Source organism: Protopterus annectens, chromosome 6.part0, assembly GCF_019279795.1.
Source record: "Protopterus annectens isolate FY-2018-M chromosome 6.part0, PAN1.0, whole genome shotgun sequence".
Lineage (NCBI taxonomy): Eukaryota > Metazoa > Chordata > Ceratodontiformes > Protopteridae > Protopterus > Protopterus annectens.
This window is the reverse complement of record NC_056737.1, coordinates 803,214,411-803,286,499: the sequence shown is the minus strand read 5'-3', so window position 1 is coordinate 803,286,499 and position 72,089 is coordinate 803,214,411. Positions and strand designations below refer to the sequence as shown.

At 38.9% G+C, this 72,089-nt stretch overlaps 1 pseudogene; it reads right to left on the bottom strand.

Moving 5' to 3' along the window:
- Positions 1-23,253: 23,253 nt before the first annotated feature.
- On the bottom strand, positions 23,254-45,297 carry LOC122803900 (annotated as a pseudogene).
- Positions 45,298-72,089: the final 26,792 nt, after the last annotated feature.

Below are 72,089 nucleotides of genomic sequence, written 5' to 3'. Positions count from 1 at the left end.
TGTGTCTTGAAAGAGCTCAGATATCATCTCTACTTTTAGACCAAAACAACCATTATTTTATATCAGTAAGCGAAATTATAATACTTAGATTATTATTTGAAGGTAATTCTTGCAAAAAATTGTAAATGTGTTTCCTTAACACACATCATATTGTGCATCCGAGATTTAGCATAGGCTATGCATTTTTCTTGTGAACATTTAATCTGTATAATAACTTAAATATTTTAGGTTATGCACTCAGACTATTAAAGACTGTATACTTCATATTAAATATTTAGCAGGATCGAAAAATATAGAGATTTGTGAAAGAAAACTGTTTCTTCAGCAGAACACTTACAATCACTTACTATTCACATGGTACCTTTTTTTGTTTCTCTGTTATATTATTAAACACTAGTTGTCTTCCTCACTAATATTTGGTATAACCTAGACCTCATCTGAATGTTTTAAATCCTGGCGACATTTTGTATTAAAGGTAGATTGCTCTTAAGGTAACTCGTTTATTTCATTAGATGAGATGGCAGTTTCTTATTTAGCTATTTCAAACACTTTTGTTATTCATTCTGTTTTATTCATTTTCAGATAGGCAGATTATCCTAGGCCAGGAATCTATCCCAGTACTCACTGGGCATAATTTATAAAACTAATCCTGAACAGAATGCCAGAATATACAGGAGGCACATTAACAAACAGATGCACACGCCTATTGACATTGCATATAATCACAAGTTTAGCTTTCAGCATGTTTTGGGTTTATGGGAAGAATCTGGTGTCCAACTGTATACACAAGGAGGACATGCTGATGTCACACAAAGGGTACCCCTGTAAGAAACCAATCCAAGAGAGAGAGAACCAAGTACTATGAAGCAATAATAATAATAATAATAATAACCACTGCACCACTCTGCTCCCTACTTTTCTGCAGGCCAGACTTGTTTACAGATAATGGAATAGAAAGGTAAAACTTGGACTGGTCTACTTTGTAGGTATGGTCAATATTTTTCTACCTACAGAAGCACCATTTATCTTCTTGCAAGTTTGTCACATGTTTTCACTGAAAATGTCTCACAGGATCAGCCCTTTTCAGTGTTCTCAGGCTAGATTCCTGTAGTATTTATTTATTTATTTATTTTTTTTGTTTGCTTGATTCTTTGCTAACCGGGTAGTTGAACAGCTCCAAAAATTCTTTTCAGTCATGATCTGGATCAAAAGGCAGGGAGTTATGATATACTTTGATCATTTCATGTGTATATATAAACCAGTTAGCATACAAAAAGGTTGTTTACAGTGTAAATCAGCAAAACCAGAGTAAAATAGTCAAGTCAAGAACACAAACAGCTTTTTATAGGGTTATACAGTTTGTACTATTCAAGCTTTGTGTGCTCATCGTTAAGAACTTCTAACAGTGCATAAGTACATCCAATCATCTATTAACACATATACTAAATACAAACTTTTAATGATCTGTTTAGAAATATTTACAGTTAGAGCCAAGTATGAACCATCAGTGAATTAAAAAGCCATAGCGAGACTTCAGTTAATAAGGACTATGAATAAATATGTATAGTAAGTTGTTCTGTTATGTATTTTGTCTATAAAACAGGAACATTTAAATTTTGCCATTAAGAGCTTTTGAGATATACATTTTGCTATACATAGTATTATCTTTTATTGTTCATTTAACTGGGTAATCCCAACTAGACCCAATTTCCTTTTTTAGGGGTGGACCAAGGGAGCTGTCTGGTTAAGTGAATTGTATGGAGTTGCTAGGTTTGAGAAATATCTTCCTGGAATTTCATAAAATGTAGAAGGTGCATTATAAAAACAGCAAGGAGTTAAATATTAATGGTTGCTGCATTAAACAGCAATTACATACTGAAATATTGTAAACAGTCATTTACTGCATATGTTCATAGTGTAATCCAAACTTATACTGTTTCACAGCATTTCCACAAAAGTTTGCAGTAATTAAACAGTTCTACATCTGTTTTTTATTATTTAAGCCTGCATTAAGTGTGTGTGTTCCTTCTGTATACAAACACCAATATATATTATCAGAGTAGAAGGCTGTGAGTTCTGCTTGTGTGGCAGATGGGGATACAATCCCAACTGCAACCAAGATGACCTGGGATTTATTAGTCACCCAGGTACTGGTGGAGCCAGTAGGGAGGGCAGGAGTAAATGACAGCCCAGCCCTCTGCATATCTGACACCTAGCACAGGCTAGGCATACTAGCAACCATTAGCAAGCTGGGAAGCTGGGATACAGACACATGCAGAAGCCAGCTTTACTCAGAGAGATCAGTACTGTGGGGGTCTTGTTTGTCCAGAATGCTGCAGGGTATATGAGCTAAGAAAAAACAGAAAATACCTTGATGGATGATTGGATATTTACCATTTCCTGGCATACAGGTAAAAAGGAGGAAGCTGGTGGCCAGCATGCAATGGGGTGGGGTGGGGGGATAAAACAACAGAAAAGGCTATGAACATTCTATCATGTTTCTATTTTTATCAGCTTTATGGGCCCATCTTCATAATCTTATCCTTCTTTATATAGTGAAATATTGATTACTATATATTTCAGATCCCCACTGTAAATTATTGACCATATTTATCTACAGGAGCTATGCTATGTCATGTTTGGGCAATAGTAATGATAAAAATTCACATGCATTGGATGTGTCATTCAAATAATATTATGCCTGCTAGGTAAAGAGAAATGACAGTCTGCTTTTACTGCTGTTAACATGATTTTAGGCTACAGCAAATAGGGATATATATGCACACACAAACAATAATAAATGACAACTGTAAAGACACAGTGACAAAACTTACCTTTCAATGTATCAGTAAAAGGGAGAGGAGATAACACTGAATCAGCACTAAAAAATATCACAGAATAAAGAAACAAAAAGTTACAATGGTATAATTATTGAGATATAAAAGAGGTAAATGCAATATATGATACATACTAATTAGATTAGTTCACAAGTTTTAATTGGTGGTGTCAAAAGGAGACAATTATTTATGTTTAATCATGCCGTCTTTTTGGTTAACTTTTAATCAAGTATATTCAAAAGACAGTCTTAAATGCAGTGTATATATTCGCTTGCCTAAACTGGGAATAAAAATAAGACTTTCAGGGTTCACTTAGCAAAAGCATTTATATCAAGGAAAATGTTAGCATGATGGCAGAAATACTCATTTTATACTATACTATTAAGTTCTTAATGGAATGTTTTATCTGAATTTTGATAATCTATACATTCCTAATATATTATGGCTTGATAAATTAAGTGAATACTGAAAATACATGGATTCATTCCCATAATAAACTTGCACATTCTGAACTTCTGTGAGACCTCACTGAAATAACCTCTGCTCTGCCAAATAATGTATCCAGATATATTCAGTGATGTAACATGTATCAATTAATGCACATGCAGGCAAAGTAAAATTTGAATAATGTTTCATAGAACTTATTCTATTTGGCACTTGAAAGTCATATTCAGAATATTAATGACTTTTTAGTGCTGTATAAACATGCTAATAATCTTAAATGTGCTAAGTACTCTGTCTTTGGATAAATAAGTTTCTCCTATATGAAGTAAAATTATTACTGTAATCTCTTTCTGTAAGTCATTACTCTTCACTCAAAGTATTAACTTCATATAGTAAAACTTGTTTTGAGTAAAAAAAAGCAAAAATTGTTCCATATATTTTACTAATTCTATAGTAGAAAAAGAAAAAAGATGAAGCTACTGTAATAATACTGTATGTAATAAAATCAAGCTCACTAATCATGATATCAGTATTATATGCTTTTATATGGGCACTTACATAAAAGAAACATAGCCCGCACTATACATAACAATACAGTATAGATAAGACATATATACCACAAATGTATTTTGTCTATACAGGTCTATAGGACACCTACTAGTGATATATATTATGATATATTTCTTGGTGCAGTCAACAGAGTCATTGTTAATTTAGCTACTGTAATTACATTTGTCTTTGTTACTAATGTTTTATCTTATTCTTGATTGTGGCTTTTAGTACTACGGGGACCGTGATATTTAATATTCATTAAAATACAGTCACCATACTACTGAAATTAGAAATTGAAAAAAAAAATGGTTCTTTTTCAGACTTCCTTCTAGACTGTGAGGAAAATGTGAAAAAGAAGGTTTCAGTTTAAGTTAAATTTAAATAGCACACTCTCCGTTTACTGCAATTGCACTGAGCAGTATTAGTTTGCAGTTTATATTAGCAACTGATGGCAAGTACAACTACAACTTCCAGTCCAGAGCCTGTAATTTTTAACCTAAACATTTTCAGAAGCCGAAAATTAACTGGTGCCATCATGCCATACTTCTTCACCCACATCCCCGAGTACACTTGTGAAAAAGCAGTGCACATAACAGGCTACTGCATAAATACAGAGTAAAACGTGGACACTGAGGACAGTGAAAAGAAGACTTAAAACCCACCAACAGAAGAGAAAACCTGTTCACCTGAGTCATTCATTAGGTTTAAAACTTCCATGCCGGTACTTCAGCTGGAAACCAATTACCTGAATACTTGGTTGGTTCTTTCTGACAAGCAACTTATTTTTATGTCCTAATGACAACTGCACTTGTTGCCCTGGAATTGCAAACCACTTTAGATTGTTGCAGACCTACCTGTCATTCTTAGACGTAAAATAACATCTTACAAGGATGTCTGCAAGAAAGTAATAATTGGACTTCCTTCAACTCTATAGATTTTTGTGACTGACTCAGACTTTATTTGAAAGCACTGAAGTAGAGAACTTGAAGGTATTCTGCTTGCTACAAAATCTTTATAAAAAGTGGCAATGAAATGGCTATTTGCTGCTTAATTTACTAGAATGAGATTTCCTATATGATTTGGGAAAGAAGATGTAATGTAAATGTTTATAATGATGCTGTGATTCTCGTGCATTTTGTATACATATTGCTTATATCAAAGTTTTTACTTGGATTATAAATGCTTGATTTGGATTATGAATGCTAATCTGTAGTTTATTAAATAAAAGATAACATGATTATTATCAGAGAAGTCATTGCACAGGCATGCATGCCATCATAACAACTCAGTCAGTGGTGGCTAACCAGACCATCTGGCTGAGGACTATGGTAGGACATGCCTTATGCATTAGTCTACTTGTCTGAGGAAGAGACTTGTACTTGATAGTGTATGTGTGCATGTCATTAATCCCACATGTACTAGCATCAGTGATTAGCTGAAGGGTTAACAAATGGAGTGTCTAATTTATCACATTTTAGTTAAACATAAAGTAGCAACTTAATCTTCATAGCTTGCAACATTTTCTTCTCTCAAATAGTAAATACTGCAGAAGGTTATCTTGGTAGTAGACACTTGCTGAGTGATCATAAATAAAGGTCAAAAGAAAGGTAAGGGACATTTATATTAAGACAAGTCTTGTGGAGTTTCATCAGATGGTTAACTGGTCCTGACATGCAGTTGCTATTCAGGATATATACTAGTATACTAAACGCCAGTAAGTTACTAGACATTGCTTACTAACCTAGTATACTCTCAAGCTATGCTCACAGATGTGTGTAAATTTTTGAGTGATCCTTTAAATAAATGCAAGTAAATTTAATGTTAAGTAAGTCCTCACATTTGGATAATGTAATTTCAGTTTAATGCAGAAGGCAGTGGCTAACAACTTGACTAGTTATCTGAATAACTTAATATCACTTATGACACTTTGGAATGGAATGTTTTTGCCACTGTTTTTCCAGACTTCTTACCAATATATTAATTTCTTCTCTGTGGTTAGACTGCGACTGTCAGACTTTGGAGTCACTGGTACTACTTGCACTGGAGACTATAGACTTAATTTCAATCAGACCTCTCAGCTGTTCCTATTTTATCAAAACATTTATATTTTCAGGTCTGACTTAAGGACATGCCTCCAAAAATATATCCTATTTTCAGACTTGCTTTACCACATCACGCAGGTTTTGAATTCCTGTCATCACATGTGATTTTTGAAGCTGTCTTGTGCTCAGAAAACAACACTACATGACCAACATACTGGTAAAAACAATAATTTAATGATAGAGGACACACATCTTATATCTCCCTTTTTTGAAGCAAAAATAAATGACCTTGTATGGTACAATTTTGTGATACAGTTCATTAAAGTCTAAAGATTTTACATTGTCTCTTTGATAATGTGCTTATATTTTTTTCATCATTTTTGTTGTTCTCTGTTTATCAAATGTATTTCTGAATAGTATCCCACATTCCTACTGGAAGCAGAAGACTTATGTGCTGTTTGGTATTCCAGTTTTATGTTAATTAGATGTCCACATTGTCCTGTTTTTCAAGGGCCTTTGTTCCTGGTTTCAGTATCTGCAGGTTTAGAAGTATGGTTTCAATGACAAAAAAATACATTGAAGGAAAGTAGTGTAACCAAGATTTATCAATTGTTTTAAACATTACATATGTCTATTGCTATTTTATTTTGTATGCTGTTAACTGGGGTAGAATCACTGAGCCACGCCTTTTCCAGACTCATCCTGGGAGCACTGCCTGGTTAAGTGACTTTCTCAGAGTCACACAGTAGGCAAATACAGGCTGAGGGATTTAAGCCCTGGACCACTGGAAACACCTCATTTACTGCCAGAAGTAAATGGTCTTGAGACTACACAATTGGTCAAAAGTCAGATTTCAGTGAATGAGTGGCAAAATCAATATTTGCCTATTGCAGAAAATGTTAATAATCTTTTTTTAATTAAATCATTTTGCCTTTTCTACCCAGACCATCAAACTCCTTTCATGAGCTTCTGACCTATTCATTTTCCTACAATCTGTCAGTAACTAAATTGCTAGCAGGAGAGAGAGAGTCAGGCTAAAGTGAACCTTCCTCCTTAGATAGGCCAAATTTTTTCTTATGCGCTATTTTCAATCTCACTCCTATGCTCAACATACAATGATACTTATATGGACCAGGCCACAGGTTATCTAGTGCTATGCATCTTATAGCTTAAAGCAGTATGTGTTGTAGCCCTTGTTGGAAATCTCAGACACCCCCGTAGAATGCGTGAGTTGGAAAAATTGCTGCACCTTTCCTACTTTCCAGTTGTTTCCTCAAGGGTCAAGTCCACAGGTCAAATCTAGGTTGCTTGGGTTATAGTCAGGGCCCCATTCCTCTGTGCCATGGAACAGCAAATATTCATAATCATTTTGATTAACCTAATGGCACAGATCAGATTGTTGTCCTACTGACTATTGTTTATATTCAAGGGTGGGAATTATTATGGAGGCTAGTTTAATTAACAGAATAGTAACCCCCTCCTTTAAAGCATTACATCAGTCTCTCACAAAAGTGGCTCTAAATCCATGTGAGTGTTTATTTGGAAAAACATTACTTCCAGAGTAAATAGCCTGATGCTGTCAGCAAACTAGGAAGGAGGAGGGTGCAGATGTACAGACCAGCCATGTAACAACTGTTCCTTGTAGTCACTTAAAAGGCATTATGCTGAGGGAACAGGGAGAAGCTCCTCAATGGTCTCATGGATTGCATGCCAAGATGAATCTAATTTACATTGCTAAATTCTTGGAGATAATTAAACAGGGTAGTGCCAGTGATTGTACCTCTAAGTGAACTACAGTAGGTTCATAGGTAGGTACTAGGCTATTGGCCCTAGGGCATAATTAAGCCTAGCCAAACTGTTTCGGCTTGCGCCTCCCAAGTGGTTTAGTTACCTGCGCCTCTGTCGAGCAGAGACACAGAAGTGATTCTCAGGGTGAATTCACTGTTCCCCATCCACTCATCAAGATTCTTCTTGAAGAGCGCTAATGAGGAGCTCTGCCTCACATATATGGGGACCTTATTCCAGAGCAAGGGGAGTCTCTGGGACACAATCTGTCCCTCCAACAAGTCCTGTTTATTGCTGAGGTCAGGTTTAGGTCCCTAGAGTGTGTAGCTCGGGTAGATTGGGTTTTCCTTAGGTAGAGCATTTCCAGCAATTCAGGGTGAGACATAGCCTTGTATGTCAGACAGAGATCACCTCTGAGCAGCCGGTATGCAACCAAGTACAGCTGAAGTTTTTTTAGCCTGGTGGCATAGGGCATATGTTTTAGGCCCATTATCCTCTTGGTGAGGTATTTTTGAGGCCTCTCCAGTTGTTGCAGGTGTCTAGTAAGGTACATCCCAAATGTGGCATTGTACTCAATAATGGGTCTAATGAATGATGAGTAGAGGGGGACAATAACTTCCTTTTTTCTAGATGCAACCCCCTTTGTGATAAGATGGGCCATGTAGAAGGATTTTCTAATCACTTTAGCGATGTGGATATCGAAGGAGAGGTTACTATCCACCTGTGTCCCTAGGTCTCTTATCACACTCTCTGTGTTAAGTGAGCTACCACCTATGTGGTAATTCGTAGGTGCTTGGTTTTTCCTGAAGGGGATGACAATGCACTTTTTCGCATTTAGCTTGAGGCCATGATTTTGGCACCAAGTATCTGTTTCACTGAGCCCCTTTTGAAGGATGTCTAAATCAGCAGGAGTCTCAATTATGGCGCCCAGTTTGCAGTCATCTGCAAACTTTGTTAGCCATAGTCCCTCTGTGTTTGCTTGTACCTCAGAGAAGTAAATATTGAACAGGAGAGGTCCCAAGACTGAGCCCTGGGGTACTCCACTTGTCACAAGTTTGGAGTCAGACCTAGAGTTTCCTATTTTCACTGTATGGGTTCTGTCTGTGAGCCAGTTAGCAACCCATCTTGTGATGTAGGAGTTTATATTTAGGTTAGTGAGTTTGTCTATAATTCCCGAGTGAGGAATAGTATCAAAGGCTTTTGCAAGGTTAAGGTATGCTGTGTGGACCATCTTTCCCTCATCGATTGCTTTGGTGACCATCTCGAAGAAGTCAACCAGGTTTAGGAGACATGACCTGCCCTTTACAAAACCAAACTGGGTAGGCTCTAGGGTTTGTAGGTTCCCAATGTTGTTATTTATGAGTTCCATGATGATGAGCTCCATGGCCTTACAGACGAGGCTCGTCAGGCTTATGGGGTGATAGTTCCCGGGGTCAGTGGTGGCTTCTCCTTTGTGAAGCGGGACAACCGTTGCCATGCACCACTCAGTGGGCATGTAGCCTGAGGAGAGGCTGTGGTTGAACATGGTATTCAGATGAGGGATTAGTTCATTTTGGAGTTCATGTATCATGCAGCCTGGGATGCTGTCTGGTCCCATGGATGCTGTGTTCTTTGCTTTAGAAAGTGCCGTTTTCACCTGGGTGTCCATGATTATGGGGGCAGCACAATCTTCTGGTATAGATATGGGCTCTTTAGGGGGTGAGGGCGGTGTAAAGTTTGCACTGAACCTATCTGCCAGTATATTGGCGATATCAGTAGGTTCTGTGAACTTTGAACCATTATGTTGTAGCTCAGAGCAGATCTGAGAGTTGCCATTTAGGTTCTTGACATAACCAAAAAATGTTTTGTGGTTGTCTTTGGTGTCCATAGCGATTTTTCTTTCAAAGCTCACCTTAGAGGATTTTATAAGGGATCTTAGCTTTTTGCTAAGGTTGGTCAGGGTACTCCTCCACTCCTGGGTTTTTATTCTTTTTTGTAATAATTTCTTCCTTCTATTATAGAGCTTGTTTATGGCTGGGGTCCACCAGACTGGTTTCCTTTTTTTGGAGGAATTGGTCTTGGTTTTGTTCGGAATAGCAAGGTCCATGCACTCATGTAAGTGCTTGTAGAGTGCTTTTGTGTAGGCTACAGCAGATTCGATCAAGTTGCCATTCTGCATGGGGGTGATGAAGTTTGCCACCTCTGTTTTAAGCAGCATAAAGTTTGCTTTGGAGAAATTTTTCACTGTGGTTTCCTTGGTGGGAAGAGAGGGTGGTATGTGGATATTGAGGGTGATGAGTTTATGGTCTGATCTAACCAACGAGGGATTTACCTTGGGTGTGGAGCACTTGTCCCCCATGTTGGTGATGACCAGGTCCAGTATATTGTTGCCTCTTGTAGGGATGTTGATAAGCTGGTCCAGGGCATTTTGAGTTAATATATACCAGGAAGCACTGAGCAAAGGTATTAGTGCTTGAGTAGTTTTCCCAGTTGATGTTTGGGTAATTGAAATCGCCCAGTATTAGGGTGTTTGGTTGGACCATCATGTTTTTCAGTACCTCGAGGAATGAGGAGTGGGGGTCTTGGGGCAGGGATGGTGATATGTAGCAAGCTACAATCTGGATTGCAGTTTTGCCCATTGTCAGTTGCACTTGGATGATCTCTGAGGCATCATACTTTGCAACTAGTCTGGAGGTGTGGTTATCTTTGATGAAAATGGATACGCCACCTCCCTTGGTGTTTCGGTCCAGGTTTTGTGGCCGAAATGTGTGGTATGAGTTGTAGCCTGGAATCGCTGGGGTGCTCTCTTGAGCCCTGAACCAGGTCTCAGTTACTGCACAAATATCAATGTTCTCCATTTTTAGAAGGGCCTCGAGTGAGTGCATTTTGAGGTTTAAACTCCTGGCGTTGAGCAGCATTACTCTTAGTTTTTTGTCACTGGTACTTATTACGGTGGTGAGTTTGTCTTTTGAGCCTTGCCTAAAAAAGGCACTATGGGGGTGGCAAGAGCCTTGGCCAGTATCCTGAATTTCAGGGGTGACAGGTGCAAGCCATCTTTGGTGAAGCATCATGGCTTGTTGAGCATGTCATCCCAGGCAGACAGATACTGGATCCCCTTTGAATGACACCAGAAGCTTAGCCAATTGTTGAACGTTATCATTTTATCCTTGTACTGAGGTATCATTCATGGTGAAGGTAAGATGCTACTCAGAGCTAAGGTCATACCTGCCTTGGTTACATGATCAGACAGCTCTTCTATGTCTCTTTTCATGTAGTCCAGGGAGGTACGTCTCAGGTCATTCACACCAACATGGACAATGACAGAGTCATATTTGTACTTGTTATGGAGTGACCTCAGTGCCTGTGTGATGTGGTGGATTTGAGCGCCAAACAAGCAGCTGACAGTAACCTTCTCTTTGTCCAACCTGGTGAGTAGGACATCAGTGTGCCTGACTATGGAGTCCCCTATTACAAGTGTGTTGGGTATGATGTTATGCCTTATGGGCTGTGGTTGTGTGGCACACTGCTTTTGGAGGTTATGTGCTGGTTGCAGTGTGTTTGTGGGTGGAGGTTACTTGCGTGTCTGCTTTGGAGGTCTCTGTTGTTTCCGCAGATTTTTATTTAGAGCCTCCAAGTATGTTTTTGTTTTTCTATGTGTGGGATTTGCAGTTGCAGGTGTGGTGGGTCTATGTGTGGTGAGTGAGATGTTGCAGGTTGTTACCTTCTCCTCTTGACTGTCTATTCCAGTTGTGGCTGGAGAGAGCTTTGCCTCAAGTTTGACTGTGTAAGTGTATGTCTCACAGATTTTGGTGTCATGTGATAAAAGGAGAGGGTTGTCTGTGTACATGAGGCAGTTGTGACATTGCCTCAGGATGCCCAGATTCATCAGGTGAACAGGAGAATACACTGAGAACTGGCCTTTGGACATTCCTGAATGGGTTGAAGAACTTTTTTCTTGTTGAGCTGATGGAAGAGAGTAATTTGACTTTTCCCTACAAACAAATGTTGGGGATCGAGTACTATAGTTTATTTGTGCTTCTGTCTCTTTTTTGAGCAAGTGCTAATCCAAAAGCACTGATTTCTGTGCTAAAACTGAAAGAACTGACTAGTACTAAAGGAAAAACTGAAGAGAAGACTCTGTGGAGCCAGGGATAGTTTAACTCTAGCTAACCACTGCTGCACTATGCTCAAAGCCGTGCAAATGCAGTTTTTATATCAAAAAGATAAAAGAGATAGAAATTAGCCCAAAATGACCAATAAAACTACAATTTCTGGGCTGAAACCACTCCTCCAAGGGCAGGTAGGCTGTTCAAAGCTCCCAACTCTCACTGGTGAACAGAGTAACTTCCTTCTATCCAAGTAAGGATATGGGCAACACAGAAGCTTAAACACAGTCCAGGTACCAGCAAATATCTGAAACTGGACCTTTCTAGCTTAGAAAGGTGGGAAATAGGAAGTTTTTTTTTGTTTTTTTTTTCAAAAATATAGCAGATACAACAGAAAAAACACTTTTAAGGTATAGAAATGGCTATCGCACTTGAGTGTGAAGCCATATACAATTAAATAATGCAATATACAACAAAAATTACTTTTTTAAAGTGCAGGCAGCAAATAAGTACAAATGCAGTTGAAAACAAGCTTTTAAAGTATCAGTAAATGCCAGAAACCGAGCATTTACGTGGAATTAACAATGAGCAGCAAGAAAAACCAGAAAAAAAGTACTTAAACACTCCAGACCTGGCAGGATCATGCTAAGCTGATACAAGCTAGTAGAACTGGCCATGCTATCTGCATTCTTTTTCTTTACTAAAGAAATCCAGCCTATATCTAAATATCAAGGATTCTTCTGTGGGACCCTTCATGGCAACACTGGGATCCTAAAGTTTGGCTGAATCTGATATAATGATATCACAGAACCCCATATTTAAGACAGATGCTATAGCTTTATCACACAGTTACCGACCATCTTTAATAAACTGCATTGTGAAGGATCAGACGCACAATAAAAGGTTACCTACTGACCACCAACACGCACACATGCATGCATGTAAGGGCATGTGTGTACATTGTCATTTATTAGCTATGTCACATTATCAAGACAATACAAGATTTTCTTCCCTGATAAAGTTCAATTGTTGTTTTTATTATATCCTTTTGGTTTGGCTAGTAACAGAACAGGCCACATCTACATGGCCACAATGGTCAAATGGTAACTATAACTCAACCAGTGAGGCTCTACTCTTTAAAGATGATGATAGCTGAAGACTAGTGTTATAGATCATGGGTTAAAGCATGCAATCAAATGTGAACTGCCAGATGGAAAGCAGTCTGGTGCAGGATTTAGTACACTGACAATAATACTGCTAGTATGGTTTATCAAATGTACCTAATAGAAGCCTAAATCTCATACGGTAAAATCATGTTCTAAAATCTATCAGTTCTGGAGAGTATTTCGAAAAGAATATGGACTATAAATTAGAAAGGAATGATTATTTTACACTTTCAGCTTGAGTTTTGGCTTTACCATACAATACATGTCCAGAACAGTGAAAGTGCAGTATTTATTTCAGTGATCTCTTTATCTTTTCTTTTCTTATATTTTTTGGCCATTGAAAAAAAATGAGTCACTCCTAGTACTTCAAAAGTTTATTGTGGATTTCCTCGATAAGCATAGTGAGACTGTTACGCAGTTCATAGTTACCTTTAATACTAAATGGGAGTGAGTCTAAAATGTCTACCAGACTTACTTGGAGTATTTAATCATAGGCTTATGAGATATGGAGCATTGGTTACATTCAGATAAATGCAACGCTAACTTATGAGAGAGCAAAGATTACAAAATATGGAAAAAATGTTTTGGGAAAAGTTTGCCTTTTGGGTTTGTGAGGCATCGGTTGCTTTGTGGAAGACAAATCAGTACCAACCAATTATGCTTGTGCTACAGGCAACTTGTTATGGCAATTGTCTTGTTTCTGTTTAACTTTTTGGTATGAAGTAATGCATCCTTTTATTGAATATGGTATGCCAGACAACCTGTCTTATTAGCTAGTTCTCTATATCATTATTATTTTTAACTATCATTTACAGAGTCCGCAAATATATTTATAAATTTTTATGCTTAAGTCCATTAAACTGCAAAAAATATATTCTCTATACAATCATATTAAGATGTTTAACTATATACATAGTTGCATATCTTTGTATGTATGTATGTATGCATTTGTATGTAAGAAAGTGGCAACAGGTGGCATTCATACATCTCTATTTCATTTTAGAGAATTTTCCTTGAAATTGAATCTCTCTATATTTCTGTACTTGTCAGTATTAGACAAACCCCTTGTCAGTTAGTGGATTTGCAGACAAAATTAGCCTAGTAGTCCTTATTTGGTGATCCTTTCTTTGTTTCTATGAATGAGCTGCAAATACCTTTGGACATTATTCAAGACCAAGAGCATATACTACAACCCATGGTGATTATGTTGCATATGACTGCCTTTGGTTTCTTTCTTGTATTAAGTATAAACATTTCTTATCCCTGAAATTACAACTAAACTGAAAAAAAAAAAATGTCACACTTTTATGAAGGTCATTACAATGCTTTTTACTTTGCTTTACTGTTAAATATGCCTGGCACTAAAGTCATTCTTATTTAATGCCTGATAGTAAAAAAACAACAGGAAATCATGGTCGACATTATCACACAGTAGGTCATGTTTCCTAACAGAAAAGGTTTGTTACATTTATTGAAAGTCTACTGACTTCGATAATTAAGAGAGTGCATTGTTTTCCATTTGTCAATGTTAAGACTACAGCATTAAACAGCAAATGTAAGCTTCATTGTCCAAGTCATCACAATGTTAGAGATCTAAGTACACTGGCAATGAAATAAACCTACTATGTAGTATTTATTTTTATTATTTTTCTTTCCTTTTTCTTAACTCGGTGAATGAGCTAGTTATTACATCCATTTTAGTAATGCCCCTGCCGCCAAAGCAAACACCATATAAAATGAATGAAGAAAGCAACATGCATATATTTATAGATATGCAACATACTGGATTAGAATGATAATATAAATGTTACAGGGGATTAGTACAATTCAGATATTACTGGGACATGATTTAGAAATCGAGCTATTGCTTTTGTTGTACTCTTTGAATAGAAGTAACATTTCTAATTATTGGAGACAAGAAACAGCTGTACATATTATTAATGTCGGGGGACATTGTTTTGTATATGAGTTACTACAGTGTGCAGTATAGCATAAGGTGCAATTAAGCTTTAGCAATATATTGTGCTATACAATGCATAGTTTGTTGTAGAGAATATTGTGTATTATGTAGGGTGAAGAAGAGTTTTTAAGTCTTAATTCTGTATACACCTATTTAGAGAACTTACATTTTCAACAGTTAGTAATGTGATCTGGAGTTGCAAGGTTAGAAGGGGGAAGCTGTGGTTTATGTGAGCTCTAAAAAGTTAGTAAAGGTGAATAGTTTAGCCTGGGTCATTGAAGTAGGTATACTTGTGTTCATCTCAAAGGTGCTTTTTGAGTGGCTTTCTGAAAAGTAGTATCTCGTGTACTTTTCTGACTTCCTTTGGGATATTTTTCCAGTTTGCTGGGGCTATTTTGATAAAGGGATTTTTCATATGATGGACTCTTTATTGATCGTATATGGAGGATATATCATAGAAACTTTGTTGTTGAAAACAGACTACAAGTCTGTCATGTCTATTAATTTATTCACTCATCGGTTGCCTCCTCACAGCTGATTATCAGCTGCCATCAGCTCCTCTCCTCATTCATTAAGTCCACAAGACACATCTTAGCCTCCCCAGGGCTCAATCCATCCCATGTGTGGGGTCAGTGAGGAGGTCAGGGACACAGATATAGTGTGATACTGATGCTGAATAGTATTTTTGTTATGCCTTAACTTCTTCCTCCCAAGTATACTTGTTTAATGTCCAGGGCAGATATGCAACAGGAACATGTTTGCATATGATCTTATCTCTGCTGTTCATCAGCCAAATGACCTTCAATGATTTCCCCCTTAGGAGCAACCCCTGTGTGTCCTTAACTTCATCCAGGTAACAAACATGAGGTGTGCCGAAGTGCATAACCTCATCTCCTCGGATGTGCATGCCCGTCCTTTCCTGCCAGTGCCTCATGCCCGGGCTGCTAATTAAACCTGAGTAATTTGGGCCATATTCAGGGCTTTATTCCTCTATACCACAGTGCCAGCAGGTCTGTCCTATTCATCCAGGCATGCAGCTTGTTCTTATACAAGTGCTCCTTCCTGATGTTTAGCCCTCAGCCCTTTATCCCTGGATCAATTAAAGAACTCTTTATTTTGACAGCCTACCACCCAGTTAACCAGAGAATCCCAGTTGCCCATTTAGTGTCTCACTAAAGAATAATTTAATTTCATCCATTCTGACCCTCCTGAACCTCTTCCTTTTTAGTTGCCACTATTCTGTTTTCCCTCTCCCTTTTCTACACAGCTCACACTCTAAGCATCCTTCTTAAAAGTCATGGTGTGGATTTGAAAATGACAAACACATTAACTATATGACTAGCATAATGATGCAGCCTGCAGACTGCACACAGGTTTCATATAACAGATGCAGTCTGCATAATGATGCAGCCTGCAGACTGCACGCAGGTTTCATATAACAGATACAGTCTGCATAATGATGCAACCTGCAGACTACACACAGGTTTCATATAACAGATACAGTCTGCATAATGATACAGCCTGCAGACTGCACACAGGTTGCATATAACAGATACAGCCTCCATAGTTTTCCTTTTTATATAGCTTTGTATCCAACAATGAACTGTATCCTTTCACCCGGTAAACCCTAGCTCTGACAGGGTTTGAAATCCTGTGGAAAGTCAACAATGGCATACAAAGGTACTATTTACAAAATGACCACAAAATGTGACTTTAGGTGGAGTATGCACATTAGTAAGTCTTAGGAGCCTGATAAAAATTAACCTAGGGAAACTATTAGCATTATATAAAGGATGCATCAAATTCAGCTTGTGATAGGTACAACTGCATCTGTAATATTTGAGTGAGAAAGATTGGGTAGATTATAAGTGATTTATAATGTCTGCGACTGGGAGTGTGTGAGTATGGTTTGTGATGTAAAATGCTTGCAACTAAGATTCTGTTGGTGTGATTTGTTTTCATTTATATAAATGTAAGATTGCCTATGTAGTAAGTGATGATGTAATAAAGATGTTCCTTGTTTTAAAAAAGGCAGGAATTGAATAATTTATGTAATATTGCTTAGGCTATATGATATATAGCAATATATGTGAAGTATAATGTTATGTTAATATAGTCTGATTACTTTTATATGAATGTAGGTTTGCCTATGTCACAATTGATAATTCAATAAAGGTGTCTGAAAAAAAATTAGGCATAATGTGGATTCAGACATAATTTTGCAAGTAAGATCAATGTGGCCAATGATTTTTTTCCTGGTATCACTTTTATCAGTCTGTAAATCTAGTCCTTTGAGTCCAAAACACATTATCCAACATCCATTCAGTAAACTGTTCTTCTGATGAAATGCTGTTCATTTAATTGGTACTACCATGCTAAGTATCAGTATAAAAATATATCTGCAAACTATGATGGATATTAAGTATCACATGCTCAATTAAGACATTAAATTAAACTTTCTTCTAAACTTGGAATCTCTGCTAAGGATTCATCTCCTAATTATACTGCAGATTTGTCTGTAATACTCATATACAAAAGCATTTTGAACAAAATCCACATTTGTGTAATTCAGGTGTAAGATAGCCATTTAAATACCTGTTTTACGGACCGAAGCATTTCTGAGTCATCTTCTCAACTCATTGTATTTTCCAATAGGTTTAGTTCCCATTCAGACATCTCAGGACAGCAGCTTACTGCATGAGACAGTGCTTACAGCTGTCCTTAATAATTCGGAATGTAGAACCTCTACTGCTACCTCTCTTATTCTTTCCCAATTATTTTGATACAGGAATGCATAATCCATATTGTCAAAGGACAGTTCCCTTTCTACTTACCTTTACTTTGCCAGATGATATAGGTCATGTGTAGTCTCATTAAAACATGCCATAAACTCTCACATCTAAGGGACTTTGACATATATATGTAAAACTGGAAAACTATCCAGTTTCCCTGACAACTTCTTCCTTACTTTATCGAGTATTTAATGAAATATCTATTCTGAAATATCCCAAATTGCACTAATTCTTATACTTTAATGTCTATTTGAGATAGTCTAAAATGAGAGCTATCTGCATGTTTCATTTTTTAGATTCTTCCTCATAAACAAGGATAGTTCTGTTACACCAGGCTAAGCTGAAGTATATGTTTTTGAGACTGTAGAATAAAAATAAATCATTTATCTAGGATTTTTAAAATATATTGAAATCATCATTTAAATGTTCTGCATACACAGTAAAAACTTGCATCATACGTTCGCAACATTAACCGTGTTCATTAGTTTCATCCTAGATTAAGTCTAATGTACTGGATAAGTGATTTTTCAAATCCTGTGTAAAGCTTATATTAGCACTTTTATCCTTAAACTATTGTTCAGTAGGTGTGAACCTTTTTCATCTGTCTTTGTTCATTAAGTAGATTTAGGTAAATTAATAAAAAGCATCAGATAGCTATTTGTTAAATCCTAGTCAAATTGTTTTCACATTGATATCACAGAGTATTGTCATCCACTATGTAAGAAACATGTTTTATGTTTAGGAAATGTAATAAAAAAACAGTTTTATAGCTCAGTATTCAAAACAAGAAAACTTTAAACAAACAATATTACTCATATATGGCAAAAGTCATTATATTTATTCAAATCACTGCTTTTGGATGTTCTTTCGACTAATTTCAGACATCCAAGGGCCATCCATGACTGATAAGGCCATTCATTCTCTTATTAGTGGGTGAGGGCAGGATATTAGCTTTCATTTTTTTCCCATTATAGCCTACCCCATTTTGACCCCTCAAACCATGACGTTCAATGTCAGCTGTACAGTCCCATGTGCATGGTTATATGTGCAATTTCCAGTGTGAGCACATTCATCATTTTCTATCATATGTGCCTAGCACACTGTCCATGGGATCATCAAGGTAGGTGTTAAGCATACAGAGACCTCCATCTTCTCAGAAGAGTAGAGCAGACCTCTGGCCTCTCAGTCCAGTTCTTCCCTTCCATGGGCAGCCCTCCTACATCCAAGCTGCACGTGACTAATGTTGAAAATAAACTTCCTTACTCTATACCATTGAGCTAAGCCCCCCTCATTTCAATATTTCTGGTAGGTTTTTAACCCTTAGTCTTCCAGTTTTGACTGTAGTCCAAAATCCAAGTTTTAAAATCACTGTATGAAATGACTTTTCATCATGTTAACTATTAACTGAACTGCTGTGGTACTATGAGACACAGATGAGAATAGCATATCTCCATTCAAAGGCACACCTCAGATGAATAGATTGGGTTAATATATATGAAAATGTTCTGAAAATGAAACTTGCTACTACATGTGGTTTGTAATGAGCAAAGTTATAGTAACCTGCTAAACAATCAAGGCCCATTATTATAGCAATGACAAATGTAAACATTTAACAATGACATGCATTTTTCAGCTCTTGTAATTTCTGCCTTTATTCCACTGACTCAACTCATCACTACTGTAAGACAGTATAAAAATAGTACAAGAAAATTGTCCTGTACTGGGAATGGTATAGTGAAAGACTGCCATTTACAGCACCCATGAGCAGAGCTGTTTAACCACAGAGAACTCAGATTTTGCTCCAAGACCATTCAGCCCTCATGAGCCTAACAACCTCCAGGAAATCTCTTTGAAAGTTGATGAACCAACAGTATAGTAATGTTTTGTAAGTAATGCTTTGATTATTGTATCTAGTATTTTTTTTTTCTTTTGTAAAAATGGGCAATCAAAGTCAGTAAAATAGAATGCAGTATCTGGCATCTCAGTCTCAAACTCATATATTTGGCATTGTTCCCCTATTTGTGCTGTACGCCACTTAGTCTATAGTGCCAGGCCCTCCTTTTTTCATTCTTCTTTGATTTAATAATACTTGTCTTAGGCTTTGTTGAATTCCACCACTGTTTTGCCTCTATTATATTTTTTGTTAAATCTGTACTTTTATATAATCCTTATTTTGCATATCATTTTCACATGGTCTTTTTGTTTTTTGGGAAATCCAGACTTCATATAGCTTATGATTTTAAGAATTAATCAAGTGATGTCTAATTTCAGATAAGTGTGCATGAGTGTGGGCATATGTATGTACATGAGTGTATCTGTGTGTGTGTCTCATTCTTTCTCTCTCTCTTACTCTTTATTTAAATATATATGAGACAGACAGTACATCCTTACAATTTAATATTTTATGAAGCAGTATGCCAGTTAATGGGTAGAGAAAAAAGTTGGGCCACTGAATAGTCACAACTGTCTCCCTGCCATCCTTACCTACTCATGTTTATAAACCTACCAACTCAGAATATATTGTTTGCAGCCTTTTGCCCCTGTGCTATTACTAAAGTAGTATATACATTTTTACGCGTACAGAAAACTTTAATTAGACTTAAATGCATTCTTCAATGTACAGACTAAATGGAAATCTTAATTAGACTGCAAGATGAAAGTTTATTCATTTTATTTAAACAGCATACAAACATAAAGCAAATATTACAGATATACATCACATTGCTGTTTTGTAACAAATGTTAATCTGAAAAGCAAAGTTTTAGGTTTAATACTGTTTAACATTAAACATGCATAATAATCTAGTTAAAAAATCTACCAACAGCACAAAACAAAAATACATATAAAATAATTTTTAGATAAATCATGAATAATCCAAAGCAAATGAAAACTGTCACAGAATCTGTTCAATATGAAATGCTCCATGCAACAACACTTACAATTTTCAGAAAATGCTTGACATTCATATTTAAATTATATTCTGCAGAATAGTTTAAAGCAGCAATGGGTTTAAGTATTAAGACCTTCCAGTTTAAAAAAAGTAACAGCCATACAATTCATTATAATCATTAATCTCAAGATTTTGCTAGAAAGCCTAACTTTGAGTTTAAAATTAAGCATGGCATTTTACAGCGGCACTTTTAATATCTTGGTCTCGTTTTAAAGTGTCACACGTTATACTCATTGTCACTGGATGATACAAAAATGGCAAAGATTGCAATCTAAGTGGAAAAGTGTGTTACAGGGTTGCAAGTAGCATTTACCAGCATGCTGGCACATTCTTCTTCGGTTAGCAAATGTAGATTCCAGGGAAGAAATCTATTGCTGCAGCCTCAAGAATAAAAACAAAGAAAGAATCCAGCTTCACAAAGCAGAAAGCATTCCCAGGTGAATATAATGCATATTAAAATGATTATGTAACAATTATTAATAAACGCTAATTCTACTATATTCAGTGATAACAGCCATATTTTATTAACCCCATCAGATTGCAATACATTATCACAGAAGTAATGCACACTTGTACTCCTACAAAATAAATAAAAAATGTCAGTTCTAGCATACAAAAAAGGCTGCCAATAGCTTTTTAAAATTTGTAATATGTTTTTCAGTTTGCGATATTTTTAGAAGTTCTTCCTTTTTGTATGCTATATGTGCTTGCTATATCATTTTTGCTTCTTTTCCCCATATTATATATAACAATTTTTTCAAACATAAAAAATGCCATATATTTTATGTATATAGGACTTCTCTATCATTCAGGTGGTTAACAGAAATTTCTCCATAACCGTCCACAGATTACACAACTGGATTAAAAATAAAAGTTGCTGTACACATTTTATTACATAAAACGATAATCTGTTAAATAAAAGCTACACCTACCCATCAGTGTTTACAGTGGTCATATCTCATGTGATATCAATGACACTGGGTGAAACATGCATGAGTATCTTCTTGAAAGTAGCCTTATCCTAACTTAAAAGCTAATATGTATCATTCCTTCAGCAGAACGGTGGCCCCATGATACTGAGAAGAATATGTTTCTGGGTTATTTTCTGAGGCATTCAGCACCTTGTCTACAGTCTCTGGTATGTTCCCTAAGTGTGTCAGGCACAGGAATGAGCATCTAAAGATAGTAATAGCAAAGGCAGCTGTTGAAGAAATGCATTCAGATGCTATGCAGCTCTAATATGGAAGCAGGTCTCTACACAGTCTCTGAGACTATAGCCAAGTACCAACTCTACTGTTCTGAATGAAAACCAAACATAATTACATATTTCAAACAAATACTTATTCTTCCATTTATACCATGGCATTAAAAAAAGTGTGTGTGTGTGTGTGTGTGTGTGTGTGTGTGTGTGTGTGTGTGTGTGTGTGTGTGTGTGTGTGTGTGTGTGTGTAGATATGTATATAGATATGTGTGTATTTGTGTATGAACATGAGTGTTCACTTGCGTGTGCGTGTCTGTCTGTTTGTATGTCCTGAGCAACTGAAGTATTACTTTCCAAAATTAAAATCAGACATATAACTGCAAATTGCCTGGGGCATTTATCATTAATAAAGTTATATGTATTATACAAGACAAACATTATTTAAAGATATCTATATTATTTTGTTTGTTTCAATAGGCAATACAGATTCCAAACTTGCAAATAAAATAGTATTACAACACAAAACTGAATGTATGTACTGAACACAGATAATAATCTACGTTACAATAAAATTAGTTTAAGCACATAACATTTTATAGTGTTTGATTTTAAAATGTAAAGCCCCTTAGTCTTGTTGTTTCTTTTTATGAAATATTACTCAGATTATGAATCTGAATACGTTTAATAAATGAATACATTTAATAAAATATGACAGCAAACAATTTTTACTGGTTTGACAACAGTATACCATGAGCAGGATAACAAGTTAGCTATGTAGCATTTTATAACACAGCGAGTGTCAATAAGGAAACAGCTTTGGTATCTAATATAAAGAATAAATGAATACATATGCATCCTCTCAGAATATTTGTACATCTACAGGAGTTTAAACCATTCAGACCAAAGATAATACCATCAAGAAAATACACATTTTTATTGGCATGTGTATTTGCAAGATCTTCAATTACTGAAGAAAAATATGAATTTAATAGCCAGTGGCAAGTTCTATTTATTTGATATAATTAACATGATGCTGTGTTACCTATAACAACATCAAACAGTAAACAGCATAATAATATTCTATGAAATACAAATAAAATCATTTAGTAACACTGTGATATCTATAATATGATGTGATATGCATAATTTAAAATAGTAAACATTCCTAGGATCACAACTAATATAATATAGTCATTTTATCATGTCCCGTGAACGTATTTATATCACTAAATTCACAGTGTGGTACCACATATTTACTCAATATTACTTTTTAATGAATATATGTTTCAGATATCTCATGCTCAGAATATCAATTTTTGGAATTTTACAAATTCAAAATATAACATGAATGGTTCATATCCTTCAATATGTATTTCAAATTACATTATAATTTGACAGAAAAACTTACATATTTTAAATCAACATATCAGGCACTCAGTTATATATATATATAAAACAGCACTAAACATATTCAGGCAATATACCATTAAACCTAGACACAGTATATTTCTTAGGTTTAAAATGTTAGTTTATAAATGTATGAGAAATAATATAAGTAAGAGTTAGGAAACAGACACAAACCTGTTTTGTAGCAGTTGCCCTGTATCGCTGTGTATGAGTTTTGAACCACGTATCTACTTGTGTTGAGTTCAGACTAGTAGCTTGGGCAAGCACATATGTTTTGTCTGGGTTTGGATAAAGATCTTCATGGTACCACTCTCTTAATAAATGTCTTGTTCTTTCCTTGAAGCGATGAGTCCTCTTTTCTCCATCCCAGATGGTCTTAGGCAAAGAGAACTTCTTTCTCACTGTGTACTTGTCTGCTGGACCTACAGGTCTACCTCTTAACTTCTCAGCTTCATGATAATGTGCTTCTAACCACGGTGCCTGAGGCTTGGTATGAGACTTCTTAGTAAATCAATACTTTCCAAAATGTAATATAGTCCTCTGAAATTATTTGTTTGAAAGGCTGCAATTGCTCTGGCTCGGAGGATAGATTTATTTTTATTTAGTCTCACAGCCTTTTGGGACTACTGGCAGAGACCAAAGGAAGTGACCAAGATGCTCTGTGCTTCCACTCTCATCCAAGGTTTCATGTACCCCAACTGCTTGCTGTGGGCTGAAATTCAGCTTTTGCAGCTGGAACAAGGAGCCTTTCTTCTCAAATCTAGATGAAAGAAGCAAACAAAAATGAACATATTAATGTTTATAGCAACTCACTAAGGAAGATGTTTGCATATTTAGTTTGCATGTGCTATAACTGAACTTGGAAGGTTGAAGTGTTGTGACAGGATAGGAATTCGAAACTGCAGTGATGGTAAAGAATAAAAGCTTCTGATTTTTGAATGGACTTGACAGGCTGGTCATCTTGTTGCTGTGGATGCCTTTCAACTGTCATGTTTTTCAATCAGAAAGAAAACAAAAAGTATGTAAGGATTTCAGCATCTTTTACCACCATAAGCATTTTGAACTTTTAGCATACTAGCAAAGTGTAATATAGCAGAGTGCAGCACAGTGCAAGCTAATATAGTTTAGCACTCTATACAGTGCATTGTTTCCCTTTTTATAGTAAGTACCTATACCATGATTAGAAATATGTATGTGAATGTTCTTACAGTATAAGTATTTCTCAAAATAATATGTACTGGTATGAATGCAGCACAGCTTTACCATTGGACATATTACTGATTGGTATGTTATATATTAAACATATAAAATGTTTTTAATTAAAAGTCTTAAACTGGACGTATCATTAATTGATATCAAATTCTGGAATTGTATGGGTCATTTTTATTATCTATTAACTATTTATAATTATAAAGGTATATATATTATACTGTATTTTATATATATATATATATATATATATATATATATATATATATATATATGTATATACATATATTATACTGTATCAAATAATGTTCATACAGTTTTAATGCATGTTATGCACTGCACATAAAACATCAGACAAATAACATGGATACATTAAAAGACAGTGAAAGTTAAGCAAAATGTCACAGAAGAATGATTCACATTGCAATCCATTGTCACATTTATTTACTTCATACAATCATTTCTCTGTTATTTCTAACAGCAGACACCACATTTCTGAAAGCATTCCAGACAACTATGTTTTGTTTAAATACAATACTGCAACTAATGACCCATGAATTTGTCTGAATATTATTTTCAAAATGACACTTGAAATGAAAATAAAAAACGTGAAGTAGTAGTAGCATTCAAAAACACATATATACACATTACACATACATGTTGTTTGTCCACACATAACATACATACATGTCAATGCATGCGTTTGGTCTCTTTTGCCTTTCTTTATAACTACATCAGTAATGCACACAAGATAGATTTTGCATGCATTTTTCTTTTCTTATTGTTCAGTGATCTTGAACAAATGCAGATGAGCAGGCAATGGGGAGAATGCGAAGTCATATGTAGGTCACCAAGGAATGGAATTTAAGTATAGTATTTCACATAATAATTATAAGATTTGGATGTTAAAACATTTTAGATAAAGCACAAAAAATGTATAGATACGGAACATTCAGAGAAAGAAATTATGCTGTTGCTACACTATATTTTCTGCAGATGAAATATTGTACTTCAGTATACAAAAAGCTATACCCCAACACAAATCTGGATTCAGTATCACTTTGCTTATTCCTAGCAATATACTGCAACACAGATATGTTATATCTGGGTTTTGTATGATTCCAATGGTAGCTTAAATGTGTAATGAAGATTCATGTGAATGTTATCTATATGACTCATTTTTATTTTATAATGATGAAAAGCCTGAAAAGCACATTATGAACACTGGCTCTAGTATATATTGCCAAATTGCAAAACTGCACACATTAGAAATGCCAAAAAGTAATGTCTGAAACACAAGGGGCAAAAAAAAAAGTTAACTTCAAACATTTTTGTAGGGAGCAAGCGCCACCCCCACCTCCCAAACTTATGTATATCAGCTCCATGATTGCACTAGCTGAAAGAACAGGGAAATCTCTCAAAATAAGGAAATCAATGCCTGTGTAAACTTAGAAATCGCACCAGCAATTATTTCCTATGGAAAACAGCAACCGACATTATGCTCCTTGGCATCTTTTATTTCTAGCAACCAATACTCCAGGAATTTCACCTTAACCACCTGTAGAGGTGCCATATATTAGGGAAGTACTTCATAGTCAAAGAAACTTTTTTTATTTCTCCATGGAAATACTGCTGTCAAAGGTTTGTTTCTAGTGAATTTCATACAGTAAATGTAGACCCAGTAATGGCAGAAACCTAAAAAGATAATACATATTTAAAACAAAATGGACAAAAAATACAGTTCTAGAAATTAAATTACTTACTTTATAGCATTTGCAATCTGCAACAAGGAAAGCAACGTATAAATAATAGTTTCATTTTTGGATGTTAGCCTATCGAAGGATGCGAATAAGAAATGTTTTATCTCTAGTATTTATAGAAAAGTTAGGTATTCTAATACTATGCTACATTTTACAAGCTGCCATCCCTTCCATCAGAAAAAAGGTATAGTAAAGGGACAAATGGTAAGAGCAGCAAGAATGCTGTCCGATCATAGCATGTTTCTGGATGAAATCAACAAGTTAAAAAATGTGTTTTTATCTAGAGGTTACCACCATAGTTTAATTGAGCAAGTGACTAATGAAGTGCTTACAAAAAGAGATGGAGTTAGCACAAGAAAATGGAAACATCAGTGCTATTAAAAAAGATAATGTATGTAAGGCCCTCCTTACAACTTATAATGTTCATGCAAAAGATGTGAGGAAGATTTTAACTGATAATTGGAATATTTTTGGGTTGATGATGAAATGAGTACCATTTTTGGACCCTGACCCAAGATTATGTTCAGGAGGGATAGAAATTTTAAGAACACGTTGGAAAGTTGTATAAGTAATGTGGGCTATAGTAGGGGAGATAAAAAGTGCACTTTCAATGTGGTATGTGTGCTCAATGTAAATGTATTTTAGAGGGTGATACGATTAGGGTAAATGAGAAAGAATGGATTAATCAGACAACTTGTTATAATTATAGCTCAAAGGGGGTGGTCTACATAGCAGTATGCCAAATGTGTCCTGGATACTATATTGGTAAAACTGAAAGAGTGTTAAAAGAATGTATTTATTAACATACATATGATATAACTTGGAATAATAATAATAAGAAAAGTGTATTGGGTAAACATGTGCAGGAATTTTCTGGTCATTATTTTAAATTTTAGACACTTGATGGTATTCATGTTGAAGTCAGAGGTGGTCCTTGGAAATTTAAATTGGAAGTTTTAAAGTAAAATGGCAGCGGGTAATGTGTGCTGATAAATATCCAGGATTAAATAGGTTCATAGGTTGGTAATAGGCTATCGGCCCTAGGGCCTATACAAGCCTAGCCATAACAATTCCCTGGCTATTTCTTCCTACAGTATTTACTTCCCTGGACCCCTGTCTAGCATGGTGACTGACGTGATCCCCGGGGTGAATTTTCTATCTACCATCCAATCATCAAGGTTCCTTTTGAAGAGGGCCAAAGAGGTGCTCTGCTTGACATGTATGGGCAGTCTATTCCAGAGTCTGGGGAGTCTCTGGGTCAGGAACCTATCCCTCCAGCATGTTTTGTTCATTGTGATGACAAGGTTTAGATCCCTGGAGCATGTGTCTCTGAGGGATTTGGATTTCTTTAAGTGTAGCATGTCCAACAGCTCTGGGTTTGACATGGCCTTGTATGTTAAGCAGAGATTGCCTCTGAGTAGACGATATGCGACAGAGTATAGGTGGAGTTTTTTTAGATGGTCAGCATAGGGCATCTGCTTTAGGCCTTTGATTCTTTTAATGAGGTATTTCTGCGGCCTTTCCAGTTGTTGCAGATGTCTTGAGAGGTACATACCAAATGGGGCATTGTATTCTATAATGGGTCTAATGAGGGATAAGTACAGTGGGACAATGACCTCCTTTTTTCTGGATGAAAAGCCCTTAGTGATGAGGTGTGCCACATAGAAGGACTTCCTGACTGTTGTAGCGATGTAGTTATCGAAGGTGAGACCACTGTCCACCTGTGTCCCTAAGTCTCTTATCACACTTTCAGTGTTTAGTGTACTGCGACCTATGTGGTAATTCACAGGTACATGTTTTTTCCCAAAGGGGATAACTATACATTTTTTGGCATTGAGCTTGAGCCCATGGCTCTGGCACCAAGCATCTGTTTCTGTAAAACCCTTTTGTAGAATATCCACATCATTTGGGGATTCAATAATGGTGCCCAGTTTGCAGTCATCTGCGAACTTTGTTAGCCAGAGTCCTTTAGTGTTGGTCTGTACTTCAGAGAAATAGATGCCAAACAAGAGCAGTCCAAGGACTGGACCCTGAGGTACTCCACTTGTCACTTTTCTGGAGCTAGATTTGGAGTCGGCTACTTTTACAGTGTGGGTTCTGTCAGTAAGCCAGTTGGCAACCCATCGAGTGATGTAGGGATTAATGCCCAGCTTAGTAAGTTTATCTATGATTCCAGAGTGGGGGATGGTGTCGAAGGCCTTGGCGAGGTCCAGATAGGTTGTGTGGACCACCTTATCCTTGTCCACGGCTCTGGAGACTGATTCGAAGAAGTCAATCAGGTTCAGTGATTGAGTGAAAATGAAACTGTTTCCAATGAAAGTGTGCTGAGGTTGAAGCAATTAAAATTATAACATAATATTGTATTTAATGAATTAATTACTGTATTATTGATATGTTATATGGAGTCTTATTGTATTCTTTAGATACTTGTATTTTATATGTACTGTGGTTTCAAGATGTTTGTAATTAAGGGATGATTTCATCACTTAGCAAAGGTTATTTAAATGAATGAAGATGGGAGTTCAACATTCTGAAGAAGTCTTTGTATAATGTAGGAATAAAATGCTTAACTATTGTGTTCTGTCTTTTTTATAAATGTGTTTTTAGTCCATTTGGGGGAACTGGTTTTGTTTGGTTACTTAGTTGGGTTGCACTTCACTGCTTATATAATTTTGGGTCTTCATTAGCATATGCAATGAGCCCTAAAACTGTATTATACAAACAGCTGCCATCACTGCAGTACTCATCATGTTGTCAGTTGTTTTTCTGGAATTGCTTGTGGATCACACAGAAGATGTGTATATTGGTCTACAGAGGGAGACACTATTCTAAGTCCACTGTGACAAGGATACGTCGGCCATTGTAGGTTGCTCTACAAATACCCCCTGACAGGGGGATGGGGAATATGTGGAGATTTGTGATTAATCTTATCAGTAAATTACTACATTGGTCTATAGATTACAGATGTGTGGAAGGTCTGCTGTGGTAAGAGTACATAAGCTATTGACTGGTGCACAGTTAAAGTGGATAACTATAAGACACTTTTATTTTTTGATGGGGTTCCAGAGAAACCTGCTTACATCAGGGGTGGGGAGCACAGGAAAGGTTGTAATAATGAATGACAGAAAAGATGGCAAAGGTACAGCCAGCAGAAGCCCACCCAAATGTAGTATGACTTGAACTCATAACTATCAACTTCTTAGAGCAAGAAACCTGGACAAAGCCAATAATAAAAGTGGGACAAAGGCCCAAAAATAGGGGATAATTTTTAAATATTGCTCTTACAAACTTAGAAAGTTCATAAAATAACAGGTTTTGCATTAGCATGAATTTTCTGAAGAGTATGGAGTCTGAAATTCATATACCTGTCATTATTTTCTAACTTCAGTTTTTAATGATTTGCCACTAATTTGCCAGAAAATCACAATTTTATGAAAAACAGACCAAAAATAAGAAGCAAAAATTTGGACATTCTGCAAAAACCTGTACAGTTGAGAGGTATGCTTAAACTAGGTTCCCTGGTACGTAACTCAAATAGAGAGGACTGTGTTACAATGCACAAAGTCTACATCCACAAATAATATACAAGACATAGTGGATGGAGTGGGGTGAGGATAGCACATTGAATAACTGATACAGGTGGTGAATATGTGCAGCAGATGATGGCTGTGAAGGAAAACAGGACAAGCAGACACACACTGATGCTCCATGTGTTTACTGTACTCTATTTTTATTTTAATTAAATGTAAGTATTTTAATAAATTTTGTCCACAAAATACAGAATTATGTACCACTCTGTGTACTATTGCATATTAAAATTCCATTATCTTATTGCCTTACCTTGCTGTTATAACAAGATTGTTGGAAACTGTGTCAGTGGGTCCAGTCTACCTACCTGCCTGCAGTACATAAACTAAGAAACAACTGACTAATACAGGGAGTGCAAATAGTCTAGAATTTGAAACAACACAGACAGGAACGATGCTCATATTTTTTATTCCAAATCTATAATGTGAATTTATACTAATTTCTAAAGTATGATTTACTTCTAGATGGCTTTCTGGATTATTTTATGACCTCCCTGACTCCTTATGATAAATTTGTCCTTCCAGGAATCAGTGACCAGTCATCCATGTTGTAGGTTCTAATAAAGTATTTTGCTCTTTTGCTGCTGGGATAACAAATCTGAGATTTAGGGCCAATTTCACACGGGTTTAAAATATCATTGGGAGAAATAGTGACTTCCAGGGTCTCTCTTGTCAATATGTGGCCATGAGAATGCTATTTTTTTTCTGTTTTGTACTTGACTATCACTTTCTCAATAAAAGACACAGAAGCCCCTGGTTCCACACAAAGAAAGCATCAATTGTCTAGGCTGCTGTATGCAGAATCCTTTTACAAAACGTCCTTATATAACATATAGGGAGATGAGTTCTCTCCTGTAAGATAAAAAAGATCTTTCTGTACATGATCACTGTTCTTGGCTATACTCAAACACCACAGAACCTTTCTCATGCTTTCTTAGTCCTTGGTACCTGTGAAGATATGTGAAGGCTGCCAGCCTAGCCAGATAGAATTTTGTAGATAATTCTGTCATTTGTAAATATTAATGTAAGCCACATGCTTAGGCCGTGGTGGTGCAGCGGTTAGCGTTGTCGCCTCACAGCAAGAGGTTCTCCCATTCAATTCTTGGCTGGAGCGGCTTCTGTGTGGAGTCTGCATGTCCTCCCCATGGTTGAGTGAAGTTTAAAGACATGCAGGTAAATGCATGCGTGAATGGGTGTGCCTTCTTTGAAGGTTGGGCATTGGGCTGGCAACTCGGCACCATAAAAATCCACTGCCAATCATTAGTGGACCGGAGTTCCACTGTGGCGACCCCAAACTGGGAAAAGCCGAAAGACATTACATAATGTAAGCCACATGTTTGTTCTCTTTGTTAAATGTTGAATTTCAAAAATGTAACTACACTGCACTTTGCTGGAGGAAAGCTGATAAGTCAAGCATTGTATAATTTTTTTTATCTTAAACCCGAAGCCGAGATGTCTGGATGAAGGAATTCTGGCTATTGTTTTGAGACCAGAGTTAATTGCTGGAATTTGCATGTATAATGTCTTTTATTGCTGTAGCATCCTGACTAGATGCAAGATCAAAAGGGCTGTTACATGCTGAGCTTCTGTTAGTCCGGGAAACAGAGAATAATGATGTCATCTGAAATGAGTCAGTGGTACTGTGTTATCAATTTAAGGACAGAGAGAGAGAGAGAATCAGAGCATTTGGTATTTGTCTTCAGAACATCCAAAATCACCAGCACTGCTTTGATCTATATGTAAGTTTATTTTAGAACTATGTTTTTTCTTAGATATAGCTGGGAAATAGGAAGATTAGATTGTTTTTTTCTGTATTAATGTCAGAAATTTTCTACTGTATTATTTTAAGCATTTCTCTGTAATCTCTGAACTCTTGACTAGCACTGTGTAGTAAGATAATTTAAGATCTATAGTACATTGCATGTATATAGTGATACTGTACAAAGCCATTCCAAATAAACCTTGACTGTTCAGTTACACTTACCATTTGGATAATAATATTGCACAGTATAATTGAACACCCTTTTATAAGGGCCTTTTAGTAGCTGATAAATATTAGTGGGTGGTGGCAGTGATTTCTACCATATAGTCTGGGTAAAAGGGGCACAGCTAGAGAACCTGTGCCAGCCTTCCCCAGGAGTGTCTGTGTGGTTGTATATAACTCTTATCTCAAAGTGTGTGTGTGTCATCTACCTGGGCAGGGGCACAAAGCACTGGTTGGACAGAGAGTGTGCTGGAGGTTTTAGCTTGCCCACTAGGCTGAGATCTGGACCCTATAGTTGTGCCAGTGGGGAGTCTTATTGGGGATCTGGAGAGAAAGGGATAAACCAGCCCCAGACTGACTGTGATCTCTGTGTGCTCTTAAGGGAAATTGTACTTTACTGTGTGTGTGTATTTCTTATCCTCCCCTATGTGGACGCCCCTCACTGGTGTTAGTGGTGAGGATTGAGGCTCCTTGATTGCTGGGCCAGTGCACGGGCATCACAGTACCAAACTGTGGGAATCTTTCCCTTCTTTACTTAAAGATCATTCCTCTTATCTCATTAACATTCACAAATAAAACCACATTTCAAGAATTCAGGGAAACTGAACTGCTATCTGTCAGGTCATATAACTTAATCACTTCATTCCTTTCTGTCTACATACCTTGCTTTGACTCTAATTTTGATTGTGATTCTTTCAGCATGCCAACTCTGATGTTATGCCACTGAGCGAATAGCATCCACTGAAGAATCCTCATATACATCCTGCCTAAGGGGACTACGATAAGGGAGGCTGCCATGAAGCCTAGTACTCTTAATATTTGTCGCGCAGGAACTCTCTTGCTTTGGAGAAGGACCGAAATTTGATGTCTGAGGTCTGACACTCTTGGTGGGGGGAGAGTAACTCGAGCCAGGGAAGTGTCTAGCTGTGCTCCTATAAATAAGATACGCTGTGACGGCGATAAGACAGACTTTCCAAAATTCACCATCATGCCTAGAGAGGAGCAGAGGTTGATGGTGTAATCCCTGGCTTGCAGAAGACTATACTCGGTGGTGGCGGATAGGAGCCAGTCATCTAGATAAGGAAAACACCCGGAATCCCCTTCGTCTCAGGTGAGACGCTACTACTGCCATGCATTTGGTGAACACCCTGGGGGCTGAGGTGAGACCAAAGGGCAGAGCGCGAAACTGAAAATGACTGGCTCCCAGCCGGAAGCGTAGATGATCTCTGGACGCCCTGGCCATCTTGATATGGTAGTACGCGTCTTTGAGATCTATAGAGCACATCCAGTCGCCCTCCTGCAGAAAAGGAAGGATTGACTGTAGCGTGACCATCCAGAACTTTTCCTTTTTCACGAAGGCATTTAGTTTGCTGAGGTCCAAAATTGGCCTCCAGTCCCCTGTTTTCTTTGGAACTAAAAAGTAAGTGAGTAAGTTCCGGATCCTATTTGTTCCACCGGGACTGGTTGGATGACTCTGTTTTCGAGCAACCTTCTTATCTCCACTGTTGCCTGGTCTCACAGACTGGGTGGAACGTCTGGGAGATTTTTGGGGTTGGGTGGCATTCTGATGAATGGAATGTTGTAGCCTCTGGTAACTATGCTTTTTACCCAGGAATCTGATGTAAGATTTAGCCAGGCCTCTGGGTATAGCGCCAAGCGAACCCCAACTGCCTCCAGAGAAGGACAGTCGGGCCTGCACTCAGGAGTGCTGGAAGGGCTTCCCAGAGAAGGTATCTCTGTCGCCCTGATTTTGCGGACCCCCCTCTGCCGGCTGGGCGGCGTCTTCCATTTCTTCCCCCTCCTCTGCCTCTGGAGGGGGCCTCACTTTGGGTGGGCTGAAAGGATCCCTGAGTCTTTCGGAACCACATTTTTCCACCTCGTTGCCCTTTGGGGTAGGGTCTAGATGGGGCGGAAAAATGGACCCCTACGGCAGACAGGGTCTTCCCTTCTTGCTCACACCTCGTGAGAGTCTCCTTTACTTTGGGCCCAAACAAGGAGGCACCATCAAAGGGGGCATTGGCAAAGGAAGACTTGAAGGCTTCCGCAAAGGAGCATAAGCACAACCAGGATTGCCTCCTTAGGGCGATCGCTGAAGCTGCCGCTCTACTTGACCCTTCGGCTGCGTACGAAATCAGCCTCATGGATGAGTTCACTATAGAATTTAGGGTGTTAAGTTGCACTGTCACTTTCTCGGCGACAGCAGCATCTGTGTTTCCCTGGAGAGTATCTCCCAGTTCCTTAATGAGATCTCTCTGTAAACGCGTGAAATGCATAAGGTAGTTGAGCGATCATATGGAAAAAGTCGCAGAACTAAATACTCACTTCCCATACCTGTCCATTGTCCTGGAATCCTTATTAGGGGGATGGACAGAGGAAGATGATTCAGACATCTCCTTCTTAGTGGCCGCCGCCACCACCATAGTTTCCACAGGAACTCCTTTTGTAAGGTAAGATTTGTCTTGGGGGGCCGTCATGTATTTGTTTGGCTTGCAGGGGACCTGGTTCCACTGTATCGGGTGTTTCCCAAGCCCTCCGGGCTATTAGATCCATGAGTTCATCAAATGGCGGGGTCACACAGGAGGTAGAAGGTTGAGCCCCAAACGCCTTCAGCAAGACCGATTCATCCACAGAAGGGGTAAGGGTATGCCAGTCTCCCCTCTGTTTCAGGATTTCCAAAATGTCCGCAAACGAGACATCTTCAGAGGGGGACCGTGGGGACCCTTCTGCTTCATCCAAATCGGTATCAGATGTGAGAGATTCCTGGGGGGAATCAATGTGCCTCCTCTTGCACAATCATTTCCTCGGAACAACCTCAGCGGGGGCTTCTGGGGATGCATCCGAGGAACCAGGGTCGCCCTGTGGAGCTGTCTGAGGCATTGGGTCTCGACGCTTGGTAGGGACCGAAGGCACAGAAGCAGAATGCGGGCCTTTCGGGGAAGGAGAAGAAGAGACTGATGATGTATGTGTCTGATCCGACAAGACCTTCCTTATGATGTCGAAGGCACCGGTGCCCCGATCCAAGGATCCGACCCGATCCGAAGATGGTGGTCGTTTCTCTGGAATCGGAACCACGGGCTCCTACACCAAGGACGGATCCGAACTGATCTGAGCCGAGGCACCGAGGGGAAGAGTCGGCACCTACATCTTGGTTCGACTGTCCCCCCCCGGAACCCAGGAAAGATCTTCGGCTCCGAGACTCTCTGGCTGGTTCCGAAGGAGTTGGGGTCAATGGGGCCGATAGCGCTACTGGAGGCTTCGGCACCAAAGGCTCTACGATCATCGGTTCTTTGATTTCTAGCTCCGATAACTCGACGGGTCTCGGAGGAGGAAGTGTCGAAGGGACAGGAATAGTCTCGAGTTTCGAAACCAGCTGGGATGAAACCTCAATTAATTTGGACAGAGCCGAGTTCTCCATTAGCTTCTGTACCACTCGATCCACATCGGAGTCGGAAAGCGGCCTCGAAGAACGGGTCGAAGGGGCCGAAGCCATCACCGAGCGAAGGATAGAAGGCGGTGGTACCTCTGACACCGGCTCCAAGACCTGAGTCTCGATTAGAGACAAGCGCTTGACGCCTGGCACCGAGGTCATAGGAGCCGGCGTCCAAATCTGGAAAGAGGTGCTCGGAGCCGATGACTTGGGCTCTGACACTCTTGAAGACTTCGACCCCTTCGAAGACTTTGACACTTGTTCAGCCTTGTCCAGGGCCTCTTGAAATTCGGGTTTAAGCAACCCTCTGTCAACCAACTTCCTGCGTCTTTCCAGCATGACCCTCCCACTAAAGGAATGACAAATGGAACAGTCTTCCTGCAAGTGGAGAGGGCCAAGACACTAGACGCAGGATGAGTGGTTATCAGTAATGGACATCTTCTGTCCGCACTGACATCTCTTAAAGCCTGATTTGGCTTTCTCTGACATTTTGAATATATATAGTATATGTCCAAAAACACAGCACACTTAGAAAAAACACACTATATAAATATGTGTGTAAAATTTAAATGTCTATAATAATAATAATAATAATAATAATAATAATAAACCGACAGTTTAACTCTAACCTACTATATTATAGAAATATTCAAAACACAGCACACTATAATATATATATATATATATATATATATATATATATATATACAAGAAGAAAAAACAGTTAAGGCAAATATTTACAAAGGACTATGAAAATACTGTCATTCCTGACAGAAAAAACTGCAGGCCTTAACTAGTAAAAATTAAACTATCTATTCTGAGTAAAATACAATCTCAGATAACACTCCTACACTAAATTACTTATAAACAACCTATTTTAAACACTAAGAACTAGCTATAAGCTGACTAAATGAAAGAATATAGAAAAAATATACTGGCCCAAGCCTCTCATATGCGATCTGCTGCTAGCGGCAAACTAGATCTGAGGGTTAGCACCTGAGGATCATGGGATATTACTGTGCCTCGAGCTTTCTTGAAGATGCGGAGCTGGTGATGCGACCGACTCGGAGCCATGGATCGGCTCCGAACCTGTGTGTAAGAACAAAGGGCGAGATTGAACAATTTCACATCTACCTTTACAAGGCAACCCTTATGTGCTCATAACAACACTGGACAACAGTTTTTCTCTAATACACTCTCCATTTAAAACTGCTGTAGGTGAAAGAGCCTTCTCTAGACTGAGACCGGCTACCTGGAACCACCTGCCCATTGACATCAAATATCTAGGAACCATTAAAAGCTTCAAAAATGTACTTAAAGGGCATCTGTTTACTGAATCTACCTGCAACTGCTTGCATGAAAATGGTTAGGTAACTAGCCATCTCACGTCATGAATAATAGAATGCATTTAATAAATGTTTCTCACCCTATTAATGTGGCATCTTATAAGCAAATATTTCATATGTGTATAGGAGTTTATGCTTTATGCAATATTTTGTGCATATCTTAGCTTGCATTTTGTATATGTATTTTTCTGAATTCATTCTGATTGGATCTTTTAATGTTTCTTATCTGCATTCTATCTTATGTTCTAAGCTTTGCTGCGTATTCATTTTGTATATAATATAGTTGATTGAAAGACCACAACATATTTTCTGCTCGGATCATGGCTGAAAACAGTCAGTAGATCTGTCCACTTATCCAATGAACAAATAGTTAATAAATAAATAATTAATCACATGAGTTCTTCTGTGGCATCAGAGACATCCATCCTATTTCCTAAGTCCATTATTGTTGTGGATTTGGAAAAAAATGATCCTTTTTTCAGCCTCAGAGATGAGTTCATCACAGAAGAAAATAAATAACATTGCTACAGTTCAACTTTCAACAGAATCTAATACAGAAAACAAAATGGTAAGGGACATACCCCATCAGCAAACTCTTAACTATAAAGCCTTAAGCAGAATTTTTCAGCAGAAACCTAGCAAAACAAGTACTTACCCTCAAATTATGTAATTACTTTCATATCATTTGCAACTTTTCAAGAACCTTCATATAATAATTTACTTTTAAACCTTATGAATAAAGTTAATAATCACATTGCTGTGGAAGCTCAAACTGACTTAGATTTTTTCAGCTATTCCTTTTTGGGCTTCATAACAATTTCAAAGCTTGAGGCCTTCAATATAAAAGTCAGTGTACTACAGTCTGTTGCCACTGATATAGATTACATTAAACACTCAAATTAGGAGTTCACAAAATAGTTAATTGACTTAACTGAGCATGCCAATAAGTCAGTTGTTTATATTCAATCATTGCAGTAGACATGCCTAAGGGTATGGCATCCAGGTCCAGGAATATGATCTTTCCCCTGTATTCTGCACTCATCAGGCTGATCACTGAATACAAGTTTCCCTTTGATATGTACCTGTGCAGTCATTTGACACAACTTGAACACCCATGATGTCTTCTTACTAAGAAAACACAGGGCATAAATCATAAAAACTATGCACAATGACACAAAGCCTTGTCCCTCTTCTCATTGTCTGCCTCACGTACAGAGACTCAGCAGATCCTATCCTATCAGATCTACTGCATATTTGCAAGTCCAGTGGGGGCATAAACACCCACTCAGGAGATCTCAATCTTGTTTGCAACATAAATAGAGCATGTTACAGGGAGAGATAGCTATCACAGGAAATAACACATCTTCGGAATAGTCTTCCTCTCCACATAAAGCACAGTACTTCTTTTACACTATACAAATGTAATCTGGATGCATGCATGGGTAACCATAATTTCACCCCTGCTAGAGCTCCCTCTGGGTTATTTGTTCTTAAGAGAACAAACAAAAAGGCAACGTGGTATACCAGACCTTCCAAATTTATTGATAGCACTTTTGGGCGTAACAATGTACAACCTTCTTGTCTGAAGAAGGTCATACATTGTTACGCCCGAAAGCGCTAACAATAAATTCGGAAGGTCTAGTATACCACCTTGCCTTTTTGTTTGTTCTCTGCAGTTTGGTTTTTGTTTTATGTTATTTGTTCTTAAAATATAAGGGCTAAAACCTTCACTGCAATAGATGGCTAGGCTTCTAAAGATACTCATGGATAAATATCTAGGAACCTATGCTTTAAAACCTGAACACTTAGAAAGAGGCTTTGTTTGCCTCTGAGTTTAAAGATCTTCGCTGTATTAATGAATTATTCCAGCAGGTGAAAATGCAACAAGGGGCATCCATATTCTAGACATTGCCTCTGAGTTTAAAGATCTTCGCTGTATTAATGAATTATTCCAGCAGGTGAAAATGCAACAAGGGGCATCCATATTCTAGACATGCACCTTATTTCTAATCTGATGATCATCGGACCACTGAATAATTCAGACTGGAAAACAACATTTGCAATTCCTCTTTATGTTCTAAACTTAAGTAAAATTAAAATTTATGACTACACTAAGGTGGATTTTCAGGGTCTCACGATGAACTTCAATTCACTGGTAGCGATGTCAATGAGAATGTAACATTTTATGGGAGGGATACAATAAAACCACTGTGACACAAGTTCTTAATGACTAGTACAAAATATAAAATTAGTACAAAATCTAAATCTAATAGGCCTTTATAGTTAAATAAATGCATTCTGCTTACTTAATAAGAAGAGGCACAAGTATAGAACCTACAAAAAGTTTACCACCTTCATTAAATGAGATTTGAATAATATAAAAAGATAACTGAATGAAAATATTCATGTTAGCAAATCAAAGTATGAGCTTACATCATCAGTACTGAGAGAGAATATGAAGAGCTAATATAAGTAGATCAGCTCTTTAATGAAAGGGTCCTGCTCATCTGGCCCCAATTTACATCATGACAAACTAATTACTAAGGAGATTTGCAGTATGGTGCCGTGATGAAAGCAGTGAGATATTTGAAGCTCTGCACTGTGTTAAGAAGAAACTGCTAAAAAAACACAAAAAGTTAAGAAAAGAAATAGTAAGGAGAGGACAGTTATGAGGGTGAATGAAACAAACCAGGAAGGAGAGGAAATCAATAAAATTTGGAAAAAAAGAGAAAATGGAGAAAGCAGCAGTGGAGACAACATAGCACGAATAGGTAATTCTTCAAAAAAATCTGTCTTGAGCTAAAGGATATTAAAAAGTCAATGATAAACAATCTAATGGAAAATAGAAGGACTGAATGAGCATACTGGAGTAATACAAGATATCGCGGCAGAAAATTGGAATTAAAAACCAGGCATCATTTAGCAAAAGCCAGGATAGATTGCTTGGAGGCCAGCAACATGGGCTCTGAGGAGAGGGTGAGGTGAAAGAACATTAAGATTAATGGTATACCAGAGAAATTTCAAGGTACTGACTGTGAAAAAGCCATTAAGGAACTGTTGTATAAATGAATAGGAAGGCAGAATGAACATTTTTTTAATAGAATAAGCACAAAGAACTGCGTGGATCCTGAAACCAATAATAGTAAGGTTTTAGACTTTATAACTGAGGGACAGACTATTATGGGAACTTTGGAAACCTGGCAGAAAGCTAAAAGTTGGAGACAACAGCATCTATGTGGACTGTGATATTTTCATAAGAAACCAGGCAGAAGAGAAATGTGTTCATCCCAGCCATGGAAGTATGCAGAGATTGAGCATATTGTTGCTGACTGATCTATCCATGATACTTCAGGATTTATACACAGGGGGTGAGAAAAATGTTTGATACATTAAAAGAAAAGTATTAGACTTTCTTAGTCAATCTATGAATTAGAGAGTTGGGAACATGGCAACAGAGGAGTACTGTAGACAAGAGCAGAAGTGAAGAGAGGGTGACGCTAACACTCAGAGAAATGAATCCAGATAATTCCCACTATTTAAATGCAACAGAGACTGAGGCAGAAGGTCAAAGTAATAAAAAAGTCTGAATGCAGAAGAAGGGGCATAAACTAAGAGGGAGGACAAGCTGATGAGAACATTCAGTGACTGTAAACTAAAATAAAGGAAAGGTTGAACATATTGTCAATAATATAACATAACCAAATGCATTAAAATGTTGTGAATAATTTAAGCAGGTATGTATACATGGAACAACTCAAATACTCTTATAGCATGGGAGGTAAAGGCAGGATATATGATGAATATAAGGTTTAAATGATAACTACTGCTTGAAAGGTAAATGTGAAGTATTGTTGTAAGCATAATTGCAGTAAAGTAATGCCTACATTTTTTTAAGATAGACACAGAAAAGAACACTGACACAATAAACAAGAGATAGAAGAGGGGAAGGCAGAACAGGGACAACATATCATATGCAGAAAAACGTAGGTAGAAACTCATGATTGTAGGGATAAGCAGCAGAGGTGGAGGATGGAAAGGGGTTGGGGAGGGGCAATAAGAAGACCCTAATAAGGGAAGCAAAATGTTAAATAAATGATGTGAGAACATGCATATATACATATAATTAAATAACTGCCACACCTACAAGGGAATACAAAAAACAGAAACCTTGGGCAGCCAACAATATAAATAAATGGAGGGGGACAGACAACATGATTAACTGAAATGAGTTGGATAGAGAAATATCAGAGAAGTATGTGCGGGGGAATGTATTGATCAGGAAGAGAGGGAGAGAAGTAGATGCACTGCAATCAAAAAGATAGTAATACAAGTTGAATAAAAAAAGGAAGTCAGAAGATAAAAAGTCAGCAAGGTTGAATGGAACAAAAAGTATACCTGAGAGAGGTAGGAGAGACTAGTGAAAAAAGTTTGTGTGGGGTAAGTGGAGAACCCTAAACGTGAAAAGTGCAGTCATAGTTATAACGAGATTCAGGGTTGAAGCAAGGGCCATACCAAGTAAACAGATGAAATCTTTGTGGAAGGATGGCAGAATTGTAAACATGCATATAATTAAAGGGGAACAGTTATTTGAAAAAAGAGGGGAGGAAGAACAGATTAAAAAGGTGTTAATAAAGGAGAAGGGAATTAAACAAAAATATAAGTTAAGTGATAAAGAAAGTGAGAAAGGAAAAAGAACGAGATAGATAAAAGAGGAAAGACAAAAGAAAACCGACAGTGAAAATGGGTGAAGAGGGAATAAGGATTAAAGCCTGGAATGTAAACAGACTGGAAAATAGGACAGAGAGAGAAAATATTGGTGCATATAAGAAGAATACAGGAGGAGGTATTAACAATACAGGAGATGCATCTTGATAAGGAAGAGCATCAAAAAATTACAGAAGCCAGGATATAATGAAGTGGACAGTTCCTCTTGGGGAACAGGAAGCAAAGGGAAATGGTTATACTTTAAAAAAAATCACGTCTCATGTTAATAGAAGGGAGAATAGAGATAAAAAGGGAAGGCAACAGGGATAAAAGGGAAGACACAAGGAATCTGAGTTTCACTAATAGAAGTATATATCCCACCTAAAGCACAAATAAAGGAAATAAGTAGTTTGACAGAGATAGTGAGATTTCAGGAAGAGATTACAATATACATAGGAGACTGGAATGTAACAGCTAAAAAATAAGAAGCAGAAAGGTGTACAAGAATGAGGAAACCAATGAAGGAGGGGAGAATTATCAGAGAGTATTATTGGAACTTTGAAAACCTGGTAGAAAGCTAAAAGCTGGGAAAGACAGCATTTATGTGGACAGTTGGGTGGAAGGATGTAAGAAAGGCCAGCTCAAGAAGAGTTGTTGGAAGTCAGTACACATACTATTCAGCAAGCCATAAAACCTGATGAATAAATGATAGGGGGCACATAACAAAAGACCATGAACACTGAGTAAGAAAAATTAAGACAGATCCAAATATATTATCATATCATGCATTAACAGGACTAACAATAGGAGGACAAAGGGAAAGGGAGTTAGAAAGCCACTTGAGGCTACCATGAAATTTAATGAAAAGCAAAAAAGATATAAATAAACTGGCAGAGATAGTAATGACAGTACTAGAAAGGTTTATATAGGGAATATCGGAGGGATGGGATAGAAGTAAAGAAACTATTAAGGATGAAATTCTAAGATTGCAGAAGGAAAAAGAAAAGTTAGTTAGCAAAAAAAATAAACATTTAAGAAAGGAACTAATAGAGATAGAACGGGAAATACAATGTGGGAACACAGACTGAAGGGGGGAGATTACAAAGATTATATAAGAATGGGAGGATGAAAGAATAGTGGTAGAACAACTTTAATTTAAAGCAATGAAAGGGCTAGTGACAAGGTTAAGACAGCAAGTATTGGACATGGGGATTTATAAGCTAGGAGATGGCATCGGAGACAAGAGAAAATTCAAATTACAGGTCATATTGGATAGGTTTAAAGAATTTTACTAGAGGTTTTACAATCCAGATGAGGAAGCAGATGATAATTAGGAATGGAAATGGTCAGAGCTGAGAAAGCTGGAGGAGCAAGAATAGAAGAAATTGGTTGAAAAGGTAAAGAATGGTGAGCTAGAGAATGTACGGGAAAAATGGCAAATGGAAAGTCACAAGGCAGTGATGGAATACTGATAAAATTGTGGGAAATACACAAAAAAGATATTTTAGAGATAGTTTATACTATTTAATAATATGACCAAAGATGGACAGCCACATATAGACCAATATCAGTGCCTAACCACAATTATAAATTAATTACAATGATACATGCTAAATGATTAGGGAAGAAATTGCCACAAATTATACATGGGGTACAGGCAGGATTTGTAGGGGGAAGAAGGACAACAGGCAGCTTAATAAAACCCCTCCTGTTTATAGACATGAGGCACAGAAATAGGGCAAGCAATGGCAATAATATGACATGATGCAGAAAAGGCATTTGACAGGGTGGTTTGGAGTTATCTATTAGAAACATTTGGAAAAGGTGAAGTCCCAAACAAAATGGATGGAAATGATTAAAAGAATCTGTGTGGGTGCTCAAGCCAGAATAAAAAGAAAAAGAAAAAGTTATCAGGTGCAGTTACAATCAGGCCAGGCACAAGACAATGATGTCCACTATTATTTGCTTTATATATATATATATATATATATATATATATATATATATATATATATATATATATATATATAAAACTTATGTCAAAATAATACAAAAAAAGCAATATAAGTGAAATTTAAATCGAGTACAGGAGAAAACATTTCTTTATAGACAGATGATATATTACTTACATTACTAAAACACATTACAAATACAGAGAAAGAGAAATTATGGGATATTGGGCAGACATCCAGGAAGAGATCAAGATATAAAATAAGTCAAGAAAAAACAAAGGTTTTGATGGTGAATATAAAGGTGGAGGAAGATGAAGAAGGAAGAAAGAGAAAGATAGCAGAGGAGATCAAATATCTAGGAATAACAATTAGGGGGACAGTGGATGAGACACTAAAAATATGTATGAAAAAGTATATCAAAAGATGAAAAGGGAAATGGAAAGCAATAACTTTAGATGGTGACTAGTCAATACAAGCACTGAAGATATGCATAATTCCACAATTCATCTACCCAGACGAAACATTCTGGAATGCACTAGAAAATAAGCTTTTGAAACAGATAATGCAGATTAGCAGGGACTATGTATAGGAGGGGAGAAAACCTAGAGAGGCGTGGAAGATATTAATAGAGACCAAATATAATGGGGTTTTTGGAGCAACAGATGATCAAGAACAGTTACAAATTTGCTTGATAAGAACTATATGCTGAATATAAAGCAGATTGGAAGTAAATGATAATACAGAGAGAAAGTAAACTTAGAGAAGGTAGGGATATAACGGTACTCATTTTAGTGTTGCCAGTAGAAGTGGAAATGCAGTAGATAACAGGAATAAAAGCAGAAGTTCAACAATCATGGCATAATGGTGGATGTGATAATCGGGAATAAGACTATTACCGATTGGTATATGAAAGGGGGTGATAGCACAGAAAACAATAACATGGCGATAGGGAAGAGAGCAGAAAAAAGTCAAATACTGGGATCAAGTTTAAGTAGGAGAAAGACTAAAAACATGGATAGAAATGCAAGCGGAATATTAGTTAGAGAATATCTTTGAATAGACATATATGGGAATTAGTATCCAAAACAGCAAAAATGGCAGCACCAGGAAATGACATTCAAGATTTAATCCACAAGTTCAAGACAATATTTCAAGTAAAATACAAGCCAAAAGTAAGCACTTTCGTCTCCTGCAATGGAGACTTCTTCAGACTAATGGCTTACACTTAAACAAAACCTTTTTAAATACTAAAATAGCAGTCAATTAAACTTAACTGACAATTAATCATTAAAAGCTGAATTAGCAGTTTTAAAGCAACAGTCAGCCTAATGCTGACAAATACCGCTAACTAAAATCCCTAATGCTTCAGTCCCTTCCTTTTTAAATACATAATAAATTCTTCTCTGTTATTAAGTCCTGAGGAAAAACATGTATTTAATCTAACCTGCCAGCAGTATTCCAACCACCCTAATTCTTCTTCTACATTAATACTTTTAACATTAGGATGCACTGAACCTATTACCAAACATTTAAAATTAATTTTACATCTATTTTCCACATAATGCTTACCCATAGCATTTTTTACATCACCCTTACCAATAGCATAGTGGTGTTCATAGATTCTCCTATACAATTCTCTTTTTGTTTTGCCTACATAAAAGGAACTACATTCTACACATATTAATACATAAACAACATTTTTAGATCTACATGTGAATCTACCTGGGACTTCTACTAAAGTTTTCCCAAGTGTAAGTTCGTGACTTTTGATGTATAAATATTGACAATAATTACAATTGAAGCACTTTACCATTCCTTTCTTTTCTTCCACAGCCTTATTTTTATTTAACTTCTTTTGAAAAAAGTCTTTAAAATGTTTTGCTCTTTTTTGTACAAATTTTGGTTCATCTCCTAATTTCTTTATAATTTCACTATTTCCTTTTAATATTCCCCAATTCCTTCTAACTATACTTTTAATAGTATTAGAATCAGTACTATTCTGTAATGCTAAAGCTGTGGCAAAATCTACAGAGATTTTCTCCTTTGGTTTATCTACAATTATATTGTTCCTTTTCATAATTTCTTCTGCCATCACCTTATCTGCCATTTCTTGGGGGTAACCTCTACTTAACATTCTCTTGCAAAAATTGTCAGCCTCAACATGAAAGATTTCATCATCTTTCGTCAAATTACTAATTCTATTTATTTGACCTTAGACAATGTTCCACTTGGTCTTTTTTGGATGTAAACTTGAATAGTGTAAATACATGTTGTTTTGAAATTCTTTTTTATGAATTTTAGAAACTAATTTGCCATCAAATTTATAGATCATAAGATCTAAAAAATTAATTCTTTCTGTATTAAAGTTATGCGTAAACGTAATATAGGAACAGACATTGTTGATATATTTCAAAAATGTATTTAGTTCGTCGACAGTGCCATCCCATATTATCAGAACATTGTTAAATTGATAAATCGATAAATCTCAACATTTTGATAATATTTTTTGCAAAAACACTTTCAAAAATGTTGGCTGACTCCCATCCCTGCATAAAAATGTTAGCATAACTAGGGGCTAACGCAGCACCCATAGCAACCCCATTTGTTTGCACAAATAGTTGATCATAAAATTCTAAGTAATTGTAGCTCAAAACTAAATCTATCATCTCCATTAACAGTCCCACTGTATTAGTAGAAAATTCTCTCGATTTCAGTAGCTCCATTCTAACCATCTACATACCTTCTTTGTTTGGTATCATTGTATATAAAGAATTAATGTCTAAAGTTAGTAATATATCAGAGTCAGAGACCTTAATATTATTAAGTTTATTCATACAATCATAACTATCTTTTATATATGTGATGCTCTTTGGTACCACTTTTTGTAGGAGTTTATCTACTAAAATAGACATTCCCTCTGTCTTACTATTTCTACTGGCTACTATTGGTCTTAAAGGAGGAGAATCAATATTTTTATGGATTTTAGGTATTCCAAAAATCCTACTAATCTTGGGATTATTATTAATTATGTTTCTTTTCATTTTCTCATCGATTCTTCCAGCATAGAACTACTCATCTATGCAAGATTCTATTAATAAGAATCCTTTCTTTATTTCTATTAGATTAACCGGTTTATAAAAATTACAGTCAGATAACATTTCTTTCATTTTTCTTTCATAATCATCCCTGTCCAACAAAACCATAGAACCTCCTTTGTAAGCCTTAAAAATAAGTATGTTTTCATCTTTAACTAAGGCATCAAAACATTCTTTCTCTTTTTTAGTTAAATTATAATATTTAAAATTGGTATCATTTTCTAACATTTCGAGCATCTGCATTTCACACATATTAAGAAACATTTGCAGTTCTTTAGATAAAGGTGGATTATAACTGCTAGGTTTATAAAATTCACAGTTATTTTGTTTTTGATTTCCAAATATTAATTTGAGGTTTAATTTCCTCACATAATCTCTTAACTTATTGATCATCACTAATTTATTTGCCCTTTGTGCCGGGGCAAAATTCCACCCCTTACTCAGTACACAGCAGTCATCATAAGAAATATTCTTGCTACATAAGTATGAATTTTGATGTATAAATATTGACAATAATTACAATTGAAGCACTTTACCATTCCTTTCTTTTCTTCCACAGCCTTATTTTTATTTAACTTCTTTTGAAAAAAAGTCTTTAAAATTTTTTGCTCTTTTTTGTACAAAACACGAAATTACACTTGGGAAAACTTTAGTAGAAGTCCCAGATAGATTCACATGTAGATCTAAAAATGTTGTTTATGTATTAAATAAAAATAAAATCCCAGTCCAGGTTAGGCAGAGTCCCTCACTGACTCTCTTCAAGAGAAATCTTGATGAGTGGATGGGAGATCGTAGGTTTACCCCGGGTATCACTTCTGTGTCACTGTTAGACAGAGGCACAGTATACTAACCTCATAAAGGGCATAGTAAAATTCATTTAAATGGGTGGCGAAAGCCAAACACACACTGGCTAGGCTTATAAGTGCCCTAGGGCAGATAGCCTAGTATGAACCTATGAACCTATAATGATGAAGATTTATTGAGGGGGTGTTTAGCCCCGCCTGTTAATTCAATTTCAGTGTCAAAGGAAAACCAAAAAGTTTTATAGAGATAGAAATGAATACGCAAATGGCGTTGCTACAGCATATGGGTTACGGTTGCAAGCTAATGCCAGCAATATTACACACAAAGATGCTAGTGCAAGTGTTGTCAGTTTAGAAGAAGAAGTTAATACTGTAAGGAGGTCGGAAAGACTGGGCAGTAAGAATAATATGCAAGTTGTGGCTGATGTTCATTTCAATACTACAGGGGAAACTAAACAACAAGTAAATGAACCAGCAGTGAGACCCAAAGTTAAGGATACCAGTAAAACTAAAACAAACAGTGAGGAAGCACATCTAAAAGGAACTTTGAGAGATGAAAGCAAACAAATTATAGAGGTATATCAAAGAATAGATAATCAAAGAAGAACATGGGCTCAGGTGACAGCAGATGGTCATAATGAAAAAATAGACTATAAAAAACAACAGCCACAAAAAAACTGGGGTGGCAGGAAAGGTCCAAGGAAGAACTGGAACTACCAACAAAAACAATGGAAGACGTAAACAGTGTGAACTTTAAAATTATTAACTTATGTAGCAAGAATATTTCTTATGATGACTGCTGTGTACTGAGTAAGGGGTGGAATTTTGCCCTGGCACAAAGGGCAAATAAATTAGTGATGATCAATGAGTTAAGAGATTATGTGAGGAAATTAAACCTCAAATTAATATTTGGAAATCAAAAACAAAATAACTGTGAATTTTATAAGCCTAGCAGTTATAATCCACCTTTATCTAAAGAACTGGAAATGTTTCTTAATATGTGTGAAATGCAGATGCTCAAAATGTTAGAAAATGATACCAACTTTAAATATTATAATTTAACTAAAAAAGAGAAAGAATGTTTTGATGCCTTAGTTAAAGATGAAAACATACTTATTTTTAAGGCTGACAAAGGAGGTTCGATGGTTTTGTTGGACATGGATGATTATGAAAGAAAAATGAAAGAAATGTTATCTGACTGTAATTTTTATAAACCAGTTAATCTAATAGAAATAAAGAAAGGATTCTTATTAATAGAATTTTGCATAGATGAGTGGTTCTATGCTGGAAGAATCGATGAGAAAATGAAAAGAAACATAATTAATAATAATCCCAAGATTAGTAGGATTTTTGGAATACCTAAAATCCATAAAAATAGCGATTCTCCTCCTTTAAGACCAATAGTAGCCAGTAGAAATAGTAAGACAGAGGGAATGTCTATTTTAGTAGATAAACACCTACAAAAAGTGGTACCAAAGAGCATCACATATATAAAAGATAGCTATGATTGTATGAATAAACTTAATAATATTAAGGTCTCTGACTCTGATATATTACTAACTTTAGACATTAATTCTTTATATACAATGATACCAAACAAAGAAGGTATGGAGATGGTTAGAATGGAGCTACTGAAATCGAGAGAATTTTCTACTAATACAGTGGGACTGTTATTGGAGATGATAGATTTGGATTTGAGCTACAATTACTTAGAATTTTATGATCAACTATTTGTGCAAACAAATGGGGTTGCTATGGGTGCTGCGTTAGCCCCTAGTTATGCTAACATTTTTATGCAGGGATGGGAGTCAGCCAACATTTTTGAAAGTGTTTTTGCAAAAAATATTATCAAAATGCTGAGATTTATCGACGGTGTTCTGATAATATGGGATGGCACTGTCGACGAACTAAATTAATTTTTGAAATATATCAACAATGTCTGTTCCTATATTAAGTTTATGCATAACTTTAATACAGAAAGAATTAATTTTTTAGATCTTATGATCTATAAATTTGATGGCAAATTAGTTTCTAAAATTCATAAAAAAGAATTTCAAAACAACATGTATTTACACTATTCAAGTTTACATCCAAAAACGACCAAGTGGAACATTGTCAAAGGTCAAATAAATAGAATTAGTAATTTGACGAAAGATGATGAAATCTTTCATGTTGAGGCTGCCAATTTTTGCAAGAGAATGTTAAGTAGAGGTTACCCCCAAGAAATGGTAGATAAGGTGATGGCAGAAGAAATTATGAAAAGGAACATTATAATTGTAGATAAACCAAAGGAGAAAATCTCTGTAGATTTTACCACAGCTTTAGCATTACAGAATAGTAGTGATTCTAATACTATTAAAAGTATAGTTAGAAGGAATTGAGGAATATTAAAATGAAATAGTGAAATTATAAAGAAATTAGGAGATTAACCAAAATTTGTACAAAAAAGAGCAAAAAATGTTAAAGACTTTTTTCAAAAGAAGTTAAATAAAAATAAGGCTGTGGAAGAAAAGAAAAGAATGGTAAAGTGCTTCAATTGTAATTATTGTCAATATTTATACATCAAAAGTCACGAAATTACACTTGGGGAAAACTTTAGCAGAAGTCCCAGTTAGATTCACATGTAGATCTAAAAATGTTGTTTATGTATTAATATGTGTAGAATGTAGCTCCTTTTATGTAGGCAAAACAAAAAAGAGAATTGTATAGGAGAATCTATGAACACCACTATGCTATTGGTAAGGGTGATGTAAAAAATGCTATGGGTAAGCATTATGTGGAAAATAGATGTAAAATAAATTTTAAGTGTTTGGTAATAGATTCAGTGCATCCTAATATTAAAAGTATTAATGTAGAAGAAGAATTAGGGTGGTTGGAATACTGCTGGCAGGTTAGATTAAATGCATGTTTTCCCCCAGGACTTAATAACGGAGAAGAATTTATTATGTATTTAAAAATGAAGGGACTGAAGCACTAGGGATTTTAGTTAGAGGTATTTGTCAGCATTAGGCTGACTGTTGTTTTAAAACTGCTAATTCAGCTTTTAATGATTAATTGTCAATTAAGTTTAATTGACTGCTATTTTAGTATTTAAAAAGGTTTTGTTTAAGTGTAAGCCATTAGTCTGAAGAAGTCTCCATTGCAGGAGACGAAAGCGCTTACTTTTGGCTTGTATTTTACTTGAAATATTGTCTTGAACTTGTGGATTAAATCTTGAGCGTCATTTCCTGGTGCTGCCATCATTTTTTTGCTGTTTTGGATACTGATTTGGTTAATAGCGTGCTGCTGTATTTCAAATATATGGGAATTAATAAAAGGCAAAGACGGATAGAAAGATATTAGGAAGAAGCATGAAAGACTCTAGAATTGATAGATGAAATAGAGACTAGAGAAAAAGAAGGAAAAAAATTGAAATGGAAGTTAAGGATTGGTAGAAACTGGGTGAGTAAAGGAAATAATGAGGGAGAAATGAAATGGAAACAAATATGGGAGGGAGAGAGATAGAAGGGGTTATACTGGATGAAGAATGGGCAGAAATGACACACCTGCTAAGATATATAACCAAGGCTAAGAAATTTAGAATATTTGTATGGAAATGCTTACATAAGTACTTCTGCAATCCAACAAGATTAGTTAAAATGTTTGTAGGGGTAGATGGAACTTGCTGGAGATGTGAGAGTGAAGGAGGAACAAGGAGTCATATATTTTGGAACTGTGTGTATGTGACAGGGTATCAAGAAATAATAAGACAAATCTTGAGGAAAAACAGGCCAGGACATAAAACACTAACAAAAAAGCTATTTCTGCTAAGGTATGAAAATACATACCGAAAGTTGATAAAGAAATGGTAGGATAAATAATGGCAAAAGGAAAGAGGGCAATAGCAGGAAAATTGTTGAAAAAAAGAAAAGACTAAGAGGAGACGAAGTAGAAAGATTAATGAAAATACTGAGGAATATAGAAGGTAGAGAGGTACAGGGGAAGGGAACTGACAAACATTTGAAAAGATGGGAAGGATGGTTAAATGACGATGGACTTTAAGATCAAGAGCTAGTGAGACAACTCTAAGAGAGAGACTTGAAGGAGGTGATAAATTTGTAGATAGTTGACTCTGTAATGGGGTAGAGTTGGAATAGGACAGTTAGAAGCTAAAACAACATGGATAAAGGAAAAATAAAAGGTAGGCAGCTGTTAAATATCACAAGAACTCACTAACAGTAAGAAAAATCACACATGCATGAGAGCTATTTGAATATTTGAAGATAAATGTATTCAGTTGTTTGTTAGTTATAATGAAGTAAGTCATGAAGTAAATAGGTGATACAGTGTAACTGCTGATGTTAAGCTGGATGGAATGTATAAAAAGGATAAATTAAAGAATCAACCATTAGCTGTTAGCAGAGAATTGAAACTCACCAAACATGGATTGTATCATATGTAAATTGATACAGTGAACTCAAGAGAAGCTTGGACAAAAAATAGTTACTCTACCAGCAGAGATGCCCTCACAACCCTTCCAAATATTTGTCACTGACCATAAACTGGGTGGTAAAGATTAGATGTGCTGTGCGTCAGTCAGTGTGGCAGAACAACAGACTAAAACTAGAACTGGACAGATTTCTTACTCCCTTGTAATCTGTATGTTAACATGCATGCACAGAAATCCAATAATAAAATAGAAAAGTCCCAGCAATGCTGAAAAGCCTTAGTAATACCAAATTAATATCTGGCACCCTTGAAGGCAAAAAGCAGGCAAAAGATGACTCAAACATACCTTAAGACAAAGATATAGTCAAGATGATTTTAGACAACAAACCTGCACAAACTTCATAGATGTATTTATTAAGTTGGTTTACCAGTGTAGCACACTGATCACAACAGACCATTTGCAAGCACAGCCCAAGTAGATGAAAACAAACTGGAAAAAAAAAAAGTAAATATCCACAGCTTGTAATACAAGTGATTTCAAAGTTGCCTGTCATCCTAAAAGTTTTTGGGTGATATGTGGGTAATTTCAAATGCTCTATCCTTAAAATAACAGTGACCTCAGAAGAAAGACCTTCCCAGTAGACCAAAGGATACGTTATCTTCATCTTCTGTGTCAGTTTCAAGGCTAATGTATGACCCAACCTGATATTTTTTGGTCAATGAAACATCATCATCCTCCTACTCCTCTGAAGAGGATATTATCGAAGGAGGAGAAGGTGCACTGATTCTCTTCTCAGAAGGAGAAGTAAAGGGGTGGCATTTTTAGAGCTGCTAATGCTTTGGTTGCATGTTCTATAAGTTTAAAATAATCTTAATGAAAACATTATTGTCAAAACAAAGAATGTCCATTGGTAACTGGGGAACTGGCATCTGACTCCAGGATACAATACTGCACTTTCAGCAATTCAGGTATTGGACATCTTATCACTGATAAAGTTGTCAGTGGAGGATTAGGCCAGTACTGCAGTGATATTAGATCCCTGATATCTGGTATTATTAACATCACAAAATCAGGTGACAAAGGTGGCCAAACCTCAGGAGTCTCTGAAGTCTCTTTCAAATAGAAAAAAAACTTTTAGTTCTGGATTGGTTGTCTGGGGACCAATGTCTGAATTTCTAAACCGGAATTCTTGCTTAAAATCTAAAAAGCATGTTCCGCAGGTATCATTTTTACAAACATTTTAAGCAATGAAACAGGTTATGTCAGTGCTACTTCTTTTCCTGGAACTCTCTGCTGAGGCAGTGATGTTATTAAAGGAACAGGTGACTTTGTATAACTAGACTTCAGTGGACTGAGAAGCTAAATCTTATCAATAGCTGCATGTATCACTCACTATGCCAGCTTTACATGCATTTGTCACTGATGCCTGCTCATGAGAAGCACCAGCATGAGTTTCCATAGTTCGTTTTAGTTAGTTAGTTAGTTAATGCCTTGTTTTGTGACAGTAAACCTTCCTGTGTTTCTTTTCTGCTTAGCAGGCTTATCACAATATTTAGATATTTCTGCACAATCAAGAGACAGAAGTAAAAAAGTAGAAGTATACACAGTAAGATTTAAGGTTTTAAAGCCTATAAATTCCAATCTGCCTTGGCCAAAGTCTTTTTGTAAAATTGGTACGATGTTCACAATCTGAAATTTTCTAAGCTTCTCCCTGACAAAATAAACTCTTGGGGAAATCCTTTGATAAAGAAAATGGGATGTTTAAAACATCACTTACTAATGAGTTTCTGTTTAGACATCATGAGAGAAGAAAAATACAATATCACAATAAGTGTGGGTGGATTAGAATTAATTATCACAATGCATAAAAATCAAAAGATTACACTTCTGCCAAAAATTAACGCTTGGGAAATGACAAATGAAATCACAAAGTTAAAGGTTTGACTGATTTAATTAAATAGGAAATAAAAACAGAGCAAAGATTGCCTCTGTGGCATAGTAGATTAAAACCCTGACTTGACCCAGATGACAGGAATTTCATTAGCAGGTTGGGAACTGGAGCAGCAGGGAAATGAGTGACTGATACTGGCTTGTCTATCCTAGTGTGAGACAGGCAGCCAGCCCTGCTGCTGTACTGACATTCAGGATAGGCTGGTGTATTACCAGAACAGGTGTAAGCCAGCAGCAGTAGGCCCTGACAGGTGAATGCACACCATGTAGTGCATGCTGTAGCTTGCAACGGGTATGTGCAGTCATGCATATGTATGGGGACTGATAATGTGGGCTGAATCTAGTGGTTTCCATAGGAACTAGGGGATAGGACAGAAATGCCCCAAATGACTGCCTAGATGACAGGCTTCCATAACTGGCTCTTGCCCAGTAGGGGAACAAATGTGTAAATTAGTTATTACCCTACAGAGTGAATAAATGGTCATTTGGTCATGAGTGGGATTATATTCATCAGACAGGAGAGAAGAAATGTTAATACTAAAAAGAATACAGTAGAATGTACAATTCCTTTTACTTTATAGCTGGGTTCCTACTATGATCATGACATAAGACTGCAGCTGCAACCCCTAAGAATAGTAGACTGTTAAAAAAATCAGTTTGGGACCAACCACCCAACTGCACCCATTTATTTATGAATCTCCTACAATAATTAAACTTAGAATAAGCATTTTCTTCTCAAAGAACTGGGTTGTCTGATTCCAAAGATGTCAGAGGTAGTGCTGAAATGCTCTCATGTAATGTTTTGCATTCTGAACCATCATAATACATGAAAAAATGTGGCCTAGGAGGAGTAACAGCCTCTGTCAAGACAAAAGTACCAGAGCAGTAACCGCATGTCAAAAACTGCATCTAGAGTCTGAAAAAGCAGTGATTGTATCACAAACTACCCCTGAAACTGTAAGGGGAATCATGAAACAAAAGTTATGACATTCACTATATATCTCTGTAGAAAGAGCTAAGGAAGAAGGAGCACAAACAACTGATACCACAGAATTAGGACTGACATACCAAAATCTCCCAGGCTATAAATCCTATCACTGAATTTATGTCAGTTAGTGGAATCCACTAAACTCAAATTCACTACAGCTGAAATAAAAATAAAGGAAGCCAAAAACAAATGACCAGATTCAATAAACCCTACATGGTCTGTTTACGCTGTGTACACCATAGCACACTGTTTTGGATTCATTAAGAGGCTCCACACACGAACAAGGTAAACACCATGGTATGTTAATTACAGCATAAACAGCTGAACTGTATATTAATCAACCAAGCCAAGATGGAGGAGCTATTCAACAAGCAATAAAGCAACCGTGTAGACTCTGTGCTGTTTTTTCCTGCAAATTCCAAAACCTACTGGAATACAGCCATGTAAAGGAGTCTACACAGAAAGAATGTTAGGGGCTGCTGTTGCTTTAGTGTATATGCAACAAGCTGAAGTCTATGCTGCTACAAATAGACCACAGCCAAGAAGGAGAAGAGTTTTCAGACCCCATTTAACTTATCATAATCTGCATGATGTGGAAATTGTGGAACATTACAGGGTAGATAGAGACACACTCCAGGAACTCTGCAACCTCTGTCATCCTCAACTCAGACCCAGGGCAAATTGAGGGGAACTCCCATATCAGTGGAAATAAAGGTATGTGTAGCAATTAGAATTTTAGCTACAGAAACCTTTCAGAGACCAGCCCCCTGCTGGGGGTGTCACAGGCATCAGCATCCATGATCTTCCATCGATTTCTGAATGCCATGATCAAATATGTCAGTGACCACATCTATTTTCCCTGTACTCCTGATAGCTTGGCCACAAATATGCAAAAGTTCTGCCCTGTAGCACATTACCCTGAAGTACTAGGTGCCTTAGATTGTAGACATATAGAAATTAAGGCATCACCCAGGGAACAGGAAAGGTTCTACATAAATTGAAAGGGCTTCCACTCAATTAACTGCCAAGTCATGTGTAATGCCAAGGGAATCATCTTGAATGTGTATTTTGGCAACCCAGGCAGTTACCTTGGCTCACATATCTGGCACACCTCCCAACTGTATCTGATGTTCACTAGGGGAGATATCCCACAGGGTCGTTTACTTGGGGATGCAGGTTATGCACTGGAATCATGGCTGAGGACACCCATCAGAAATGCACACACACACACACACACACACACACACACACACACACACACACACACACACACACACACACACACACACACACACACACACATGCTGAAGGACGCCATAATGAGGCATGTGCTCAAATCAGAAATAAATATCATAAAGTGTGTGTTTGGGCTGCTGAAGTCATGGTTCCCATGCCTAGATACAGCTGGGGGAGCCCTGCAGTACAATCCATATACATGTACTGAAATATTCATTGTATGTGCCATGCTGCACAACATCATCCTAAGAAAGCAGCTTCAGCATGGTAAGGTCACCATAACCTCAAGCAGGTGAAGAGTCAGAAGGAGAAGCAGCAGCCACTGTGGGTGTAGGCAGATGTAAGCATGCTCAATATGCCCTCGCATTGGCTAAGAGGCAACACATAGCGCACACACTCACCACCTAAGGGGCTAAAACATACTTCCTATGCACATACATATAGTAACATTGATGCCAAGCAATGTTCACAGCCTTTACCTACCCATGTAATGGCTGTGTACTGCTAGCATCAGACAGAGTCAGTCCTGAACTAAAACCAATGTAACTGCTGGATTTACAAGGTAAGTGTTGAAGCCGGAGTGTATTCTGTAATAATATGAATGAATGGCATATACTTGCATGCTGTTATTTGGTAATGTAAGCAAGTAAAAGGTGGGTGATTTGTACAGAAATGACTTCAACATGTGACAGCAGAGACTTATATGACTAGATGTGTCCTATATCAAGTAGTAGGCCTTAGGCATCAAAGATTTACACAGTCATACCTCTCAAAAGTACTGAGAGTCACCATATGTCCTCAGTTTAACACCATACCTTTGTACTAGAAAATCATTAAACAGAGAAGTTAGAAAGTAATGAGACACATTTCAGTTTCAGACTTTACAACCCTCACAAGATCATTAACAATACTGATGCAAAAAATCTTTGATTCTACCAACTGTCTAACTTTCTAAGACCAAAATGTGTCAAAGGTATAATTAGCAAAACAACAACACAAACGTAGATATACTAAGCACTAAGTCAACAATGCACCCTGGGCATAAGACACAAATGTTATGTATCCCAGAATCCAAAATATTGAAAACAAGGATATGGCATAGTTATCACATGCACAGGGCGTTGTGTGTCTGGGGAGGGGGAGGCAGGAAGCCTAGGCTGACACCAAAGGTCGGTGAATGTCTATGAGTAAGAAAGAGAAGCAGGGAGACATTTAAAGTAAGAAATGGCCAGTGAGACAAAATGAGCTTTAAGCTTCACGGCTGAAACATGTAACTGTTGTGTGTGTGTCTGTATGGGTTCTCTAGGTGAAATTCATGCCTGAGTGTCTGCATGAACACAGCCAAGCCCTATGATAACTCTGCATCTTGGTATGTCGGACAGGTGTGAGACATGCATGGTAGAGGACAGGTATGAGCAGGGTTTCCAGATTTCTAAATTGGCCAGGTAAGGACCAAAAAAATGGTCCTTCACACTAAGTGAAGACAAAAAAAAAAAGGTCTAAAGGTCTGGTCTTTCATGCAGAATTGCCTCCCTTTCCACATTAAACTAAAGTGGCTCCACTTTACGATTTATGATTGGCCCGTATGCCAGTATACGTGCCAATCAAAAATTGCACAGCAGAGGCTCTTCTGTTCAATGCGGAACAGCCAAGTGTTTCGCATTGAACAGAAGTGGCTCTGCTTTGCAATTTATGATTGGCCCATATGCTGGTATACATCCAGCCAAAAATCACAAAGTGTCAGGCTGTTTCGCAGGGATTTGAACAGGAAGTGCGGGACTTGGGATTGGGCTGCTGATCTTGGGACAGTTCCACTCAAACAGGGACATCTGGCAACGCTGGGTGTGAGCCATGCATGGAAGAGGTGGCAATTCATCTTTGTCATACCTGACCATGAGAATTGGCTCTGCCAGAAGTTGCACTGGCACATATACACCCATGGTCAGATGCTCTGCTGCTACCTGAATGTGACTGATGTCTGATGGATGAGCTCCCATCACAAAGATACGTAGGACCATGACCCCATAGCCTGCCACATCTGAATATGGGCACCTCAACCATTGATAGAAAAGTGGAAGTAGTGCCACTGTGGGAGCATGATCTGAAATGGCCATATTGGTTAACAGCAGTCCACCTCCCAGCAGATGTTCCATCACAGACACTGCCCATTCCAATGTGTCATTCATCTGATATATTTAATCTGCAACACAGTGGAGACAGTCACCCATGTCAGGCTGTGCCACAGCTACATCCCCAAGCATTTTTCTGGAGGACCTATTGGAACATGCCTGCACCTCCATGATGGCCCTAAACATACATTGAGTGGCACAGGAAGACATACCTGGATCAGGTGGAGGATGGACAGAAGGCCTCCTCTGAGCAACCTGAATAACTTTCCTGCATGACACCTCACCCACACTTTGGCTATGTCCACAGTCAACAGGCACTGAAGCCACAGTAACCACACTTCCCTGATCAAGTGTCTCACCCACCATCTGTCCAATATCTGTGGGCTTACTGGAATGGATTAGTGTAGGTCTACTGGCTGTGTCCAATGGAATTACAGGGGATGGCTGAATGTCAACCTCGGTGCCAGATTCAACCTCTGCATCCCATGACTGGGCATCTGTTTGGCCATCACCATCATCAGAGTCTGCCAATACTCTGACATTAGGTTGTAAGAGTCCTACACTTCCACTGTCAGGATCACCTGTGATAATAAGCAACAAACACAGGAAAGAAATAAAATTCTCCAATCTGGGTACACTGCTCTAGGGCACAGAAACTAACAACCTGAAGAACAAGGACCCTGTCCAAACTCCCTTCAGTCTCCACAGTTGAGCAACCTATCCCTGTACTTTCTAAGTAAAGGGAGCATGAAACTCTCCAATCTGTGTACACTGCTGTAGGACACAGAAACTAACAACCTGAAGAACAAGGACCCTGTCCAAACTCCCTTCAGTCTCCACAGTTGAGCAACCTATCCCTGTACTTTCTCAGTAAGGGGAGCATGAAACTCTCCAATCTGAGTACACTGTTCTAGGACATAGAAACTAACAACCTGAAGAACAAAGACCCTGTCCAAACTCCCTTCAGTCTCCACAGTTGAGCAACCTATCCCTGTACTTTCTCAGTAAAGGGAGCATGAAACTCTCCAATCTGAGTACACTGCTCTAGGACACAGAAACTAACAACCTGAAGAACAAGGACCCTGTCCAAACTCCCTTCAGTCTCCACAGTTGAGCAACCTATCCCTGTACTTTCTCAGTAAAGGGAGCATGAAAGTATGTGTCTAAACTATCACAGCCAGTATAGCCTATAACTTTTAGTTATGTACTCACCATAACTTCAGATGTTTGGGATCCATCTCGCCTACATTCTGACTGATGGGTTCGGAGCCGATCCCTCGGCTCCGACTCGGCACGCTTATGCCAAAGAGCGAAGTCTCTTATTGGCTGAGCTTACTATATCCCAGGATGCACCACTACCAGTCCCCCAGATCTAGTTTGTCCGCATACATGCACACATGCACGCCCTGCTTATATAACATCGTCAGATGAAACAAGATAAAACAGTAGAACTCAAAACCGTTCAATCTCTTCTGATCTCCAAGGCAGGGGGAAGGAGGGTGGGTATTAGGAATGTAGGCGAGATGGATCCCAAACATCTGAAGTTATGGTGAGTACATAACTAAAAGATGTTATGTGATCCTATCTCGCCTACATTCTGACTGATGGGACAGCGTCCCTAGCACCTGAATCCTGGGTGGCTCACTGGAAAACACTCCTGAGTACCGTGGAACCAAATGATGCTCGCCCTTTAGATGCCACATCCAATTTATAGTGGGAAATGAAAGTGTGCGGATTGGACCAAGTAGCCGCAGCACAAATCTCCGATATAGCGAGCTTGGAATGAAAAGCTATAGAAGTCGCCATAGCTCTGGTAGAGTGAGCTTTGATAGATGTTGTAAGTTGCTTATTCAAAGAAGAATAAGCCTGAGTTATACAATCTCTAATCCATTTGGAGATAGTAGCTTTTGTGATGGTTTTACCCAATTTATTGTCTGAGAAGGACACAAACAACTGGTCTGACTTACGAAGTTGCTGAGTCCTGTCTAAATAGAAGCGCAATTGCCTGTGAACATCCAATTTATGGAGAGTGTATTCTGCTTCACTGGAGAATTTTGGGAAGAAAACTGGTAGCTCTAGAGATTGTTGGAGACAGAAACTAGAACAGACCTTTGGGACAAAGGATGGATTAGGCCTAAGTGATACTCTATCCTTGTGGAAAATCAAGTACGGTGGTTTAATAGACAGGGCTTGAAGCTCTGAAACTCTTCTTGCAGAAGTAATTGCAACTAAGAAGGCAGTTTTCCAAGACAGATATTTTAACTCACATGTAGCAGCCGGTTCGAAAGGGGAAGATGTTAATGCCGAAGCACCAAATCAAGATCCCACGGAGGCAGGATGAAAAACTGGGGGTCTTAACAGGCCCGCACCTTTAATGAAAGTTTTGCATAGTCTGCTGCTCATCAATGGAGGATCCATGGATTCGTGGAATTTAGAGATAGCCGCTAGTTGGACTTTAATAGTAGAGACAGAAGATCCTTGATTAAACAGGGATGTTAAGAATTTCAAAACCTCTGGGATAGGAGCAGTGATAGGGTCTAAGCCCTTGAGTTGAGCCCAGATAGCAAACCTCTTCCACTTACTGAGGTACAATTTGTTAGTGGTGGGTTTGTGGGCTGAAGATAAAATGTGAACAACTTCCGGGTCTAATGTGTGACTTCTGACTAAAGTCGGAAGTGGAGGAGCCAAGCTGTCAACTTCAAAGATCGAAGGGACTGATGCTGATGTCCCGACTGATGAATTAGCAGGTCCGAATTAGGTCTAAAGTCCACGGATCGTCCACCGCATGCTTCTTCAGGTAAGGAAACCATACCTGACGAGGCCAGTATGGGGCAATCAGTATCATTGCGGACCCCAATTGAGAAGCTTTTTGAATGACTTTGGAGAGAAGTGGAATCGGAGGAAAGGCATAAAGTAGCCCTGTTGGCCAAGGTTGTGCTAGAGCATCCATAGCTGGTACTCCCTGATGTGGAATCAAGGAGAAGAACCTTTTGCACTTGGTGTTTAGTGGAGTTGCAAATAGGTCGCAGCACGCGTCGCCCATCTCCTGAAAACCTGAGCTGCTACTGTTTGGTTTAGAGACCACTCGTGAGGAGAGAGAATTGTCCTGCTCAATTTGTCTGCCAATATATTTGATTTTCCCGAATGTGGGTCGCTACCAAGAAGCGGTTGGTAGCTACAGCCCATTCCCACACTCTCATGGCCTCTCTGCAAAGGGGTAAGATCTGGTCCCTCCTTGTTTGTTCAGATACCAGACCACCGACATGTTGTCTGTGTGGATGGCGATGATGCCCTGAGGAAGAAACTTGTGTAAGGCCTGTAGGGATAGAAGTACAGCCCTCATCTCCAACACATTGATGTGGAGAAGAGCTTCGTCTGGAAGCCAGGAGCCCTGAACTAGCCTGCCCAGACAATGCCCCCCCCCACCCTATCTGGGAGGCATCTGTCATCAGGGTAACCACTGGAGAGGGAATAACAAAGGGGCTTCCTTGATTCAGATTGGATGTCTGAAGCCACCAGCGAAGGTCCCGTTTGCATGTTTCCGTAATCATGATGTGATGATTGAGGGGAAGATCCTGAAAGGACCATTGAGTTGACAATAGCCACTGAAGAATCCTCATGTGCAATCTTGCCAGAGGAACTAAAAGAACCGTGGCAGACATTGAGCCTAAAACTTGTAGAACCATCCTGGCTGGGGCTTTGGATCTCGAGATCAGAGCTTGAACTTGGCCCTGTAAAGTTTGGATCCTTTCGGCAGGAAGAAAGACGCATCAATTTTGAGTCTATCTCTGCTCCTATGAACCTTATGCTGAGAGGGCAGCAAGACAGACTTTGACCAATTGAATGTAATCCCCAGGGTAGCACCCAGGAGATGGTGGCTTTGAGGTTGTCCATTAGTAGATGCCTGGTGGTGGCAGTCAGGAGCCAGTCGTCCAGATAGGGAAACACTTGGAATCCAAGACTTCTCAGGTGAGCCGTCACTACTGCCAAACACTTGGTGAACACCCTGGGGGCTGTGGTGAGACCAGAGGGCAGAGCACAAAATTGGTAATGACTGACTCCCAGGCTGAAGCGCAGATACCTCCTGGACGCCTGATGTATCGGTATGTGATAATAGGCGTCCTTGAGGTCTATGGAGCACATCCAAACATCCTTCTCCAACAATGGGAGAATGGATTGTAACGTGACCATTGAATTTGGATTTCGTGACGGATTGGTTCAGTCTGCTGAGATCCAATATTGGTCTCAGGTCCCCTGTCTTTTTTGGCACTAAAAAGAACCTGGAGTAATTTCCTGATCAGATCTGGTCTGTGGGGACGGTTGGATGACTCCTTTTCTAGCAGCTTTAAAGCTTCTGCGGCTGCCATTTCCCTTTGACTGGGTGGTGGGTCCGGGATTTTTGGACGGTGGGGTGAGTATGTGAATGGGATGGTGTAACCTCCGGCAATGATCCGAAGCACCCATCTGTCCTGAGTGATTGACTCCCAGGCTTTTAGGTGCTTGGCAACGACACCCGACTGGCTCGAGCAGCACAGCCGGGCAATCCCTCATGATGTGTGGGAGGCTGAAGAGCCACGAAAGGACTCGCGGTCTCCAGAATTGCGGGCCCTCTGCCGCCTCTGGGACGGGCGTCTCCCAGAAAAATTTCCCGTCCTCTGCCTCTGGAAGGGAATCTTCCTGCTGTTGGGGAAAAAACTTGCGAGATTTGCGGAACCACATCTTTCCCCCTCCTTTAGCCTTGGGGTAAGGCCGAAAGGGAGTGGAATAACGGGCACCTACGGCAGATAAAGTTTTCCCTCTTGCTCACAGCGGGTAAGGGTGTCTTTAACCTTTGGTCCAAACAAAGAGGACCCATCAAAGGGAGCGTCGTGAAGGAAGACTTGAAGGCCTCCATGAAACTGACACAAGCGGAGCCAGGCTTGTCTCCGTAGAGCCACGCCTGTGCCTGCGCTCTACCCGCCCCTTGACGCATAGGAAATGAGCCTCATGGACGAGTTAGAAATTGACGTAAGGATAGCCAACTGAGAGCTAACCGACTGGGCTAGCTGCTCAGGTAGGTTACGCGAGAGGGAATCTGACAACTCCTTGACCAGATCCCTCTGAAGCCTAGTAAAATGTGCCAAATAATTCAGAGACCTTAAAGTAAAGGCCGCTGAAGTCAGGGTGCGCTTCCCGTACCTGTCCATGCTCCTAGACTCCTTATTAGGAGGATGGACGGACGTTGAAGCCTCTGCCACGTCCTGTTGTGTAGCAGATGCCACCACCATGGCATCTACAGCCACGCCTTTAGTGAGGAACTCCTTCTCGGGGGGAGCAGACAAAAATTTATTTGGACGAGAAGGGACTGGTTCCACGGTATCTGGATGTTCCCACGCCCTTCGACAAACTAAATCCAGAAGCTCGTCGAAGGGTGGAGACACCCAGGAGGCGGAGGGCTGAGCCCCAAAGGCCTTGAGGAGCACTGACTCATCAGCAGAGGGGGGTTTGGATATCCAGCCACCTCGTTGTTTGAGGATCTCTAAGATGTCTGCAAATGAGACATCATCCGAGGACGACTTCGGGGACCCCTCTGCATCATCAAGATTAGTGTCCGATGTAATAGACTCGGGGGAGTCCACGTGCTTCCTCTTGCACGATCTCTTCCTTGGGGGTTCCTCCGAAGACAACTCCGAAGAACCCTCAGGAGGAGGGGAACCCCCAATGGGGGTAACCTCAGGCCCAGGGGCTCCGCTGACTGCGGACAGGGGAACTGCCAAAGACCCAGTCTCCACGCCCAGGGAAGGTGCCGGTAAAGCCGGAGAGATGGCCGAAGAGGACTTGGCCAAGGCACTCCTCATGGCTCTGAAAGCCGGACCCCCAGAATCCTGGGAGTGTCCGGTCCCCGGAGCCATGATAGCCGACGGAAGTCCCGCAGCCGAAGCACCGAGGGGGAGGCTCGGAACCGAAAGCATAGGTCCCGAAACATCACCCCCGGGTCCAGCCGAAGAAGTCCGTGTACCAAACTTGGACCCGAAGGCCCGGGTTGGAGTAAGGGTCGGAGCCGACCCTAAGATCTCCACCGGCTCCAACAGCACCTGCTCCGACGGAGCTGAAGCAGTCGGAGGAGGAATGGCAGTGGGGTGGGCCAGGGTCATCGGCTCCGAAGCCAACTGGGTCGGAACCGAAACAAATTTTTGGAAGACTGGGGACTGGAACAGTCTTTGGAGCACCCTGTCTATATCAGAATCTGACATCCTCGAAGACCGAGAGGAAACTGAACGGGTTCGAGACGGCCTCTCCAACGGCCCCAAAGGACTAGGGGACCGGCTCTGAGGTGACTCGATGACTATCGGCGCCGAAGGAATACACACACTAGATTCCATCGGTGCTGAGGTGGACTTCGGCGCCGAGGAGGAAGTGTCTGAGCGGGCGACCCTTGTCGGCTCCAAGACCAGTGGAGCCGACGAAGGTGACCCGCCTCTCGATGCCCCAGCCATCGGCTCCGAAGCCAGAGGAGTCGAGACTGGTGGCATCGAGGCAGACCGTTCCATCCTCGGCTCCGAAGTCCTTGGAGCCGAAGGAGAGGCCTGCCTATGTCTTTTGGCGGTCGGATCCGACGGACTGGTCGGAACCGCCCTTTTCTTTTTTGGCGGAGAAGGAGAGGATGCCAAGGCTTCTTCAAAAGAAGGTTTAATTAACCCCTTAAGAATCAATTTATTTTTCCTCTCCTGGAGGACCCTTGAGGAAAAAGCGTGACACACGCTGCATGACTCCTGTAAGTGTTTAGCACCCAAACAATACACACAGAGCGAGTGATCGTCTGTGATGGACATTTTAAAATTGCATTTGGTGCATTTTTTGAAGCTCGAAGGCCTAGGATTTTGTGACATTATGGCAAAGAATCAGTAACTTGACAGAAAAAAATCACAAACTCTCTGTTTACTGACACTACCTAGTACAGTTATCGCTTAGGTAACAAAATAGTAAGGGTACTTCGAAACCCTGTAAGTTTTAGGAGGGTTGAAAGACCAGGAAGGCCCTAGATGAAGGAGACCTAACCAAACTCAACCCAATCACACAACAAAGTCTTTGAAAAACTCCAAACACACACAAAAGAGATAGAATAGCCGTGAAAACAGCTTTTATGACTAGAACAAGAAATTCTGACAGAAAAAGTTAGTAAAATTACTACTTAGCTCAGCCAGCTCGAGACCACGTCTTCAGATTAGCGCAAAGCGAGATCTGGGGGACTGGTAGTGGTGCATCCTGGGATATAGTAAGCTCAGCCAATAAGAGACTTCGCTCTTTGGCATAAGCGTGCCGAGTCGGAGCCGAGGGATCGGCTCCGAACCCATCAGTCAGAATGTAGGCGAGATAGGATCACATAACATCTTATTATTAGATCTAGGTGGCTATAAAGTGTTAGCCAGGAAAACCAGCAGCTTTACTCCCTCCTCACTCTGTAACCAATTTAATCTACTTTTTTCACCATTTAAAGACACTCAGAACCACTACTCCTTTTCTTGCATTAGGAACCTAAACTCCCTCCTTTTTTACACTGCTTACAATAAATGAATTTGGGCCACCAGGTGGCAGACTTGTCCCTTCCAGGCCTTGAAGCCTTCTCCTGACCTGTACTACACCTTTGCTATATACTGTTTATCCACAGACTTGCTATTAAACTGTAGCCCATAACATCTATTTATTTTTATGGTTAGCTCTCACACACCCTCCAAATAGCTCTATTATCTACTCTTTTAACTTTATTCCAGTATTTAGGGTTACCTACCTACTGTAATTCCTGCTTCAACTGATTGTTCTTTTCAGCTCCTTACCTCTCTTGTCTCTACCCGTCCGTTCACCCTGCGGGCTCACTCCGCTCCCCTACCCAACCCCCATTTCCCACCCACCCCTACTGCTCCTAAGCTTATACATCCTCACCACACCCTCTTTCTCTCCAATCCAATCACAATAGTCATCTTGTTAACATTCTAAATACACCTCTCTCTAATCATCCCTAGTATAACTCCTCCCCTTTAAAGAACACCAGTAAGCTTATTAGTCACTATGCAAACACAACCTTTCCGAAGCCAACTAAAGCTCCTAATCATTGTCTTTCTCCTACTTTCTCTAACAGCAGCCTACCTGCTAACCTCATACTAACAGTCAAAATATTTACAGCTGAACTTCCCTAATGCACAAACAAGTACTATACCTCTAATTAACTCCCCAGAACACATAAATATAACATCTTTACCTAGCTATTTACCTGTTAATTATCACAGACTGACCCATATAAAATGCAACTATCTAAAACCTAAAAAAACTCTTCACCATTACTTTAACCTCCACAATCCCTTAAAGAAACTATTACACCTCACATTACTAGATGGGGACATTCATCCTAACCCAGGACCAGGGCATAAAACTAGCACAGAACCACAAATTCATGTTCCCTCTACCCCACATATCCCATCTAAATCTCCCAACTCACTCTATATAGCTCACCTCAATATTCACAGCATAAATAATAAAATCGCCCACCTCCATGCTCTCCTGGATGTTCATTCCTTTGATATACTTTGTTTAACAGAAACATGGCTAAAACCCACTACACAAGATGTTGAAATTATTCCATCCGGGTACAACATCTTGAGACAAGACCGCAAAGTAAAAAAAGGAGGGGGTGTTGCTATCCTTTATAAAGAAGGGCTACAAATATCTATATTAGATCTTGGTTCCTCTTCTGAAAACAATGCAGAAATCATTAGCACCAAACTTCAACTTAATCCCAGCAAATCCCTAAATATAATATGTATCTACTTGCCCCCTGGTAACAACATCACCACTCTGGAAGGTATCCTTGCTGAACTTAATGGCTTCTCACAAACAATTAACTCCGCAACCAGAATTAATAAACCCAATAACAAAGAATCCATCCTAGACTGGATTCTAATAAATAATCACCAACAACTCTATAATGTAGCGACCCTCCCTGATGATGTAAGTGACCATTCTCTCACTTACATAATCAGGAAAAGGTCGAGCTCACACAACCCAACGTATATAAAACAATAAGAGGCAACAGAAACTTTAACCCCAATAACTTCCAAGCTGAACTAAAAGAATGTGATTGGTAACCTATAAAATACCTCCCACTTGACGAAGCAACAAACTACTTTAACTCAAAATTCTTAAAAATCCTTAACCACCATGCACCAAAGTGTTCCATCAAAATTAAATCTAAACCCACCCCATGGCTTACAAAGAAAACAAGGCTGAAAATTCAACAGAGATATAAAGGGCACTATGGAGAACAACTAAAAACCCCGTAGACCAACAACAATTCAGGCAAAAAAGAAATGAGACTAAGAAAGCTATACTTGAAGATAAAAAAAACTTTTACTTCCACCTCCTACAGAACAGCCAAAATAATCCACAAAAGTTCTGGGCTAGCATAAACAGACTACGTCAACCAGGCCAATCCGCAACACCACCCTCTCTAGGATCAAATTCTGACAATCCAAAGCAAACTGCTAATGCTTTTAATACCTTCTTCACTGAGACCATCCAAACACTTGCTAATCAACAAACAGTCGATAGCTCTGCCCCTCCAACCAATACTAACTCTCTCCCAACTCTAAACCTGCAACCTGTCCCAACTTCCCTCATCTGCAACCTCTTAAGTAAACTAAAACCTGCTACTCCCTCAGCTGACCAGCTACCTGCTGAATACCTGCAAAAGGCAGCCAAAATCATAGCTTATCCTGTATCATTGCCGATAAATAGATCCATACAAGAAAGCACTATTCCCACCATCTGGAAAATCTCCTACATTATCCCCCTACACAAGGGTGGAAACTCCAGAGAATATTCTAACTATCGTCACATAGCACTACTTTCCCCATTAGCTAAAATAATGGAAAAGTGCATCCACAGACAGTTACTAGACCACCTACTCCAGAACAATTTACTGGCCAAATCTCAACATGGCTTCAGGCCTTTCCACAGTACAACTGCACTCCTATCCTTTACTAACAGCATCAATAAAAACCGTAATAACAATCATCTCTCTTCAGCACTTTTCATCGACTTTTCAAAAGCATTTGACACGGTCAACCACCACTTACTTCTCAATATTCTAAAATCCTACTCTATGGACACAAAGACTATAAAATGGTTCCAGTCCTACCTTGATAATAGACAGCAGGCAGTGCTATGGTACAACAACCTCTCATCCCATCTCCCAGTTACCCTAGGTGTTCCTCAGGGCTCTATATTGGACCCCCTCCTTTTCTCAGTATTTATCAATTACCTCAACCTAGCTATTCCTTTAACTAACTGTGTACAATACGCAGATGATTCGACAATAATCTGCTCAGCTAAATCTCAATCCCAACTACAGACTTTAACTCAGACAATGTTCAATAAAACAGAAAATTGGTTTCTACAATGCTGCCTCCTCTTGAACCCCCCAAAAAACAAACTCCTCCTCTTCACTCCTACCCATAAATCACTCCCAATGAACTTTTCAGTCTTATCCAATAATGGTATGCTCATATCTCCCGATCCAACAACTAAACTTCTAGGGGTAACCACTGATAACAACCTGAACTTTGAAACCCATATCAACAATACCATAAAAACTGTCGACAGGAAACTAGGCTCCCTCTATAGGATAAAACCCTTTCTCTCCCCACCAGCCAGAATTAGAAGTTATGTACCTACCATAACGTTCCATGTTAGTTGTCTTCTCTCGCCTTCTTTCTTGCTGGATGGGTTCGGAGCCGATCCTCGGCTCCGACTCGGCACTTGCTTTAGCTTGAGAACTCCTTTTACCAGCTCGAGGCAACCCTATATCCCATGATGCAAGGCGGAACTACCTCAGATCTCGTTTGGCAGCTAACCTACCCTGCTAAGGACTAACCTAACATAATTAGGAAAACAAGTTCATACAAAGAGTCCTCATATGAAGGCTCAGGAGGAAACAACCTGATAGGAACTCTTCAAGATCTGTCCAGGCCAGGGGGTAGGAGGGAGGGGCAGAAAGAAGGCAGAGAAGACAACTAACATGGAACGTTATGGTAGGTACATAACTTCTAAATGTTAAGTTGTCAATCTCGCCTTCATTCTTGCTGGATGGGACCAAGGCCCCTAGCACCTGTATCCCGGGTGGCTCAATGGAACAGACTCTTGAGAACTGTGGAACCAAAACTGGCCCTATCTCTGGAGGCCAAGTCCAGCTTGTAATGAGAGACAAAGGTATGAGGCGTGGCCCAAGTAGCTGCTGCACAAATAGTATCAATGGGTAGTCTATCCTGAAAGGCTGCAGAAGTGGATAGACTCCTGGTTGAGTGTGCTTTTGGTTTAGAAGATAGCTGCTTGCCTCTGAGAGAGTACACAAAGGAAATGGTGAAAGTCAACCATCTGGATAAGGTCACTTTAGAAACTGGAAGACCTATCCTGTTTTCTGCATAGGAGACAAATAATTGGTCCGATTTTCTGAATTGTTTAGTTCTATGCAAATAGTACCTGAGCTGACGATGGACATCCAAAAATGAAGCTTCTGTTCAGCTCTGTCGGAATAGTTTGGGAAGAAGACTGGTAGATCTATAGATTGGTTAATATTGGTTTGAGACACAACTTTGGGGAGAAAGGAAGGGTTCGTTCTTAATGATACCCTGTCCTTATGAAAAACCAAGTAAGGGGAATGAATGCAGAGAGCTTGAATCTCGAAACCCTTCTTGCTGAAGTGACAGCCAGTAAGAATATAGTTTTCCAGGTCAATAACTTCAAAGAACATGAAGCAGATGGTTCAAGGGAGGTAGTATCAAGGATGCCAACATTAAGTTTAGATCCCATTGCGGAGGAGGATGCTTTATAGGCTTTAGGAGAAAAACTCCTCTCAGAAAGGCCTTGCATAATCTATGAGACATAATGTTATTGTCATGCAAGCCAACATGATACTTGGAAATAGCAGCCAGTTGTACTTTAACTGTAGATGACGAGGATCCTGAATGAAAACCTCCGCCAGGAAATCTAAAACAGAATGTACAGGAGCAGTAAAGGGATCAATATTCCTGGAATTTGCCCAAATAGAAAAACGCCGCCACTTGCTAGCATAAACAGTCCTAGTGGACGACTTTAAGGAAGACACTAAGATGTCTCTGACGGAGTCAGAGATCATCGGAAGCCTGGCTAGGGAAGGAAGTGGAGCAACCAAGCAGTGAGGTTGAGAGAATGAATGGCCCGGTGCTGCTGACCCGACTGGTGGATCAAGAGATCCGGAACTGGGTCCAGATGCCAGGGCTGCACCAGAAGGTGACGATGCAGAGACGGAAACCAAATTTGTCGAGGCCAATAAGGGGCAATGAGAATCAACTTGGCTCTCAAAGCGGTGGCTTTCTGAATGACTTGTGGAATCAAGGGAAAAGGAGGAAAAGCGCAGAAGTCCCGGGCCAATCCTGGGTTAGAGAGTCTCTCAGGGGTTGGCCTGGAAGGGAAAGAGGGTGAAATAATCGGGCACTTGTTGTTTTGAGGAGTAGCAAAAGATCGCAACAAGGAGTGCCCCACTGCAGAAAAATCTGATCCACTACAGATTGATTGAGAGACCACTCGTGAGGCATCAGAATGGATCTGCTCAGCCTGTCCGCCAAGAGGTTGGACCTGCCGGGGATGTGCATTGCTATCAGAAACCGATGAGAGGAGATTGCCCATTGCCAAAGTCTGAGAGCTTCTCGACACAACGGATAGGACCTGGTCCCGCCCTGCTTGTTGATGTACCAGACCACGGACATGTTGTCCGTTTGTACTGCAATAGTCCCCGTGGGAAGAAAGTCGTTGAGGGCCTGCAACGTTAAAGGCACCACTCTCATCTCCAGGACATTTATGTGCAGATGGTATTCTATGGGTTGCCACGTCCCGTGGACCATCCTGCCCTGATAATGCCCCCCCCCACCCGATCAGAGAGGCATCCGTAGTGACTGTGGCAACTGGAGGAGGGGAAACAAAGGGTTGGCCCTGATGAAGAAGAGGGGAAGATATCCACCAATTCAGATGAGTTCTGCACGACTGTGTGACTAAGATTTCGTGCCTCATCGGGAGACTGTGGTACGACCACTGCGTGAATAGCATCCACTGCAGAAGACGATGTGGAAGCGAGCCAGTGGTAGTAGAACAATGGCCGCAGCCATAAGACCTAGAACCTTCAGTATAAATCTGGCTTTGACCTTGTTGCTCTGCAATAAAATCCGAACGAATTTTTGGATGTCCAGAATTCTTTGATCTGTTAGTCTGGCTAACATTTTGACGGTGTTTAATTCTGCCTATAAAGGTGATAGATTGGCAAGGCAGCAGAGAAGATTTTTCGAAATTTACTGAAATTCCCAAACTCCTGCAAAGCTGTAGAGTGTAGTCTCTGGTCTGAAGAAGCTGACACCTGGTGGTGGTGGAGAGGAGCCAGTCGTCCAAATAAGGAAACACCTGGAATCCTTGACGTCTCAGATGAGCTGTGACCACTGCCATGCATTTGGTAAACACTCTGGGGGCTGAAGTGAGGCCAAAGGGCAGGGCTCTGAATTGGTAATGACTGGTCCCTAGCCGAAAGCGGAGAAACCTTCTGGAGCGCCTGTGAATCTTTATGTGATAGTACGCGTCCTGAAGGTCTATAGAGCACATCCAGTTGTCCTTGCCCAGAAAGGGCAGAATGGACTGAAGCGTGACCATCCGGAATCTTGTCTTCTTGACAAATCTGTTTAGACTGCTCAGGTCTAATATTGGTCTCCAATCTCCCGTCCTTTTGGGGACCAAAAAGAATCTCGAGTAGACGCCGGATCCTACCTGGTCTGCCGGCACAGTCTGGACGGCTCTTTTTTCTAGGAGCTTTGAAACCTCCTGTTCTGCCAAATCCCTTGAGATGTCTGGAAGGGATTGTTGAGGTACGGGATACCTTTCGAAGGGGATTTTGTAACCCTCGGATATGATCGACTGTACCCACATCTCTTGTGATAGGGATTGACAGGCTACTGGGTACAGCGAAATCCTTCCCCCGACTGTCTCCAAGGGTGGACAGTCGGGCAACACCTCAGGGATGCTGAAAGGGCTTCTCAGGAAGAGACTCCCTGTTGCCCTGGTTCTGAGGACCCCCCCTGCCTCTAGGGCGGCGTCTATTGTTGTTACCCCCTCTGCCTCTGGGGGTAAACTGACCACGTGTGTCCGGTGTAGCTCCTTGGGCTTTGTGGAACCATATCTTCCCCCCCTTCTGACCCTTGGGATATGGTCTAGAAGGAGT